The 72,089-nt window shown below is 42.6% G+C and overlaps 1 protein-coding gene across 5 annotated transcripts; it reads left to right on the forward strand.

The window, feature by feature from the left end:
• Window positions 1–14,139: 14,139 nt before the first annotated feature.
• On the forward strand, window positions 14,140–57,623 carry MAK10 (MAK10 homolog). 5 transcript variants are annotated; one of them, XR_015261928.1, is made up of 17 exons: window positions 14,140–14,293; window positions 28,981–29,048; window positions 29,165–29,305; window positions 29,399–29,566; window positions 29,757–29,907; window positions 30,265–30,344; window positions 30,444–30,710; window positions 54,924–55,067; window positions 55,154–55,288; window positions 55,384–55,482; window positions 55,565–55,621; window positions 55,697–55,821; window positions 55,924–56,012; window positions 56,182–56,350; window positions 56,572–56,643; window positions 56,771–56,869; window positions 57,022–57,623. XR_015261928.1 is itself a non-coding variant. In XM_086773638.1 (17 exons), exons 1-17 carry the CDS (start codon window positions 14,197–14,199, stop codon window positions 57,025–57,027), a joined length of 1,923 nt encoding a protein of 640 aa, XP_086629764.1. In that variant the 5' UTR covers window positions 14,140–14,196; the 3' UTR covers window positions 57,028–57,623. The 5 variants fall into 5 exon arrangements, 3 of the variants coding, with proteins under 3 accessions (XP_086629764.1, XP_086629762.1, XP_086629763.1); XR_015261927.1 differs by having other exon boundaries at window positions 57,203–57,623; XM_086773638.1 differs by having other exon boundaries at window positions 56,226–56,350.
• The last annotated feature ends 14,466 nt before the right edge of the window (window positions 57,624–72,089 follow it).

Genomic DNA, 72,089 nt, shown 5'->3' on the forward strand with positions numbered 1-72,089 from the left:
CTTAGCACATGAGAAGGTGCTTAAATCGTGAAGGGCTTAGCACATAAGATGCTTAAGCCATGAGATGCTTAAGCCATGAAGGACTTAGCACATGAGATGCTTAAGCTGTGAGATGCTTAAGACGTGAGATGCTTAAGCCGTGAAGGGCTTAGCATGTGAGATAGAAAATTATTACTTCGTGAGATAGCAGGTTTGGTGGGTCATGATTATCAGTGGGAGAAGAGGGGTTAGTGATGTATGTGTGGTATGAACGACTAATTTCAAGGAGTCAGTGTGCAATGTTATTCCACCCAAGGGGTTGGTGTGAACCTCGTGAAATAGCAAACTACTATTTCATGAGTTTAAAAGCTCATGCCCTTGTGATTCGATTTAGGGAGAGATTAACATTTTTACATGCAATGGATTGTGAAAAATAAAAAAGGGGAAGTAACATATGCAATCAAATAATAAGATATGAATCGATTCAATCTGTATCCACAATGATTTTATTCATAGAATGAAATAAACGAAGGTGGATAACGTGCTCCTACATGGGAGGAAGTGACGCACACCAATGTGGACGTAATTCAACGGCGAGGATGAAGATTAAATGCGGCAAGATCACACGAAGGAGGTCGAAGAAGAATGCACAAAAAAGAGAAGAAGCAGTGTTTATGATTCAGTCGGTCAGTCCCAGTGGCCAGCTTAAATGGGAATGCCATGTGCTTGCGATAAGTGGAGGGCTTGTGCCGTTTCACGACGTGAAGTGCTAGAGTCAGTTCATGACATGAACCATTTGAAGTGTCTCACAGCGTGAAACAATTCTGAGTGTTTCATGGCGTGAAGTAACCCGGACCAATTCAGAGCATGAACTGTCTGATCCCTTATTCATGTAAATTTTGATACCCTATGGCTTCCTATATGCTCAAACACTCAAGGCCACACACTATGCATTCAGAGGAGGAGAATAGTACACATGAAACGAATGAACATGTTTCACGACATGAAAGGCATACTCTTTTACCTTGTACCCACTTGCTTGGGGATGGGTACCTCTTATGATTCTTCTCCATTTATTGCCACGTAAACCAATTGGGTACTTTGGAACCTGTGGGTTTTTGTTGTTGTAACCGCTTTAGTTCAGAGCGAGAGCTTCGGATTTTTCCCGCTATCCAATTGAGGAGTGCATCCACCGAATCCTGGTGAACCTGTTTTATTTCTTGTGCATGTAAGTGCACGTCTTCTTTACCCTAGTCCATAATTTGGTTTAGGTCTTTCTCCTTCGTGGATAACATTGGTGGTGTCACACTCCCCTCTTTACTTGATTGAACATCTTTCTTTCGCCAGACCCTTCTTTGTCACTTGATTTAGCAGTGGATTAGCTTTGTTTGTTCTTGCTCTCTTTTGTTATCCTGAAGGTGCACACAACATAGGGTTTTGGTTGGGTCTTTGGTAACCATACCATTGCACTCCCTTGATAGTAGCCCTGTGCTGCTAGTAAGTCTTTACAAACCCACCGCTTTTGAATGCTAAGTTGAGTGCGGGCTTGCTTGGAATATTGCTTTCTATCCTTGGGGTGCCTTCCTGGTCCCTTACTTGTAGCATGGCTTTTTTGGATGGATTCCCATGTGGTCTTGTGTGTATCACAGTACCCTTGGGCTCAAAGCTGGTTTTTGGGAATCCATTGTTGACATACTAGGTACTTTTGCTGCTTTGCTTGTGGTTTTCTTATATGGAGATGAGGTTGTGACGTGGACGCTTTCTCTGTTATGGCCTCTACTTTCCAGGATTGTCCAAGAATCATCTCTTCCTCCATGGATCCTGTAGGCATGATAAATACCTTTCCAACCAAGGGATTATTTTGGATAAAAATATTAACATTCAAAAATCCCACGGTTTTTGTAGTTAACAAATGCACACTGCGAACTTGTGCATTAGAGGCCTCGAGGTAAGGTTTACCTAGAACTACCCATGTTTCATAGGAGATAAAGTTATGACTTGATCCCGTATCAATTAATGCAATGCTTTTAGTGTGACTCTTTTTCGTAAAACTTTTACATTGAGACGTGCAGGCTCGATGTCCAGGTCTTCTTCGTCAAGCAAGGTGAGTGAAGCCATGTTCACATGTAGCATTTTTCCCTGGAGTTTTTGCTTTGTCTTGGCTTCTTCTAGAGCTTGTCTAATGTTTTCTTTGGCTAGCTCCTTCTTTTGTTTCAGAAGATGCTCTTGTGCAAGCATTTCTTGGGACAGGAGTCCGTACAGGAGTCCGTAATACTTTTTGAGTTTTCTCCCATTGATGTATCCTTCCATTTCTACTCCCTCGATGGTTTCAATTCGGACTGACCCTCAGACACTCTAAAAGGTCCTAACCCTCTGTATTTGAGTTTCTTTTTCTTGGTGCCTCCAATTCCATACATGAGAACGAGGTCTCCCGTTTTCAGTTTCTTGTGTTTCAAGTTATGATCAAACCAACGTTTTCTTCATAATTTCCCGATCATAAGCCTATGTGATGCAATTAGCCTAGTTTCATTAAGTTTTGCCAAATCAACCAATCTCTCGGCTAATGCATTTTCAGTAAGCCTTTCCTGTACTACAATTCGCACGCTTGGAACTAAAAACTCCATTGGCATTATCGTTTCAACACCATAAGCTAGGTAGAAGGGAGTATACCCTGTTGCTACCTTATACAATGTACGATAAGCCCATAGAGCTCTACAGTCAACTTGTGTTTCCAATCCATGCGACTGGCTTCCAAGGTTTTCGTCAAGATAGCACACAAAATCTTGTTGGTGCTCTCTACTTGACCATTTGCTTGTGGGTAATAAGTTGATGATTTGCAATGTACTATAAGGAATCATGTAAGTGTTCAATCACCTCATTAATGAAATGTGAACCCCGGTCACACTGACTAATTCAAGTGGACATCCAAATCTAGAAATAATTTGTTCGTATAAGAACTTGGCTATGGTTTGAGCATCGGCTCATTTAGAGGCCCTCGCCTTTGCCCACTTTGTGAAATAATATGTGGCCATGATCACATGTCGGGCTTGTGATGGATGTGCTACTGGACTAATGGGTCCAACAAAATCAATCCCCCATTTCTCAAAGGGTTGTTTTACAGTTACAGGGTTGTTTTACAGTTACAGGGGTGAGTGGCATCCTATCTTTTTGTTGTGGAATAGCAAATATTTGACATTCCTCGCATCTTTTACAAACTCTATGGCGTCCTCGAATAACGTAGGCCACCATAGTCCCACTTGAAGCACTTTGCGAGTTGTAGCTTCTCCAATGAAATGTCCTCCGGCTATTCCTGAGTGTGCTTCTTCTAATAACATGACAAATTCATCTTCTCGCAAACATCTTTTTAAGATATCATCCTTGCCTAGCTTATACAATTCTCCAACAATCAATTGATAAGGTGCGGCCAACTTAATGAGCCAATGCATTTTATCCTTGTTCAAAGGTCGATCTTGTAGAAAACCATGAGCTAGATAGTCCAAAATTTCCTCGCTCCACTCAGGCACCATGTCAAGTTTGAATAGACAAGCATCATGGAGGTCATTATCAATGCCAGTTTACAGATTCTCCATTTGGAATTCTAGACATATGGTCAGCCAACACATGTTGTGTTCCCTTTCTTTACTGTAACCGTAAAGTTAAACTCCAAGAGTAGAAGTAACTAGCATGTGATTCTTTCTGTGGTGCAAGCTTATTCACCGAATATAATAGGGCCTCATGGTCCACACAAAGAATACAAACTTGTTGGCCCCAGTAAGTAATGTCGATATTTCTTTATAGCATAAACCATGGTTTATTCACCAAATATAATAGGGCCTCATGGTCCACAAAGAATAAAAACTTGTTGGCCAGTAAGTAATGTCAATATTTCTTTACAACATAAACTATGCCCAACCCTTCGTGCTCCATAGGCGGTGTAGTTCATCTCTGCATTATTTAGTTGATGACTTGCAAAGCAAAATGGGCAATCCAATTTGAATTCCCCAAGTTGCACCAATACGTATCCTATCGCAAGATTTGATGCATCGATGTGTACGTTGAATACAAGATCCCAATTGGGTGGCCCTAGAATAGGTGCACTTGCCAGTGCTTTTTTCAACTTATCGTAAAATTCTTTATAGTCCTTAGTCCATTCAAAGTGAATGAGTAGTCTATACAATGGTCTGGCTATTTCAGCATAGAATAAGATGAAACGACAATAATACCCAACGTGGCCCATAAACCTCCGTAAATTCCAAGATCAAATTTATCTTACTCTCACCCATGGAAATACCATTTTTTGACACAATGTGCCCTAAGATTACACCGTGCTTCATGAAATTTTAAAGGGTTTAAGGATATATGATATAATCGACATCACTCAAACACCTTCCTCAAGCAAGCCAAATGTTTAGTCCAACATGAGCGTGTACATAGATCATCAATGAATACCTCCAGCCACTTTTATAAGTAGTTCTTGAAGGCTATGCACATCAATCATTGGAAGGTTGCTCGGGCATTAGTGAGGCCAAAAAGCATAACCTTTATAAGCATATGTTCCCCACATTGTATCAAAGGTTGTTTTGTGCTGGTCTTCTGGTGCTATGGACACACCTGATTATAACCTGAAAACCCATCTAAGAAGCTGTAAGCTTCTTCACCTGCTACCTATTTCAATACATGTTCAGTATGCGGCAGAGTGGGTAGTGGTATTTCCTGGTGGCTGCATTGACCTTTTTGAGATCAACACAGACTCTCAATTTCCCATTCTTTTTTTGCACGATCACAATTGGTGAGAGCCAATTCGTGTGCTCGATTTCATAAATGAAATTTGCATTGATGAGTTTATTAATTTCCTCCTTTACAATCAGTGCATATTTCGAATTCATCTGGTATGGCTTTTGCCTAAATGGTCTTGATCGGTCCATAACCAAAATCATGTGTTGAACCACGTCGAGTGGTACACCCTTCATTTTAGTTTATTTCCAAGAAAAGCAATCTTTGAATTTTGTGAGGAGAGCAATGAGTTCTTGTTCTTCTGCTGTAGTTAAATCCTTAGCAATATAGACAGATTTGGGATCCTCCCCTGGCTCAGCAAGATCAACCTCCTTAACTTTAGCTGGACCGTGTCGTAAGACATGGATAGGTCATCTTCCTTTACCCTTTTAAATGTCAATTGGACCATTTTTGTTCGTCAATGTTGTATGTTTTAAAATGGTTAGACACTAAGAGTAGGTCTAGCCTGTCCTCCTCATCATCTTTTGTCTGAGCCATCGCCTTCTTAGCCTCGCGCTCGGCTTCAGCTAGAGCCTTGTTTCATTTTCTACGTCCTGCCTTCGTGAGTTTAGGAGATTCCGGCTCTTGAGGTATCACCTTATCCTCTCATTTTCCTTCCAGGGTTATCTTACTTAACTCTTCACCCTAGTTCTTAGAAAACTCCTCGTGCACCTTAGTGACCTTGAGATATCTCAGCCACCACTGGGCATCCGTGGGTTTACTTCATAATAGGGCATTTTGTCAAGCGATATACCTCTTTTGTTTACACCATCTCAAGGCATTGGGTGCTGTTGTTGCGGCCTTTTATCCAGAACCGTCCATTCTGGAGGCTTCATCCTCTGTTTCTTCTTCTCTTGGTTGCACATCTACCATGCGTACTAAGGTGGTAGGAATGTTCCCTGATTCAACGTACTGGGTTCCTCTAGAAGGCAACACATCTATAGTAGCAAGCACATGCATCCAGTTTTCACTAAAATCTAGGGGTGGAAGCTCATCAGTTAGCCTCTCCTTTAACTTGCATCTTGAATTCAAGTGCTTGAGTCAAGATACATAATCTCACATGGACTCGTTTTCTTTTTGCTTGATATTGTGAAGCTGAGCCACATGACTCCATCTATCACCACTTCGAGCAAAGCTTGGTATGAACACATTCTTAATCCTAGTGAAGTTGACTTTATCCTTTGTCTTTAAGGTTCGATACCATTGGTGAGCCTTTCCTTCTAGTAGGTTCAATGAAAAAGCATAGATCATGGTTACATCACTTGCTAGCCCACAAGTTGATTCAAAGAACTCTATATGCTGGATGGGGCCCCATCACCTGAGAACTTTTACACAAGCTTGGAAATAATATGTGGCTTTATTTGGGATGGTCTAGATTCCAGGGTGGTGCCTAGTTCCCTAACCATACCTCGGTCCATTTTTGCGGCCATATTTAGCAGATCCACCCTTGTGACTGCATTCAAATCTACGTTTGGATCCACAATTGATCTTCGAGGAGCTACTCCCCCCCTACCTAGACCTCTTCCTCTTCCTGCATTGGTTCTTCTATTTAATTCGGGTCTATGGCTAGGTCCAGCCAACTCCTCGTTGCCTGGCTCATTATTAGCAGCTTCAGCTCACCTTTGTTGGATTAAGAGCTCCATGCCTTGCAAGAATGTAGGATCATTGATCATTTCTTGTATATCTTCTATTGTATAGAGGCAATTGTATAGAGGCAATCCTCACCTTCTACAGATTCCCTAGGTAAATTGTCCTCCTCTTCTCATGTCTCAAGGCCTTCGTCCGCCCTTGATTCCTCATTGATGGGTTATAGAGTTGGTATTGCTCCTTCTGTTATGCCCATCCACTTGTTATCAGTGGCATTTCTAGATGTTTATGGTCCTTTGTCACGTGATTGAAATGGATTTACATTCTCGATTTTCCTCTGTTCCACCCTTGTTCTTTGAGTATCGAGCTCCTGTTTTATAAAGCTCAATAATCACAATTGTCGCTCTGCCTCAACCCTCTTCAAGTCTGTTTCTATTTCCTCCGATGTGGGGAAGAAGACTTGACCGGTCTTGGTTGCACTTTCCTTATCCCTTCTAACCTTGGGGGGTCGTCCCACTGATCCTCACAGTGTTAGTATGCCCAGAGCCAGAAGGTTGGGTTGGTAATTATGGTCTAGTGGTTGACAGGCCCATGCCGCCAAATTGCACTTCATCTTTCGTGTCATGTTGGAGACCAAAAAATCCCCCCATGGCCATATCAAAGATTCCACTAGATCTAGCAGGGGAATATGGTTTTGCTTCCTCTCCAAGGCCAGAGAATCTTAGCCCTTCTTCCATGGACTCTTCGCTACTTGTATCAACAGTGGTCATATTCCTCCAAGCTGAAACACTCAATTGAGTGCTCGCTGAGTGGCCTAAACCAACACTCCTTTGTTGGTAGGAAGAACCTGGGTGGTTTGATGCACTATCGTCAGGAGTAAGGTCGTCTCCAATGAGTTTACCGGACCTCAAGTGCATGAGAGTGTATTTCGACAGGCGAAATCACTACTCCAACTTTTTCAACTGGTTTTCTACCAAATAGTCTTTACCCATGAAACCACAGAGAATGGTTCACATCGTAAAGTAGCAGAGAGCAGTTCACACCATGAAGTAATAGGAAATAGTTCACCTCGTGAACTATTTCTCGCGTTGTGGCAACTGATGTTTCACTTTTTTATTTTTATAGTTCAGAATTACTTCAATTTGAGTCGGATATACCCAAATGGTGCAATTAGAGTATCTCTTTTATAGCTGGTCTGACAACTCTTAATTCGTGAAGTAGCAGTCCGTGAGAGCTTAACTCATGAACTACTAATGCGTGAAGTGTTAGGCCATGAAGGCTTAACTCGTGAAGGCAATGGTTTACGCCATGAAACAAGAAATGGTTCACGTCATGAAACGCTTCACTGTGCTATTTCACATATAAGATTCTTCAGCTTCGTTGTGTCAGGATAAGGCACCCTATTTTTAGCAAGGTAATCCCGAAAATCTTAACGCTGATTGCGAAAGGCGCTTCACACCGTGAAGTAGCAGCAGGGAATGGTTCACGACGTGAACCGTTTTTTGTACTTTCACGTGTTTAACTACCGCGTTGACAAATGATGTTTTGGAATGTCATTTCTCTATCCAATTGATGGTTGTGCTATGGATTGGAAATGCAATGCAAGTTATTAACACAACCAATGGCTCTTTATTTTTGTATTTTTATAATTTTTTAGAAAAAACAGAAAAACAATGTGTCACCCCTACTAGCTCACGATAGCAAGATTGGTGACAAAAGTATCAAAATTGAAAGAAAAAACCAGTGTAGCTTTCTTCTAGGATCTTCCAAGTACTCACCCACACATTTAACACACGATTTTCTGATATTCCTTCTCTACCATTCAAATCGTATCTACACAGTTTCTTCACATTACACCTTCCCAATGCAAAGACAATGATGAATCTTGCATAGTGGGAGCTGAAGCTCTAAGAGAGTGGAAGAAACAAAAGTGTTTCCCCGACAGCGACACCAAAAATGTTACGAGCTACCACACCTCCCAAGATGAAACTCTACACAACTTCAAACAGGAGAAGCAATAGACACAACAATCATTGGGTACTTACCAATGCTTTGAGATCACATCCTTTGAGGCTCCCCAAGCTCACTTGGGAAGCTCCACTCCTCCAAACTCCAACTCCACCTCCACGCTGTCACCGCGCAAAGTCGCTTGCACCATGAATGTAAGGCAACCAACCTCTCACTCTCTCACACACATCCATGCATGAAAGAGGCACATGTACTAGAGCACACTCTCACTCTCTCTCTCTCTCTCTCTCTCTCTCTCTCAAGACAAAGCACAAGAGTTCTCATAGCACAAAGGGGGATTGTGTCATTTCATTATGAGAATTTCCTTTTATACAATTGGCCCTTATTCACACTTGGGCACCCAAAACTTACTAACTAAGGCCTTGGGTGGCCAATATCTCAATACAACTTTTATAGTTCCTTTTCATGACACTTATTAATTTCCTCCAATTGGAGGAGCAACTTTGTTAATGGGATTAATCCAAAATGGGATTAACACTCGAGTGTTAATCCAAAATGGGATTAACACTCGATACGACCCTCTTGTCTCAGATTCATCATGTCGGGAAGTGTAATAGTCAACAAATTCACTGGGGGAGGGTTCCACATATAGCAAATGAAAGTAATGTTAAATAAGGAGATATGCAGGATAGTTAATGGGGATGAGAAAAATGAAGATGCAAAATAGATCGGAAAGCTTTAGCTATCATTGGCTTAAACCTAGGAGATAAACTTATTCATCACATTAGTGAGATAAATGCTTAAGATGCATGGGATGAGTTAGACTGTGTCTTCAGGGCACGAGCTAAGAACTCAGAAATCAACTTCAAAATCCACTTCTATGGGCTGAAGATGGAGTTCAAGGAATCCTTGTGGACTATGTCAACGGAATGAAGAGCATTATGTTTCAATTGGCTAGGATCAAAGCCCCAACGGAGAGAAGGGTGCCATTGCTGTATTATTGAAGAGTATGCCTAACGAGTACTCACCTATTGTAGCCACTTACCATATCTAACACTTCAAAGGATGGAAGCTTCATTATTAGAAGAGGACAAGAGACTCAAGGAGCATGGAGACCCAGGACCAAGAAGTGACCAAGCCTTGTATATCGGCAAAGGAGCACCCTAAAGGAGATGCCATCATTGTGGGAAGGTTGGGCATTTGATAGCCCAATGCACCTAGGTTCAAGGACAAACCCAGAGTCAGAAACCCAGAGTCAGCTGCTAGCAAGGTAGACCATGCTCAAGAGACTTGCTACTCCAAGATCAAACAATCCAATATGGCCATGGAAGCCAAGGAGCAGGCTTTCGATGACACACTTCTCTAGAAGAGAAGGAAGATGTAATCACCATGCACCATAGGCCCATTGTTCCCAGCTAGAAGAGCTGGAAGAACCTTAGTTGCTTTTATAAAATCCTACCATGATTAGTCTACACACGAGAGAGAGAGAGAGAGAGAGAGAGAGAGAGAGAGAGAGAGAGAGAGAGAGAGAGAGAGAGAGCACCTCCATGTATCATGTATGATAGGTAAGAATCAAGGGAGGTAGTGTATCCACATGATTCCCTACTCCTATGAGTTGCCTAGTTAGCACCAAGGGGGGGTGAAAGTTTGTGCACAAGGTGTGTGTGTGTGTGTGTGAACATAGGATATGAATTAGCATGAGAAGTATTGAAAAATATAATAGTAATGGGGGGCACATTAGATGGTTGACATTATGGGAAAGTGTACCTTAGGAATACGAGAATCAAAGGTTGGTGGAAAGCACAATAAATATTAAGGTCCACAAGTCTAGGTAGAGAGAGAATCAAGGAAAATTAGTGAGCTAGAGAGAATCAAGGAAGATGAAGTAAATCAAGCAGGAATTTATGGTGGGCAAATGGATTAAGCTGGGGAGAGATTAGAGGATTTGAGTGCTTACTTTGTGAGCTATTAAAAGATGTATCAAACCTCGATTTGATGAATGAAGAATCGTGAGATTATGATTAGTATCCAATTTTTAATTATGTATAATTAATCTTCATTATCTTGATCATTCTCATGCTTAGTCAATGAATCAACAACATGATGTGGTTATGATCCTCCATAGATTAGCTTTAAATCATCAAATTATCAACACATTTCACATTTCATTTGACTAGTCGTGTCACAGCTCACTCATTGATTTTTATAAAAGGGCTCATGCTAATATGGTGAGCTAGACTCTTGCCTCATGTCTCCTCACACATGGTGTACTCACATCCACATCTCATGCTTTTTTGAGGACTTGTCTCTTGTATCTCATATTTGGTTGGACTCATGGTTTCTTATTTTATGAAATAGATTCACCAAATTTTTGCTTTTATGAAATAAGTATGTTTGGATGTGGATTCCAAGAAGTCCATGGACAATTAGGGTGTTGGGATTAAGGTATTGCTTATGTGTGTGTGTGTGAACCATATCCTATAGTGCGGCAATGAGTGTCTTGTCTGTTTGTGAACCACCTCTTAGAGGGGTATCAAATAATATATAGATATTTGTGTGTGCCTGACATAAGCATTGATGTCATTGTGGCAAACTTGATAACCTATAAATGTGTATGTACTTTCTTGAAGAAACCAAGCAAACTATCACATCATTGAGTTGTGTACTTTACTCTCTCTCTCTCTCTAAGAGCTTCGTTCTCTTTATTCTCTTTCTATCGTGTTGAACACATACTCCTATGTTATGAAGATCTTTCAACCTCCATAGCTTATGACATTCAACAAATGGTATCAAAGCTCCAGGTTGATACTACCTCAAGTGCTAGTGCTATTCGTAACAACCCGAAATTTTTATAATTATACGTATAGTGCACCGCCTTAACATTTGCCAACTAGGTGCCCATTTTATTTAAATGATTATTTGAATGGTAAAGTGCTATGTGCATAAAATCCATGTAATGGTTTTTGATAAGCAAATCAGTTGGCACGGCTAGCGTCCGCATCGGATAACTATCCTAAAATTTTTACGTAATAGTCGTGGGTATGGCCATTACACAAAAATTCAAGGAGAGTCATCCAACACCGATGCTAGCCCTACCATTCAAAAATCATCACAATGATTATATGCACATATCATTTTACCATTCAAATAATCATTGAAATAATATTCTCATGACACTTTTCTACTGTCACCTAGTATGGCCGCTTTTGCCTATTATAAACACTTGCTCATGTTCCTTGACTGTGGCAACTCTAAAGCCACGTAGATGCTGTGTTGACAACCCTTCAGTTGTTTTTCAACACGTGTGAGCCAACAGACCATGCAAGTTAGCTCTATGTGCCAACAACCAGCTCGTAGAAGAGTAGTCGACTTTAAAGAAAGCACTTTCTCCATTGCCTACATCATCGAATCAATAAAAATAACAGCAGTAAGCAAGCACTTGTAGAGATCCAAACAAAGAAGGTTATTCATATGAGAAAATTAACTCTATGTGCCAACAACCAGCTCGTAGAAGAGTAGTCGACTTTAAAGAAAGCACTTTCTCCATTGCCTACATCATCGAATCAATAAAAATAACAGCAGTAAGCAAGCACTTGTAGAGATCCAAACAAAGAAGGTTATTCATATGAGAAAATTAGTTTCTATATATCTTATTCAATTAAAGCATTAATCTTAAATCCCCCATCATTTCTCAAAATTGAGGGCATATATCAAGCATTAAAGGGTTGCTATAACTTGCTAGATCGTCATTTTTGAAAACCCCCATGCCTAGAAACTGTAATTTCAGAAAACCTCTTTTATCTTCCCTATAGCTGTGAGCTCTCACGTATTTATAAATAAGTTTAATGGCTAAGGTTTCTGCACTTGTGAAATGAAGATAAAGTTTCATTTGATTAAAGAAAACCTGTGGGGTTTAGTGAAGAGCACTATGAGTGCAACCTCTTTCTCCAATGCTGATGCAACCAATGAAGAAGATCCCAGAACACAACAAATTTAGAGTAGAGAGTGCATATGCCATCATTGCTTTTGGCTTGGGTGACTATTATTTGGATCACATTTTTGATCTAGAATCACCAGGAGTTGAAGCTAGGGCAAAACTTTATTTTTGCTTTTTAGTGCCAGTGCTAAAAACTCAAAGCGATCTTTGAAAATCACTTTCTTTGAGTTGCAACAATTGAAGATAGGAGAATCTCTTGCTACACATGTCAACAAAATTAGGAGTCTCATGACCCAACTAGCTGCAGTTTAAACTCTAGTAATTGAGGATGTCAGTGCTTCTCAAAAGCTTGCCTGAGGAGTATGACAACCTAGTGACCACCTTAAAGAACATTCGTAATCCTACCGTGGAGGGAATCATTCGTTCTTTACAAGAAGAAGAAAGAAAGAAGAAACAAAGGTCAACATAAGTTATCACAGAACAAGGTTTTGCTGTAAAGACCAAAGGCTCATACAGAGGACAAGCCAAAGGTAAAGCTTGTAGATTATGTGGAAAAATCAATCACTTGGAAAAGGATTGTTTTAGCCTAAATCTTTGTTGTATATATGGGAAAAGCAATCATCTTGAAAAAGATTGCTATTCAAAGAAAACACTACTAATATTGTTGAAGAGCCTTCACTATTGTACTAATGATTGGGCCTTTTAAGTTCATTGTTTGTGTTGTTTTCTTTTGTGTGACATGATCTCTTGTAAATGCTTACCCTTGGGACCCCATAACTGGCATGTGAAACTAGAGCCATGTGATTTATCCTTAATCAAGAAAATTGGCATGAGAAATCATGAGCCTAGATTTATCCTTGACGTAATATGAGGTAATCCCTTTGGGATCAAGATATTGCTTGTGTGCGTGTGTGTGTGTGTGTGTGTGCGTGCGTGCACCACCTCCTAGAGAATGGCAATGTGTAAATGTCTTGTCTATGTGTGAACCACCTCTTAGAGGGGTATCAATAGATATTTGTGTGTGCCTGACATAAGCAGTGATATCATTGGGGCAACATTTGTAGCCTCATTGAAGAAATCAAGCAAACTATCACATCATTGAGTTGTGTACTCCACTCTCTCTCTAAGAGCCTTGTTCTCTTTATTCCATCTCTATCTTTTTGAACACACACTCCTATGTTCATGAAGATCTCTCAACCTCCATAGCTTAGGACATTTAACAAAGGTCGATGAGCACGTATTGAGCGCTTTTAATACTACAATAATTGGGCAAGAAATTTTATTGGAAATTGATGCTAGTACACACTCAACAAAGATTGGTGAGCAAGTATTGAGCACATGTTTGATGCCTGATAAAAAATTCTTTACACATTAACTTAGCTCATTCGTGGAGAAAGCATTTGAATGATTGAAAAGTGCCCGCTTAGCTCATTTTCGAGGAAACTTCCTCATCCTTAGAACTTTGGGCAAGGAGAAGAGTGTAAACAATTGAATATTGGGTGGTTCAATGCAAGGGCTCCCCTTCTTTCTACCAATGTGTAAACCCCCTTGGCAATCAATTGCAATAAATGTTGTGGGAGCTCGGCTCAGCAACTTTCCACATGGGCAGTCAAAGAGTGTTTACACACTAGATGGATGCGAGGAGACGACCCACAAAAAGTTGATGTCCAAGCTCTCAAGTGTGTAAAGGCCCAGCCAACTTGCTGTGCATTCCACGTAATTGATAAGAAAGGGTGCATTCCCACTTGCACAGTAGAAGTGACTAGGTAGTGCCCATTCCAACATTACATGAGACATAACGCCCGCCCAGTGTGTAAGGTCCTTAGAGTCTTTCGGGCACACAGAATATATGTCTCACTGCAAGCTCTTTTGTCCGCTAGGTGTGTAATCGTCCTTACGCTACTTAATTGATCTAGGGCTCAAAGCAAGCGACACAGAGACTTGTCAAAGGGATGGCGCAAGCTCCAACTCCTGAAGCAGGCGACTTGGGTGCCGGCGATCAGACGGTCTGGATCGATGCGTTGAATTTCATCACTGATGTCTGCAATGGTATGTGCATGCTTTTCTGCTTTTTGATTAAACCTACACAATGGTCCACAGCACTCACGCATTCACAACCCCCCTCAACATCTGCCAATTTTTCATTTATCAAGATGCAGTTAACAATGTTGGAACTAAGATGTCAAGTAAGCGTAGTACCCTTCAAAATCACAGGCACAGGCATGTAGTTTCCTGTGATCATATGCATAGGCGTGTAGTTTTCTGTGGTTAATCATAGGAATAGAGTTTTTGATGGTTAGTGGCCTTGTCGGTCATTTTAGAGAGAGGCAAAGTTCTTTACCACCCCTGGAGCGAGCATCAACACAAGCAACAATTTGCACTTTGGATGTATCACACTTCCACAGTCACAGGTTGAATTTTACACAGAAAATAGCACATCTTACATAGCAATTGTTGAAACATGGACTACAAAGGTGGTTGCTATCTCGTGCTGCGTTTAGCTGATTTGTTGGAGGCAGGGAAATAAAGGAATATTGGGTTGCATGAGGAACATGGGGGACGAGCCAATTTCACCGGTGGCTGGGCATGTGAAAGGCAGCTGTTTGGGTTCCCCTGTTTCAGTAGTCAGTCTAGCTTGTCCGGCCCTGGCCCCTTAGCTCCCTTTTGGAGCGGCAGAAATCTGTTGAGAACCTGCAGCAAAGTGGAGAGGATCTTAAGTACCTACAATTCAATGAACTTATTGTGAGATTGGGTAGAGAAGACCAGGCTTACTGCTCCGCTCTCTGTGTGGGACTGCATAGAGCGCACAAGGAGGGGTTTGTTTCCAAGCTTTTGCACAAGGTACTAGATGCCATGAGAATTGCATGGAAGGCTCCCTATATTGTCTTATCAACACGAGTACCTGCAATCGTATCTTCTCTTGACAAAGCCCCTGATCAAGCACCTCATGATGAAGTATGAGGCATTGATGAGAATCCTTGTTACAAGCAACGTTTGAGAAACCTCTTACCAAAAACTACTATGAAAAAAGCCTCCTTTTCGAAAGTCACTAAAGCATACCCATCCCCTAGTGCACGTGCTTAGATGGATTTGCAAAAGTCTTCGTGCGAAATCCAAAACAATTTTTTGAACATTGATGTTTCCTAAACTAGTGTACCCCAAACATCCAACGTAACCATTATAAACCCACATGAAAAGGTACCAACACATTTAAATACTTCATAACAAATATGCATTATATTACGAAGTCCAGCTGGGTTACAAAAAATAGAGAGTGGGACTGCAAAATTTCCCTCCAAAATACTGGAGCATCTTCCATTACAAAGGACAAACATGACCCTATCAATCTACATGGATGCATAACTTTGAATATATATTCATAACGGAGGCATGAGCCTGTCCCACATAAGCCCAAGTCTCGCCAGTAGGTTCACACGATATACGTGATCACTCGGTTGCATCTTCACTCCCAGATTTTGCACAAGTGTGGCTTTAACGAAGTTGTGAGTGCAACTAGGGTCAAAAAAGATGTGTACAGTCTTCCCTAACACTGGCCTATACATGCATATCAAGTCGTTAGGACTGAAGATTGCCATGTTGAAAACACATTCCATGCAAGTACTTTGACATAACTAATAATATCTACGGAAGAGCTCGAGGGTTATTTCGACTTCAGTCAAATGAGTTGCCTTGGTCTTCGCCTTCAGACAACTCGCCTTCTGACCGCAAGAGAAACACCTGCCCTCCCAAGTATTCTGTGTATTCTTGAGTTCTCTCCACCATGTTAGGGCTTTCCCTGTCAGGAGTCCCCTAACCATTTGCAACTTCTGAGCTTCTGGGAACGGGTGAAACTCAAAGTGTATGTTTCAGCAGTTGAGCCAAGAGTCAACCACCTCCTGGGTCCTCTCCTTTTTCTCACCTGCAAAAACCTCGGGCGCGAACGAAGGAGCTAGTGCTGCCGGTCCTGTAGGAACCGTTCCACCAATCACCGCTCGTTGAAGTATAAACCATTTGATCCCACAAAAGCTGGATCTCTTCTCAGAACTTTGCTTGGAGTTGAGCCATTTGCTCCTTGAAATATGTTGTCAACCCCCTCGACCACCTCCTATTGCACCTCCAGGTGTTCCGATGACCCTTGAGGACTATCTTCCTTATGGTCGGGAACATCAACAACAAAGTGGGCGAGATATCAATGTGACCAATTCTGAATTTTTTTTCAATAAAAAACATCCCCATGCTTGTTTATAATAAAAAATAGCATAGCTTTGTGATGTAATAAACACAATAACCCTATAAGTGGCAAAACGAAGTTTTTCTTGCTCCCAAAAAAAAAACTGGTCACCACCCTTTGTTTTCTATCTCTTTCTATATGCGCTGACCAACTGCCGTTTGCCTGCTCAGCCCATATGCGCTCGGCTGGCTGGCCTCTGTACGGCCTATCTGTAACATGTATGGCCTGTTCTCCAGTCAGTGGATGGCCTGAGGCTGCTGTACAGCCTGGTCCAGGCCTGCTGTGCTGTGCACAGAAGCCCTGCTGGCCTGACCAGGCTGCTGTCCTGCGCAGCCCCTGTGTTGGCTGCTGGCGCACAGCCATCTGTGTGACTGCAGTCTTGCTGTGTGCTGTAGGTGCCCTAATCCAGAGCTGATCCTACGTTGAAACAGCCGCCCGCTGGCCACAGAATTTGCACGTGGTGCCCACTTTTGTCCTACATGACCGGCTGGTCGCTGACAGCCCATGCAACACCATGACAACAGTACAAAACTGCAGCGCTTCTAAGAGAGGAACAACTAGGGTTAACCAGGGCTTTCCGGGGACAATCTTGCCCGCCGGCATGCATACAAATCTCCCCTTTCTCCTCCCTTCTCTCAGAATCCACATGCACCTTACCTTGCCAGCAAAACCTGAAAAAGCACCTACTTCTTGCAGATTCAAAATGAGATATGGTGACCGAGAGATACCTGGCTTAGGCAACCTTGATAAAACACGACGACACGCAAAGGCTTGCTCTGATACGGACTGTGAGATCCCTCCCAGATTCAACCAAATGACCGATTCAGCCGTCTGGCTCTTGGAGATCAGCGTTTCATTGCCCACTTGGAGATTGGACTGCAGGCGGCCTGTTTTCTACAGGACAGCACTTGTTCATTGCTGCGTTTTCCTCTCCAGTGGTTCTTTCCCTTTGCAGAGGGGGCTTGTGGTGTTGCAGGCTTTGGTGGCACTCTTGGTACCTGTGGAGGACACCTTTTTTTTTTCTTCAGAGTTTGTGCATTTCTTGAGATTGAGCCCAAGCTCTTGTGATGGCTGCTCCCACTTCTCTTCATATGTTTGCTGAGTCTGCCAAGTTGGATGGTTCCAACTACACCCTATGGAAGGTGAAGGTGAAATCGGCCTTGCGTGGCGTGGATCTCTGGGATTGGCTTGTTACACCAGCCAATGCCACCCCTCCCACCCTTGCTTCCGGTGGTGTGACTCAGGCACAGATTGATATTTGGCAGTCGAATGATCGACGTGTTTTCTCCTTCCTGATGTTGAACTGTCAGGATGCTGTTCTCTCTCATGTGCGTACAGCAGATGCTGCACATGAAGTTTGGAAGGCTTTTGCATATCTCTATGAGATTAAGTCTTCGGGTCAGATTTTGGCATTGGAAAAGCAACTTATGAACTTATCAGTCTCTGCGTTTCCATCGTTATCTGCTTTCATCTCAAAGATGAAAGATCTCCGGGACGAGCTTGCTGTTTGTGGCAAGGACATCTCCACAGAGGATATGGCTATTCGGCTGCTCTCCAAACTTCCAGAGAGGTTTGATGCATACTTTCAGTCTCTGGTTTCTTCTCCTCGTCCTGTTCCAGTTACTTGGGAAGAAGTTCTCCCCTCCATTATGCAGATTGAGTCTCGCTTTGAGGAGCGGACTGGCACCTCCGGTGGCCCTGATGGAGCTTTGGCAGCACGAGATAAAGGGAAGTCTCAACAAAAGAAAGGTAAAGGGGGTTCTGATAAGAACTCCAAGGATTCCGATAAGGATAAAGACAACAAATCTTCAAAGAATAAGGACATTGAATGTCATTATTGTGGCAAGAAGGGTCACAAGTCACCCCAATGTCACAAGAAGAAGCGTGATGAAGCAGCAAAGAACTCTTCCTCAACGGCGGTGTCTCAACCCAAGAAGGATGATGGAATTCTTCTCTTAGCAGGTACTCGGCGTATACTTGCTCTTGTGACTTCTCAGTCACGGTCTTGGATTGTTGATAGCGGTGCTACTGCTCATATGACACCCCATCGAGATTGGTTCGAGGACTTCACAGATCAGGCGAGATCACTCTGGGTGATTCTTCTTCTGTGCCAGTGCATGGTCATGGCACTATCCCCATCTTCCGTTCTGACGAGGACAAGAGGTACTTCTCTGACGTTCTGTATATTCCAGATTTGGCTTTTAACCTTTTGTCAGTGAGTGCTCTTACAGCTCAGGGTGCGGAGGTGATCTTTTCTCGTTATGAGATTACCATTCGTGATAAAGCGACTGGTAGCAGGGAGTCCAAGATAGTGGCCTCTACAAACTGACCGCTCTGCTTTCTTCTGGTGCTTCTTCTGCTCTTTGGCATGCTCGGTTTGGCCATTTGAGCTATCAGCTTCTGAAGCGAGCTTCGAAGGATGGGTTGGTTGATGGATTACCAACCATCAAGGCTCTGTCTTCTGCTTGTTCCTCTTGTTTACAGGGGAAGCAGCACCGAGCCGCCTTTCCGAAGGAGGCGACACACAGATCTTCGACATCACTTGCTCTCATTCATGCAGACTTATGTGGTCCTATGAGTACCGCGTCTTTGAGTAAGGCGTTGTACATGCTCGTGATGGTGGATGATTTTACCGGATATACTTGGGTTTTCTTTCTGAAGACCAAGGATGAGACTTTTCATCACTTCTGTGATTGGAAAGCTGAGGTGGAAAAAGAGACCGGTCACTTGGTCAAGGCTCTCAGGACCGATGGAGGGGGTGAGTTTACATCCCAGGAGTTTCAGCAATATTGCAAGACACATGGCGTTCGGAGACAGCTTACTACAGCATATACTCCATCTCAGAATGGAGTTGCCGAGAGGAAGAATAGGACCATTATGGAGATGGCCCGTGCTATGCTTGAGCATTCTTCATTATCTCGACGTTTCTGGGCTGAGGCGGCTTCCACTGCTGTCTACATTCAGAATAGGTCTCCTACTGCTGCTCTTCCCGACAAAACTCCATATGAGGCTTTTCATGGTGAGAAGCCCTCCGTTGTTCATTTCCGGATATTTGGATGTACCGCGTATGTTCATGTGCCTAAGGAGCACCGCTCCAAGTTGGACTCGAAGTCTCAGCGCATGACTTTTCTCGGATACAGCACTGTGTCCAAGGCATATCGTCTTTATGATCCTCAAGCCGGTAAAGTTGTTGTGAGCCGTGATGTGGTGTTCGACGAGACTCCTACATCTTCAGAGGGGGGTGGTGAGCTTCTTCTTCCTGCACCTCCTCCTCCTACTCCTCCTCCTGCTCCCGCTGTTACTGTTACACCTCCAGCTGAGGATTCTCAGTCAGATGATGATGACCCTGCTCCTCCTCCGGCGAGTTCGAGCAGATCTGTACCTGGTTGGTATTATCAGACAGTTCGTGACTCTGGGTTACGTGAGCTTCCTTCTGCTCCTCCACCTGGTTCTCTTCGACGTTCTTCCAGAGTTACAGGGAAACAAATTCATGAGGGCAACATGTTTGTTAATTATGCTCTTATGTCTACAATCATTAATGGTCCTTCTGATCCCACTTCTGTAGACGAGGCTCTTTCACATGAGTCTTGGCGTCATGCTATGCAGATAGAGCTGGATGCTATCGAACGGAATGGCACTTGGATTTTGGTGCCTAGGCCTCTGCAGCGTAAGGTGATTGGTGTGCGTTGGATTTTCAAATCAAAGTTCTGAGCTGATGGCAGCTTGGACAAGCACAAGGCGAGGTTGGTTGCCAAGGGTTATGCTCAGCGCCTTGGTGTCGACTTCGATGAGACCTTCGCTCCAACGGCCCGGATGACTACCATTCGCACCGTTCTTGCACTTGCAGGACATCATAGATGGCCCGTTTTCCAGATGGACGTCAAGTCGGCTTTCTTGAATGGAGAGCTTACACAGGAGGTTTATGTTGATCAGCCGCCAGGATTTGTTGTTCCGGGCAAACAGGATCATGTGTACCGGCTGAAGAAGGCTTTATATGGTCTAAAGCAGGCTCCGCGGGCTTGGTACCAGCAGATTGATGAGTTCTTTCAGAAGCTCGGCCTGTGCCGTTCTCATGTAAATTCGAACCTTTATATCCTCCTTGAGAGGGGGTTGATTGTTATCATTGTGGTCTATGTTGATGACCTCATCTTTACAGGTTCTTATTCTGTGCGGATCCGTTCTGTTATGGATGCTTTGGAGACAGAGTTTGAGATGACGGATCTGGGCCTCTTGCACTATTTTCTTGGCTTTGAGATTTGGCAGACCTCGAAGGGCATTTTCTTCTCTCAGCAGAAGTACACTCGGGAGATTCTCGACAGATTTCAGATGACTGGGTGCAAACCAGTATCTTCTCCTTTGGATATTGGTGAGAAGCTTTCTTCACTTGATGCTTCTCCAGGGACTGATCAGGGACAGTATCGGGTTCTCGTCGGTTGTTTGGTATGGTTGACCTACTCCCGATTGGACATATGCTTTGCAGTCAGTTTATTGAGTTCCTTCTCATCCAAACCCCGTCAGCAGCATTGGCGGTGTGCTCTCAGAGTTCTTCGGTACTTATGTGGCACTCTGGATTTTGGCATCTTTTATGGCCAAGGACGCACTCTTGTTGGATGGTCTGACTCAGACTGGGCTGGAGATCCAGATACACGGCGTTTGACCACTGGTTGTGTTTTTTCACTTGGGTCTGGAGCCATTTCTTGGAGCAGTAAAAAGCAACCTACTGTGGCGCTTTCCTCTACCGAGGCGGAGTACCGTGCAGTTTGTTATGCTGCATGTGAGGCGATATGGTTGCGGAGATTATTGGAGGAGCTTGGCTGTCCTCCTACCGGATCTACTCTTCTTTGGTGTGACAATCAGAGTTGCATCGCCATCGCCAAGAATCCTGTGTTTCATGCTCGTATGAAACACATTGAGATTCAGTATCACTATGTTCGTGAACGGGTTCTTGCTGGAGATTTGCGTTTGGAGTATTGTCCTTCCACGGAGAATGCTGCAGATTTGTTCACCAAGCCGGTTTCTCGGGCTTCCTTGGCTCCTCATCTTCGGATTCTCGGAGTTTGTTCAGCATCTGGTGCTGAGAGGGGGTGTTAGCACTTTCATCCCCAGTTTTTGCTCTTTATGGTGTCCATTTGGTCCCCTTTTGTATGGCCCTTGCTTGTGGGCTGGCCACCCCTTTTTTACTATTTTTCTGGGATTTTTCCCAGCCATTCTGGCATTTTTCCAGTGAGCCATGTCCAACAGCTCCAGTCGGCCTGTTTATGAGCTCCAGTCGGCCAGCTCTTCCCCACTATAAATAGTGGGTGCTAGCCTCTCATTTTTCATAGAGTCTTGTACTTATTTGCTCCCTCACTTATGAGACTATCACTGTCTCTTGCTTGGGACTGTTTTGGTTCAGTATATTCAGCATAGTTTGCTCCATATCTCTCTCTCTCTTGCACTCTCTGTTCAGCACATTCTAGTGCCACTCTGCTTCCGCTCTGTGCACTCTTTCAAGATCAAGAGCCAACTCCATGACGGAAGGAATCACAATAACCCATATGTCACTTATATAGTGACTACTGCCGTTATAAATAATAATCCAATTATAAATAGCCAGTAGTAACCATGGATTATCACTAATAATGAACCCTAGCCACCCGTAACTTGCTTATGGCCCTTCCCTAATAGGGTTCCCCAATCCCGACCAGACGAGGCCCTAATCCTGAGGGTTAGTACTAGGTTCATAACCTTGCCTATCTTGGCTTAGCCTTATTTACATGCAAAATGAAATCTACCTGCATAGTTGTATGTGTTGAGATTCAGGGTCTCATGTGTATGTCCCCTCCTATGTGTGAACCCCTGTTTGTGTGTGTATATCATGGTCACCATGAAACGTGTTTCAAGTCTGTTGAAACCTTGAAACACTGAAACGCGTTTTGCGTTTCGTGAAACCTTGAAATGCCATTTCTAAAACACCGTTTCGTGTTCTTAGTTTGAAGTCTCTCTCTCTCTCTCTCTCTCTCTCTCTCTCTCGTGACCACAGAGACTTACATATGTACATATGCACGTACGTATATACAAAAATACATACATACGTATATACATATATTTACATTTATATGTATATGTTTGTATGTATGTATATGTGTGTGTATCTATGCATTTGTAATTATATGTGTATGTATGTATGTTGGGTGTGTGTGTGTGTATAGCCATTTCGATAAAGCGTTTCAATAAGCACTTGTCGAGGGGTGAAACGTTTCAGTGTTTCTTGCCCCGTTTCAAGGTGAAACATTTTGGGGTTGAAACGTTGGTGGTGACGTTGGACTTTGTATTTGTGTGAACAACCCCTAATTATTGTTCTTCTAGTGTGTGAACACATTCTTATAAGTGGATAAGATAAGTGTGCCATGTGGCATACACTTATCAGCGTGCGACATTTGTATGGGTCAAAAGATAAGGCTGCAAGTCTCTCTTGAGCTTTGTTCAGGATTGCAGTGGGCTTCTCAAGACCTTGGAGCTATCACTAGATATGGGAAGCACCTCTTGGAGTTGGGTTCTTGGCATGGTCTCGTTATTTATATCGAGATGGCACTGCTTGGTGAGTTTCTTTCATCGAAAGGTATTCAACGACAGACAACAATTTTTTATACTTCTCACTAGAATGGAGTTGAGAGGAAAAATCAGACCATGAAGGAGATGGTGAGATCTTTGTTGCATCATTTTGGTCTTCTTGCCGCGTTTTGGGGAGAAGCTGTGGCTACTTCTCTTTATCTCATAACCTGCTCACTCATGAAGGTGGTTGACATGCTGACACCGAAGGAGGCATTTTCTGGATATAAGCCATTTGTATCACATTTTGGTGTCTTTGGTTGTATTGCTTTTGTTCATGTCCTAGACAACAAGCGGACTACACTTGCTCGTAAGTCCAAGAGAATGATTTTCACAGGCTATAGCTCGAGATCCAAAGGATACCGGTTTTGGGATCTGGATGCGGAGGATATTATCATATCTCGACGAGACATTATTTGGACTTGATTCTTCTTCCATGTCTTCTTCGGAGCAAATTTTGGACCCATTTCCAGCCGATATTGGAGAGTTTTCTCATCTACCATAGAGAGCTTCTTCTCCTGCAGCGATTCCGGTGTCTTTAGCACCAATTCAGCTCATTGTACCCTCTGTTTCAGCCCCGGTATGTTGTGTCCAGCCCCTTACATAGAGCTGGATTGCCTCCTGCATCTTCTCCATTAGTATTTGCAGCCCCTCCATTATCTTCTCCACGTTTGGCTGTTGCTTCTTCATCCACTGTTGTCTTGGATGTGTCCATTTGTGCAGCAGTACCTTCTTCTTCTTTTAGGTACCTTCTTCTTCTTTTAGATTTGAGAGGAGGTTTGGTCCACCCCCATGGGTCCAGAAGTTATCACAGGACCGTGGCCTTTCTGATAGCTAGTTGCATTCTCAGGCATTTGCACTGTCTTCTGAACCTCGGAAATCGTCTTGGCTTGCTTCTTTTGGTCATACCAAAAATTATGAGTATCTTACAGGATATTAATGAGCCCGAGACTCCCAAGGAGACCCTTGCTTTGCCGCAGTGGCGATAGGCTATGGAAGCAGATATGGCTTGCTTCTTTTGGTCATACCGAAAATTATGCTCTTATGAGTATCTTACAGGATATTAATGAGCCCGAGACTCCCAAGGAGACCCTTGCTTTGCCGCAGTGGCGATAGGCTATGGAAGCAAATATGTCTTCTATCGAGCGGAACAAAACTTGGGAGTTAGTTCCATGCCCATTACATCGGAAGGTCATCGGTGTCAAATAAAATTTCAAAGTCAAGTTTCATTTTGATGGTACTTTGGATAAGTACAAAGCTCGCCTAGTTTCTCGTGGTTATGCTTAGAAAGCTGGCGAGGACTTTGATGAGATGTTTGCACCTACAACTAGGTATACTACCATTCGGATTGTTTTAGCCTTGGCTGCTTATTTTGGAGCCTGTCTTTCAGATGGATGTTAAAGTTGCCTTTCTGGAACGGAGTTTTAGAGGAGGAGGTATATGTTGAGCAATCTCCAGGATTTCAGATTTAGGGACACACAGATCATGTTTATTTATTGCGGAAGGCTTTGTATATGGTCTTAAACAGGCACCCCATGCTTGGTATCAGAACATTGATGTCTTCTTGATTTCAGCTTATCCATATTCAAACCTTTATGTCTTTCTCTCTGATGGTGATATTTGTATCATTGTGCTATATGTGGATGATCTCATCCTTATAGGATCTACTTTGCAGTTGGTCACTCATGTTCAGTCTCAGCTTTCATAGCAGTTTGAGATGATTGATCTTGGATTACTTCATTACTCTCTTGGTCTTCAAGTATGGCAGCGTGATGATTGCATTTTCGTTTCTCAGGAGAAGTATGTGTGCAAATTGCTTTCTCTTAATGGTTTGATAGATTGTACTTTGCTCTCTTGTCCCATGGATCCTAGTTCCAAGCTTTCAAAGGAAGATGATTCTCCTTTGGTTGATTGTACCTAGTACCGGCAGTTGGTTGGTTCATTGTCCTACCTTAACAACACTCGTCCGGATATCTCTTATGCCTTGAGTATTCTTAGTCAGTTCTCCTCTGTGGCTCGACGGTCTCACTGGCAAGCTGCTTTGCGGGTTCTTCGGTATCTTCGTGGCACATCAAGTTATGGTATCACTTATTCCAGTGGTTTTGATTCGGTGGGATTCACGGATGCTGATTGGGCTGGTTATGTTGATTCTTGGTGATCTACTTCTGGATATTGTTTCCTGCTTGGATCTGGAATGGTATCTTGGACGTCCCTAAAACAGAGGACTATTGCTACATCATCTACTGAGGCTGAGTAGAAGTCCTACCTTCTCTCCATGACTGAAGCTCTGTGGATTACTTTGGTACGAAACCCAGTGATTCGTGGTCGATCCAAACATATCGAAGTGCATTATCATTTTGTTTGAGCCTGGATTGAACTTGGTCTTCTTCGCTTGGTGTATTGTTCTACCAAGGACAACCTTGTAGACCTCTTCACCAAACCGCTCCCTCCTGCTTCTTTGGAGGTCTTACTTTAGCGTGCAGGCGTTGGTCAGCTCATCTGGTGCTGAAGAGAAGGTGTTGGAAATATTGTTCATCCCCAAATGGACTCCCTGCATGCTTGTATCTAGCCCATTTAAGCCCATTTATAAGGCACTGCATTGCATATGTTTTTGCTATTTTTTGCACCATTTTTGGGAGCCTTTTTTAAAGCATTTTATGGACTTTTGTCTTGGTTGGCTTGTAGGACCTGGCCAACCAGCTCTAGAGGACCTATATAATAGGTGCCTCAGTCCTCTTCATTATTATCTCCCTTTTCAGCTTTGATTTGTATGTACCAGCACTCACGGGCCTCCCTCGTGCTTTACGTTCAATCGTATTTAGGCTCTTGATCATCTGCAATCTACTGACTACACATATATGCTGTTTTATTCTCTGTTTTCAGATTTACAGCAGTAGCACATAAATTTCACAGGGCATCCCTAGCAGGCATACTTGTGTCTATTCTCTTATATGCTGATGATATAGGGCTTATTGCAGACTCACAAGAGGGACTACAAAAGCACATGGATGCCCTACAGGACTTATATTTGTCAGTTAACCTTGGGAAGACTAGGGTCCTGGTCTTCTATGCTTTCCCTAGTGTGAGGAAACATAGAGAGATCATCTACATGGGCAGTCGGGTGGAGGTAGCAAACCCATGTCTACTTGGGGTCACTTTCACGAGCTCCGGCAGATGCTTCTCCATGAGATAGGCATCACAAGACAGACTAACTAGGGGATGCGCTGCACTTGCCCTCTTAGAGAGAGAGAGTGCTACTAGACACACTTCCAGGAGCCTAGGATGAAGGGCTGGCTTTTTGACACACTAGAAACTCTGACGATGATGTATGCATCCCCATTCCGGGCACACTTCCTATGAGAGGTGGAGGCAACCCTATCTCTTTTGAAGAGCTGGTTGGGTTACTCCTTCAGAAAGAGGAGAGAAGGAAGAATAGAGTGTGAGGAGATGCTAGTAGAGAAGACCAAGCCTACTTGTCACCACTACTCTCAATTCCTTGCCTCCTTGCTATCAAAGCCTTCACACTTCCTATGAGAGGTGGAGGCAACCCTATCTCTTTTGAAGAGCTGGTTGGGTTACTCCTTTAGAAAGAGCAGAGAAGGAAGAACAGAGCACGAGGAGATGCTAGTAGAGAGACCAAGCCTACTTGTCCAAGGGCAGAGACAAAGTGGACTCGTCAGGGTGACACCAAGAAGAAAGGAAAATGTCATTACTGCCACAAGCCTAGGCACTACATCAATGAGTGCTATAAACGACTTGCCAAGCTGAAGCGTGAAGATGAATTGGCAAACTCTGCCACCCTTTCCTCCGACGAAGCAGCAAGAAGATAGTCGAGGACGACTGGGCTTTGTAGCCACATTATCACTATGGGGGGGGAATGCTGAATATTAATAGTGATGAATGTGGGAATATACAGGTGCTAGGTGGTTGTATAAACTAGCACCTAATAACTTAGTATTCTAGGTTTAAAATAAATTGGTTCTTGTGTGTGTGAACAACCGCTTGTGTGGGTTCTTTTGTGTGGGAACAAGTTCTTAAGAGGATCTTATGTAAGCAATGATGTATCTAGGTGACACCTCTTTGGCATTAGGGTTTGACATGTGGCATATGTGGTGGCAATATATGTATACACCTTGTAAAGGGGTCTTCCTGGAAAAGGACCATTATTATAATGTTATGAGTATGCTAGTCTCTCAAATTAATCTCATGCTATCTTGCTCAATCACTTGTTAAACCCTTGTGATTAACTCCTAATCCCAACAATCAGCCACCCTTGCCGACGCTGCCGCATCTACATCAACTCATACCAGCCGTACACATGGGCCATATTCGTGTCTCAGAGTAGTCCTAAGTGGGTAGGCCTACTCCATCCTAAGTGCCAAGCACCCCTCGACCCAGAGCACCGAGGATCTCCTTCACATAGAGACATCCATGAGATTCTCGAACGACATGACACGTTCTCACCAATCAAGAGGCTTATAGAGTCATGTTTCAGTTTTCAGTTTTCAGTTTTCAGTTTTCATGTTCTTCCTTAGTTTTTTCATGGCCCTGTATACCCATGGTATCATTTTACTATTCATGGTCTTATAGGCCCTTGGGGTCTTTTGTTGATGTTAACAGATCTTTCTTTCTCTCTCTCAACTGCCCTCAGCAAGATCTACTAACAGAAAAAAAAAGTGAGATTGAATGGTCTTCGGCTTTCTGTTAGTGCCCTTCAACTCCATAATTTTGGTTAACTAGAATCTTGGAAACTTCCAGGATGGAAGCACTTGATGTCCCACTGAATGGTGAGGGTCTAATTAAAAAAGGAAAGCATTGCGCTTCTCAATGTTCAATTTTTGTAATTGGAAGGCCATTGCATGCAATGCGACTTGTTGGCGAATTGTGATGCAAATCCTGAGACTTGATCCTTGGGGTGCTCAAGATATTGCCGGCAGAGGAATTGCTTTTTGAGATCTCCAACGAATGTCCTAGTGGTAAGTGGCTACATTGTATCCATTTGGCCATAGACTAGTTGCACCGGTGAGGTGACAATGTGGTAAACCGTAACAGAAACTTCTCCATATCCAGACTTAGACATGTGGTAAACCGTAACAGAAACTTCTCCATATCCAGACTTAGACATGACTGTAAAATAAGCTTCAAACAGATGTAATCATGAATGCAAAGCAATAGGGTTGAGCTTGCCATCATACTCACCGAAGGTCATCTTCTTAGGAAAGGGATTGATTGGTACAAAGGTGGTGGTAGCATACATAGTGCGGTCAAGGGCACAGAGAAAGTTGGTCTGTGTCTCTTGTCGGCATGCCTCTTCCGTTTTATGCATCTCTTTCAAGCTCGCAATCATGCCTCTTTTGCAAGATGGCCTTCTTGGCCTCCATGGCCCTCTGCTAGTGGTTCTCCTTGTCCTCTTGTTGTTGTTGGTGCTCCTCCACCTTTTTTTTGTCACAAATCTTGAAGGGACAGATTATGAGCCAGCTGCTTCTCTTCGTGATCACTCTCGTATACTTGGTGGGAGTGCTGTATGGGAGAATAGGATCAATGCCTGAAGATTGCGTCAAGGCAGCCTGCCTGCCATAGGTTAAACAACAATTGCCAGTATCTCCTCTTGGCTACGTGTACTTAACAGCAGGTTTTGATCAAGAGCAAAAGGTCACATTTGCTACTAACTCTCTAGTATTTGGTATAGCTTATGTGTGTTTTGGTGTCTTTGACACAATGTCTTGAGTCAGATGAAGAGCCTTGCCTGGTTCTCACAAAGCATTGTGAAGAGGCTTGTTGCATCACAAGTTACCTGAATGGGGGTGTCTTTTTTTTTTTTTGGGGGGGGGGGGAGGGGGTGGAGGGAGATTCTCTGAGCCTTTTGTGGTCCAACCATGCTTACATACTTCTCCTTTTTTAAATTTTTTTGCAGACTTGGAAGTTGGTCAGTTAGTTCATGGGGAGAACTTCAGTCTCTTCGAGGCCATGTCTGCTTTGGAGGTAATGGCATTCCATTGCGATTGACAGTGGCATATCAACTCAGGGCTCCGCCATGGTGGAGTACCATCAGCTATGGTGTTTACTGGCTTATTTCATTTTCAAACTCTGGTGGACAGATCATGGACCCCAAGATGGATGCTGGAATGACAGGGTCTGGTGCAAATACGCTTGAAGATGCGATTGAAAGCGGGGCAGCCCCTATTAGCTTGAGCACTCTCGAGTTGATAGATGTTATGGATCATCTTTTAGCATGTGAGGTATGAACTACTCTTGTGCATTGGGTTTGTAGTCGAGTTTGGTTGATACTGACCCCAATGCATTGAACCTGTTTGTGTGTGGTGGAGAGACAGGCAACATGGCACAGGGGTCATTCATTGGCTCAGACAGTTTTTTCTTGTCTTTATTTGCTAAAGCTGGATAGAACTTCCCCCAATGCCCCGTTACATGCATACTGTAAAACCACGAGAGCAACGTGCAGCCTAATTCGAACTGCAGTGTCTTCTGTTCATTCCAATGAGGTAGCCTTTTTTTCTTTATGTAAAGGACTCAGTTTTCTAAAGACACCTACATCTAGAGAAAGCATCCATCTGGTTGATTTGTTAAACAATTTAATCTCTCAAGTTTTTTAGGGGTTCACCTCATTCACCTTAAAGCTGGAATTTATCTCAAAAGCAAAATCAGGAAATCTTAATAGTTTCACTCATGCAGGAGGAAGAACTTTTCACAGTGGCTTTTGGACTTCCTTTAGAAGGAGAGGGTGATGGAAAGTGCTTGTCTGGGCTGCATTTGGTAGAGGAGGTGGTCACACGACAATTGAAGGGTACCAAGGGTATTCCATTAAAAAAAAAGATTGCAGAGGGTTAGTCTGTTGGTCTCTTTTCATTGTGATATAATTGACAAATAATTAGAAGCAAGGCTCTTCAAACATGCGTATGTGCATGCCCGTCCCATCCCTCCACCTTCCCTCCACTCTTTGTCTGCTCTTCTCTACCCCTCTCTCCCCATCCGTTCATTGTTCCTGTCCTTCATCCATCCGTATCTTTCGGGTATCAAATTTTCTTTAGTCTAATGTGCAATACCCTGGAATGTTGTTTTGTTTATCAAATTCATACTGATACACTTGATCAATAATCATAGAGATGATATAGATGATGATTGAAACTCGTAGTTATTGAAGAAAATGGTCTGAAATAGTATGCATGGTGCATGCTGATAGAAATTGAGCCATTGCAAGAGGATTCAACTTTGGAAGAAGGATATTGCAAGGCAATGTTATGTCGGTTAAGATTCCGAAAGGTTGTAATTCCTGACTTCCCTTTTGAGAGATGTCCTTACATTGATCACTTCAAAAATGTGATCCAATAGATTCTCAACTCTCTGTTTTGGTCTACCCAGGCGTTTTATCATATAATAGTTAACATGAATAAGCCTCAAGGGCGAGGATTCGAGATGGCACACAAGCATATCATGGTAGCACTCTCAGAGATGAAGGGCATTCAACAGTCCTCTGAATTTCTATCGCATTGTGGTGGTAATGGACCTTCAAAAAGTGAGAAAACCACAGCATCTGGTCGGCAAGCTATCGGTTTTGACTCCAGGGTGAATAGACGAGTATCTGCCCCCACCCCTCCACGGTCAATCAGTATCGTCAGCTGGGAGGAGGTAATATCTTGAAGCTTTTTTGACACAAGGCCATTTAGAGGTAGGCATTGTGGGGTATCTTCTTTCTGATGCTAAAAGTATAAATCTACAGTCATCTGTGAGGCGTGGGGATTTAAGGTCCCATGAAAACATTATAATCTCTCTCTCTCTCTCTCTCTCTCTCTCTCTCTCACCCCATTGTTTCAGTGCATCATTGACAGTTACACGGATGTCTTTCCTTCAGTTCTAGTTGGTTTTCTTCTTTACGTCTTTCTCATAATCCAGACACTTCATGGATACATCATAACACTTTGGTCTCATAGACCCGTGGGTCTTTCGTAGACATTAATAGAACTTTTTTTTCTCCAGTATAGCCTTGATGCCCCAACTGCCATGTCAGCAAACAAGAGCTGAACCGGATCATCGCCTGGGGCTTTGTAGCTTTTGCATGTTGACTGAGTCATCTCATTTTTCAACAAAGATGTAATTTTACAAGAATCGTTTCCTGCTCATTACCAGGGATGGTTTAATTTAGAGACCGATGTATTTATAGAGGCACATGCCACATGCTATGAGCATTGCCATTGGCTAGATTAGGGTCTGGTCACACAGTTTGAGATGTGAGACAAGGGGATCCACTCTGACAAAGCCCTCACAGCATTTGCAAACTATTTGAGATGGGGGAAATTGAGATGGAGGAGTGCTACCTTTTCATAAGCTGTTTCTTCTGTGAGTTCTGAGGTAGATATCATTGCTTATTCTGGGAAGGCTTTGGGCCTCTGTCATAATTTATTCATCACCCTGGCATAATTTATTCATCACCCTGGTCAGCGATGCATGGGCCGGTTCCTTCTCCAGGTGAAGGTGATTTGACACAATCTGATAACTTCTAGAGAGACCAGTCATTAGTCACAGACACTCATTACATTTGTCTTTCAAAATGGAGAGGGTGACAGACAGGAAGGTCGGAAGGACATCAGCTTAGGGAAATACCTTTCATGTATGCAGAGACTTAATTCATAGCAGCTTTAGAGCCACCTGCAGGAGTAAGGATTGAGGATGCCGTATGAGTGAGTCACTTGTTAACATGCACTGAGGAAGCTTTTAGTGGTAAGGCGTATGATGTCTTTCAATGTGCTATTTCTAGTTCATTTGAGAGAGAGAGAGAGAGAGAGAGAGAGAGAGAGAGAGAGAGATGAAATGATATATTAACGTCTCTAAGAGGCCATAGTGGCCTATGAGACCAAAATTGAGAGTACATCTGAAGTTGGTGTCTCATCAAAGAGAACAACTAAATGAGACTAAAAAGTACAATAAATTGATTGTCCTGCAGTTATAAGAACAGAATTGTAGGACTCCGAGATGATACTGAGTTGAAAATACTGAAAAATGTATATCAGGTAGATCCATGTATGCTGATCAGTTGAAGTGTTGCCCTCTCCTTAGATCAAGTATCTCCGCCATGGGGTTGTCTAGAATGGAGAGGTCGTAGAAGCAAGGTAGGCGCCTCTGATGCCGAGCAATAATGGCTCTGATCTGGCGATGGTGAGGATGCCGTGGTCGGGATCCTGGTGGGCGTGGCCGACGAGCACGGCATAAGATAACTGCTCTATCGGTGGTGACTCCCTGGGAGCGTGGTCGGTGCCCTGATGGCCCAATGGAGGAGGTATCTGGAGGTGTGTGGGCTGGGTTGTTGGCGCTGGTGCTGAAGAAATCTGTCAGGGTCCTCTGTCTAGGATACATCATGGCTCGGCCTCCTGTCTGCCAAGAGGGTCTCTCTGTGTCTCCTGAGCTCAAGTAGAAACAACCCCAGGCATCTCTGATCCTTAAACTCCATGACCCTGCGTAACGGCCCAAAACCCTCTCGGAAGAGGCAGTGATATCTCCCTCGGATCTCATAATAGACTGTACATTGGCAAATGTAGTGTTCCTCTGTCTCTACCTCCTAGTAGCATTGCTAACAAATGCGGTCATCCAAGATCTGATGCACATATCGCCCTGTCTCAATCCGCAGTTGGTGTGATGAGGTCCGGATCTGTCCAATGGCACAACGTATCCCATGTGATAGGTGTACATCCATGTACGCCGGGCGGGTGATAAAATCATCCGGTGAGAGGTGTAGAAAATGGCTCGTGTGTAATGAGCCATTTTCGTGCCCAAGGGTTCAAGGGGGCTAGTCCATGTCCTCTCTGTGTCCACTCTAATGATATCCATCCTGATCACGCGGTTTTGCTCTGAGCGGGTGAGATCCAAAAATGGACAATCCAGACTGTATTGAAAGGGTGGTAGTGCCTCTATCCGCAAACCATGATCTCATCTGAGCGTACCAACAATGAGTATCTCCATCCTCTGCCAACTGTATGGATGAGGTCAATGCCAATCGGGAGTACCTCTACGGAGGGAGCTCCCATAGCCGCTGTAAAAAGGTAACTGCCTTGAATAGGGCCTCGGTTACTACTGGTGGGGCACCCAGCTTAGCCCGAACAATCTCATGTGGTACTGATGATTTGCTCCGAATCATGCGGGCAATCATTGTCAAATCCCCAACGGATCTCCTCGTAGAACACTCCTGGTTCGAGACTCGAAACCTACAAACAAACCAACAAACAAGAAGGGGGTGCAAGCCTGACTCACCTCCCAACCATGACAACCGTGGGCAAGCCCACAGTTTTGGCTGTCCCCACCGAGCCACAAGTTGAGCTAACTAGGTTGACGTACCGACCAGCCTCTTACCTCATGACGTCCCATACCGCCACGAAGCTACCCTCGTGGGCCTCGAGACTGTTGCCAGCCTCTGCTGCATACAGCAGGTGCACGTCTGCACTAGATCCAGGCTCCAGACCATAGAGCTCTCACAAACTCGCGAGACTCTCTATATGACTAATGACTAACCTTGGCCACCCTTTTATAGGCACTTGGCCGGTCATCGGGTGTCCACACTTGTGTGCGTGTAGCACTCGGTAGATACACACTGTGCACATGACAATCATCATAATCAGTGGTCTCGCCATTTGCCTTCATCCCTCATCTGTCCCTCTATGAGATCTGTGATGTATACTGGGTCCCCAAATTGGAGCTCCGTACAGGAGGGTCGGTGTGACAAGCGTATCAAATAGCCACAATTTGGTGCGTGGCTCCTGAAACTGTATGTGTGCCAAAGTCACACGGGGGACGCGGGGACGGCCCTTAGGGACGCGGGACGCGGAGACGGGGACGGCCGGGGACGGCCGGGGACGCGCAGGGGACGCCGTGCAGCCCGGGGACGCATGAGGTCGTCCCGGGGACGCGTTCCCGGAACGCGGGACGGGCAGGGGACGCGGTGAGGGGACGCCTCCAACGGCCAGAAACGGGCAGAAACCGGGTAGAAACGGGCAGATTTCCAGCTATAAAAAAAGCCACACTTTGGGACTTTTCTCCACACTCATTTCTCAAGCCTCAAGCTTCCAAAGTTCCAAGTTCCATTGTCTGAGCCTCAAGGCCCAAGTGGCAAGTTAGCCCTCTCTCTCTCTCTATACTATCTACATTGTGCCAACTTCCAAGCCATCTCTCTCTCTCTCTCTCTCTCTCTCTCTCTCTCCAAGTTCCATGATCCATCCCTCTTGAGACTTGCAAGCCTCAAGAGTCAAGCGGCAACTTGCAACTCTCTATTGCACCCTTCTTCCCTCTCTCTCACACTATCATCATTCATGGCATCTCAAGGTGAAGGAGCCACCGCCACATCTTCCGTTGCGGGCTCTTCACGAAGGAGGCCGGCGGTGCACACATGGTCATGGTGGGATGAGGTCCACTACACTAGTCGTGGAGTGGGCGGTGGTTCAAGGGCATGGAATTGCAAGCTTTGTTCCTACAAGAGAAGTGGCGGCGCCAACAAAGTGCGAGCTCACTTTTTGCACGAGGCCGGTCATCAAGTGCAATTTTGCGCACGCGTTACTCCTGAGAAGCGAGCGGAGCTTCTTGAGAAGCTCAAGGTTTATGAGGCGGCCGAGGTGGCAAAGAGAGGGCGACATGTTGCCGTTGATCCTCATGATGTGGTGAGAGCACGAGAGCAACCGACGCGAATGGAGGTGGAGAGGAACCCAAATCTTGCTTCAAGCTCTCAACCATTCAAGTCCACTCCATCCACATCGGGTGCCTCCATTCCCATCCGCCGTCAATCCACTCTTAACGAGAATTGGAACCCAAAATTGAAGGATGAGGTGGATAGGTCGGTGGCTAGGTTCTTCTACCACGACCACATTGCGTTTCAAGCGGCACGGTGAGAGTCGAGACTCAATTCTCTTCACTCTTTTTTTTTTAATGTCTCATGCTTCAAAGCATTTGTCATATTGCCAAAAAAAGCTAACATGCTACATGGTTTTCCTTACTTGAAATAGGTCTCCTTACTTCCGTGAGATGGCCACAAAGATCGGGGAATATGGCCCCTCTTATGTGCCACCTTCATCGGAAAAGATTCGCACCACTTTGCTTGATAGGGAGAAGTTGGCCATTGAGCACGCGGCGGCGGATACAAAGGCAACGTGGGAGACTAACGGAGTCTCTCTCATTGTAGACGGATGGAGTGACGCGCAAGCGCTCCATCCATGGAGTGGTGGCCTACTCAAGGGGCAAAGTGTACTTCATCGAGTCACATGATGCGAGTGGCACTGGGAAGGCCGTGGATGTGCTTGCCGCGGAATGGGCGTCCACGATCGAGGTCATTGGGCCGGAGCTTGTGGTCGGCATGGTGGCGGATGGAGAGGCGTCAAATAGGGCAGCCGGGACCATTATTGAGTCAATGTATCCATCCATCACAGTTTCTTTTTGCATGGCCCATTGTCTCAACAACCTCCTCAAAGACATAGGTGCCTTGCCATGGATTGCACCCACCATTGAGGAGGCTAACCAGCTTGTATCCTTTGTCCTCAACCACCAAAGGCTGCGACATGAGTTCTCTAAAAGGAGCACTCTTTCCCTCCTCAAGTATTCTGAGACAAGGTTTGCATACAACTTCCTCATGCTAGGCCGCTTGTCTACATGTGGCGGAGCCCTAAGAGGGCTTTTCCTTAGTGATGAATTTTCTGCCATGCCGCAGTCAAAATCGGCACAACAGGGAGAACGTGCCGAGATCGCGCCGACGATGCCGCTTGGTGGGAGAAGGTGAAGACACTCGACGCCTTGGTCAAGCCTATTGTTCACCTTCTACGAGTCATTGACGGCCGTGAACCATGTATCGGCAAGGTCTATGAGGCCATGGATCGCATGATCGAGTCACTCCAGCAGCTTGTGCCAGACAGGCATTGAATATGCATCATGGGGAGTCTGCATTAGCCATGGGTGGTCTCTTTGATTCAGAAGAGCCTTCTTCTTATGAAGAAACACAGCCATAGCAAGTTAGTCAGTCAGTCTAAGTCCCTTAACCCACTTGAAGAGACGCATTCATGCATGTACAGTCAGTAGAAACCTTAGGGTTTGCATTAGAAAGCATTCTGCATATTGCAAATCATTCATTCATGGCATTTAGACCATTGCAGAACCCTCAGATATCATCTAGTATTTATCAGGATATTTACTAGGAATTTTATGGTATTTTTCCCTTCATTTTCAGCATTTTATACATCATTTATGCATTTATTGTGGACATGAGCAGTCGGTCAGCTCTGTAGCCAGCCGACTGGTTCATTGGGTCCATATAAATAGATCAGCATCATATTCAGCCATTCATTCATCATATTCAGCATAGAGCATTCAAGTGCTTGGAGCCTTGCAGCACAAGGAGCATAAAGCGATTGCAGTTTCCAGCCCTCATACCTCAGCGTTTTCCTCCTACAGCCCTAGGCGCCTCAACGCATGAGCATTCAGCCCATACATCAGCAAAACGCAGTAGTTTCAGCATTCAGCCAGCATTCCACCTTGCGTTTTCTGCATCCATACAGTTTTCAGCATTCATCTACTCATCGTTTTGCTCCAGCCACTTGGTGAAGGTAAAACGCAGCATTCATAATCATTTATAGCGTTCATACTCAGTCTAGAACAGTCCCAAACAGCCCCTCTCTCAGCCTCATCTTTGCATCCCTCCCTCATTCCATTGGGAAGAGTGCATAGGCTCGAGATTGGACATCTTTGGTGCTTCTACAACAGTGTACAGTTCAGCCCAACTCTTGGTCTTCAGAGGTCTTGCGTTTGGCTTATCGTCAGTCAGACCGTCAGTCTCTTCAAAGATAATAAAGCAAATACTATCTCGGTAACGGGATAGGGGGCCCTTCAGTGGGTAATTCTCATCTCTCTCTCTCATATCTCTTAAAAGTTTGAAGTCTTAAAGTGGATTGCTAAACTCGCGAAACTCAGGATACAGAAGAGTGTGTGAGCATTTGTGTGACAGGATCCTCCAATACGAATACTTCCGCTGCATGTTACATTGGTATCAGATTCAACTTGTCCACACATAGCGTATCCTAGCGTGAGTTCATCCTTCGATGGTCAGATTACGTTCCGGCACGACCACCGACTTCAGCATCATGTCTACAGAGAGGAGAGTACCCATCAGCCGGAAGAAGTCTCTCCCAAAGGCGGCCTTGCTCTTCTGACTACAGTAGACACCATAGCTCTTCTTAGAGCTCACAACCAGTTGCTTATGGAGCGTCTCCAACTCTTGGAGGCAACCGCATCACGTCCTCCTCCGCCTCCATCCCGATTGCATCTCCCTCTTCTTTCATATGGAACAACAAAGAAGAGAAGACGAGGCCAGACAGAGAGAAGAAAAAGCAGAAGCAGAAGCAAGACAACAACAAGAAAAAGCAGAAAGACGGGAGTATGAGGAAGCCCAACGCAGGATCGACGAAGACGGGCATCAGGCTGAACTCTCCGCTCGGGAGCACCAACAAGAGCTCGATCGAGAACGTATGTTACTTGAGCACCAAAGAGAAAAGGAGGCCATTCATCTTAGATTCCAGCACCTCTCTTCAGCTTCCCCTACCTCAGGTGCCACCAGCCAGCAGTCCGCAGCATCAACTACCGTCATTCGCAGTCAACCAAATTTTAGCAAGTATGATGGTAAGTGTGATCATTCAGCAGTTAATCAATTTATTCATCATTTTACTGCTCATTTTCCATTCGTTAGGATCACCGATCCTCAGGATAGAGTCCACGTAGCGGTTGCCCATCTAACTGGTGAGGCAGTCACTTGGTGGCAGCATTGGTCTAATCTTTATATAGACCAGACCATAGGTGTCACAGCTTTTAGCTGGGATACATTTGTCCATGACCTGAAGACGAGATTCCTCCCGCCTCAGTACATGACCGGTCTGGCAGATGAATTCTATGGACTCAGACAGAACGGATCCCTAGTGCTTCAGTTTTTCGGCAAGGTTATTACTTTAGCATAGCAGTTAGGATTATCTGAGCAGGCCAAGATGGATCAATTCATTCGTAGATTAGATCCTAACATCCGGTTCACAGTTCGTAACTTTGAACCTAGCACATATGACCGGGCTTTGACTCTCGCTCAGAATGAAGAAATGAAGATGAACGGGGGCAAGCCCAAGCCCAAACAGTACCAAACCCCAACCGGGGAAGGGTACGTCATCTTCTAAAGACACTAAGACAGACAATAGTCCTAGCTCTAGTTTAGGGGGTAAGGAATCCAAGCCTAAGGAAACCCCTAAGGAAAAGGCTCAAGCAGGCATCACTGGAGGCTATCTTCCTCGAGAAAAGCAAAGACAGTATCAGTCAGAAAATCGATGTTTTTTCTATCATACCATTGGGCATGGTAAGAAGGATTGTCCAAAAAGACAAGCGAAGCAAGCCTCCAAAGAGCCTTCTGCCACAGTTGCCGCAGAATCCCCACTCCTCCGAACCCGCCTGCTACCACCAATGTGGTTAAGATCTTACCTTCTATGCATCCCATGCCATCCGTGGTACTTGATGCTAAGCAAGAGGGTGAGGTGACCACCACACAGAATAGCCTGATCCGAGCTTATGGCTCTGCCAAAGGCCACCAATTCATAATCCTTTTTGACTTGGGCAGTTTTCAGGACGCCATCTCTCCCGAGTTGTACCTTAGTGCCCTATCATTCGGAGGTAGACAGGTTTACACCTGGTCTTCGCACCCACATATCTCAACGGGCACAACAGTTTTCTTTTCAAGTTCAAAAGGCCTCATTCCAGCGAGATTTCATTGTCTCTACTCTTTTGGGGTGTGACATGATCTTAGGAATCCAGTGGTTTCGTCAGTATGAACCTATTCCCAATTGGGAGAAGGACACCTTTATTATCTCTAACGGTTTGCCTGAGCTTGTCATGATTTGGGGAGATAGGAGCATTCTTGGCATTCCTATGATTTCTCATCTCCAGGCTAAACGAGCTATCCGCAAGGGAGCGGAAGGAGCATTGGTTTATGCTCAGACAGCTTCTATCTCATCGATAACCGCTGTCTCATCTTCTTCAGTCCCTCAGTTGGCAGATCTCCTTTCTCATTCAGACATTTTTAAGGATGATCTTCCACCCAGTAATCCACCCTCTTATCTTGTGGATCATCATATCGATTTGGTCCCTAGTGCAGAACCTCCTAGCAAGTTTCCCTCGTCTTTCCAAGACTTTCAAGGGCAAGCTAGAACAGCAGTCAGTTCTCAAACATTTGAAACCTGTTCCTTATGGACGCATTTTCACTGTCACCACTGACCACCAAGCACTTAAGTGGCTCTCGACGATGCCAAGTGCCTAGTGGAGTGATCGGCACACTAGACAGGGTCAGCTCTTCCACCAGGTTGGAGGAATGATCAAGTACATCCCTGGTCAGCATAACCCAGTAGCAGATGTTCTTAGTAGAAAGACCAGCATCCAGACCAGTCAGGAGTCTACCATTCTCAACATCTCTGGAAAAGACTTAAATAACATAGAAGATCAGTATGTCAATTTTGCAAAGTTTGGTAGTCAACCCAGTTTGGCCCTCAATTTTGAGTCTGGCCATTATTCAGTTCATAGATAGGCAAGTTTGTTTAGACGAGATATCCACCTCAAAGGAAGGGGATTGGTTCTATGTGCACACCATGAAACAAAGATTGAAACAAGTGGGCAAACGTTGTCCCAAGCTTTCATTCCATAGTTTTGGATCTTTCCCAATAGTTAAAAAGTTAAGTGATGTCTCCATGAAGTTAAAATTGCCTAACAGTTGGACGATGCATGATGTTTTCCATGTTTCTTGGCTAAAACCATATGTTGGACTAGAAGTGTTTGATGTTTCAGATCAACAGCAGCCGTACGTGGTAGACGAAGCCGAAGTCATTGAGCTCGAGGAGATCCTTCTTCATCGTTGGAAGCATGGTTCCGGTCGACGGATACGTTAGTTCTATACGAAATTCCGAGATCGAGGCACCCATGAAGCCGTATGGCTAGACGAGGAGTTCTTTCAAGAGTACCCCCAGTTGTTGGCGGACTACTTGGAAGCCATGAACCTGCCGCCAAGCTAAGCAGGAGGGAATGTCACATGCACTCTGCATTGTAGTGCATGGTGACAAGCTGGCTCATCATCATCAGTGCAACATTGTATCAGTATTAGTACCTTTCAGGATGATATTTGTCGTACACCGTGACCCCATTGTAATCCTCAGTCCAGGATAAGTCAGGCACTAGCTACGTAGGCCATTCTCAGCCATAGCAAGTCAGTCAGTCAGTCTAAGTCCCTTAACCCACTTGCATCTACAGTCAGTAGAAACCTTAGGGTTTGCATTAGAAAGCATTTTGCATATTGCACATCATTCATTCATGGCATCTAGACCATTGCAGAACCCTCAGATATCATCGAGTATTTATCAGGAATTTTATGGTATTTTTTCCATCATTTTCAGCATTTTATACATCATTTGTGCATTTATTGTGGACATGAGCAGTCGGCCAGCTTTGTAGCCAGCCAACTGGCTCATTGGGTCCATATAAATTGATCAGCATCATATTCAGCCATTCATTCATCATATTCAGCATAGAGCATTCAGCACAAGGAGCATAAAGCAATTGCAGTTTCCAGCCCTCATGCCTCAGCGTTTTCCTCCCACAGTCCTAGGCGCCTCAACGCATGAGCATTCAGCCCATACATCAGCAAAATGCAGTAGTTTCAGCATTCAGCCAGCATTCCACCTTGCGTTTTCTGCATCCATTCAGTTTTCAGCATTCATCTACTCATCGTTTTGCTCCAGCCACTTGGTGAAGGTAAAACGCAGCATTCATAATCATTTACAGCATTCATACTCAGTCTAGAACAGTCCCAAACAGCCCCTCTCTCAGTCTCAGCTTTGCATCCCTCCCTCATTCCTTTGGGAAGAGTGCATAGGCTCGAGATTGGACATTCTATAGCAGTGTACAGTTCAGCCCAACTCTTGGTCTTCAGAGGTCTTGCATTTGGCTTATCGTCAGTCACACCGTCAGTCTCTTCAAAGATAATAAAGCAAATACTATCTCAGTAATGGGATAGGGGGCTCTTCAGTGTGTAATTCGGGACCCCATACGGTGTACAGTTCTCATCTCTCTCTCTCTCTCTCTCTCTCTCTCTCTCTCATATCTCTTAAAAGTTTGAAGTCTTAAAGTGAATTGCTAAACTCGCGAAACTCAGGATACAGAAGACGGTGTGAGCATTTGTGTGACAGGATCTCCAATACGAATACTTCCGCTGCATGTTACATGCTAATCTAACGAGCCAAGGTTATGTGAATAGTCCAGCTGAAAGCACATTGTATGTGAAGAAAACTGGTGCCGATACTGAATTTGATATGTCAGATTCGGGGCCTTTACACTACTATCTCGGCATACAGTTTATGCATAGAGATGATGGCATTGTTATGCCGCAAACTAAGTACATAAAAGGTTTGGTAAAAAGGTTTCACATGGAAGAATGTAAGGCCATTTCTACTCCAGTAGAACCAAGTGTACGGCTTACTATGCATGATATTGGTGAGCCTTTTGAGGCCGGCATTTACAGCCAGGCAGTGGGATGCCTCATTTACTTGTAAGACGAGGCATGACATATCTTTTGGGGTGTCTTTGTTGAGAAAATTCATGCACAGTCCAGGCACAAAGCATTGGTAAGCAATCAAACGCATTTTCCGTATCTTCAGGGTACCCTGGATCTTTGTTTGTTCTATCCCAAGGGGTAGCTTGAAGCTTTATGCATACAGTGATTTAGATTGGGTTGGTGATTATGATACCAGGTAATCGACTAGTGGGAATTGTTTTTTTTCTTGGGAGTTCATGCAGATCTTGATTGAGCAAAAAGCAACCCACTGTTGCCACATCTACTTGCGAGGTTAGTACAGGGTAGTCTTCACAGCTACAATAGATTGTGTATGGTTGAGGAGATTATTGGCTGATGTTCGTGAGTGTCAGTAGACACCTACCACCATTTCTCACTGATAGCCAGAGTGCTATGGCCGTGGCACGAAATCCCGTATTTCATGCATGTATCAGGCACATTGAGATTCATTATCATTATGTCAGAGAGAGGCTACATGCAGGGGAGATCAATTTATCTTATTGCCCTACATAGGATAATGTTGCAGAAGGCTTTACCTCGAGAGAAGCTTGGAGCTTTCCGCAAAGCTTTGGGCTTACTCTCATACAGTGAGTGATCTGCTATCTTGTACAGGTTCACACTTTCACTACAGGGAGGATTTGTAGGCATATGCTCACTTATTCTAGTGCTACGTGTAAATAGGGCTTAACCAAGGGTGCTTTTTTCCATGTGGTTTTTTCCCTTGGATATCAAGTGTGAAATGACACTCTATTCTTATAACTTTGTACTTCTATATTATATGGATGTGACTCACATGCAAGGGCTGACTTGAGTTTGACACTCAAGTTGCAGAGGCAAGCTATTGATGGAAGACCGTGTGGCAGCATCCTGTGCTGCCACACAAGAAGACGCCAAGTGACACGTGCCACACAAGAAGACGCCAAGTGACACGTGGAGCGTAAAAGATTGCTTGCGGCTTTAGACACAAGAGCGACACCAACTTCTTCCACCAATCATCCTCTTGAGAGGATGAACTTCAGCAAGAATAATGGTAAAATTGACCTCACTACTCTTTATTCTCGGCTGCATCAATTTGAAGCTTATTTTGCTGCTGATAGAAAAAATCATACTAACAGATTTATCTTGGCTAGTTGGTATTTAGAGGGCAAGGCCATCTCATGGTGGACTCACTGGGCTCATGGCCACACGAGATTAGATATGGCAGCTTATGTCTGGGATGAATTTGTCTTAGAGCTTAAGTTGCGGTTTCTACTGCCCCACTACCTTGAGTGACTTGAAGACGAGTTTAGGGAGACGTGTCAAAACGCACGCGGCGCAACTAGTTTTGCAGTTTGCTAACAAAATTTCGAACTTATGTTTACAATTGGGCATTTTTGATAAGGACAAGAAAGAGCAGTTTTCTATGGCTTTGACACGCGAATCCGGTGGGAAGCGTGTGTTTCGGCCATTCACCTTCAAAGGTGCACTCTTGCTTGCATAAAGTGCCGAGATGAAGTACAATGGAGGAAAGACCAAGACTTCCTAGCCTTCCACTCCCAAGGCACTCGTCTCGGGAGAAAAGACAAGAGTTAGATGGGGTCTTCCCCAGGGGCCAAGATAGAGTACGGGAGCCTTTGGATCCAAGAACTCGACTAATGTGTCCAAGCTTACTCCAGACTAGAAAGCTCAGGTAGGCAAGATCGATGGGAAACTGAGTCTAGAAGAGACAATGTAGTACAAGGAGGAGGGTCATGCAAAAGGACACACTTCTAAGCATTGATCAAAGAAGACTACTCCGTAGACTACCATCCTAGCCTCCACGGCTTCCGTGGTGAGCCTCGCTCCCACGCACACAGACCTTGGCGGTCGTCCCTAGTTCTTTGGACCTTGGGTCTTCGGTTGGTGCAATTGTTTGTCGGGAGCTCAAAGATAAGTAGGAGGACGCCCAAGACCAGGAGTTGAGGACAATGAACTGCTCAAGATGTTGGCTACATAGGTGGCCAAAGATTCGTCGTCTTGTTTGACAGCGGCAGTACGGAGGATGTGTTCACGGAATAGGCCATTCGGCAAGCCCGGTTTCTGCTAACTTTGGTAGACAAGAAGGTTGAGGGATTTTGCAGAGGCATGACGACGAGCATCAAGTTTGAAGCTCAAGGCGCTAAACTAGTGATTCAAGGCATCGAGTTTGTGTGAGATTTTATGGTTGCCCCTCTTGTAGGAGCAAACATAATTTTGGGAATTCAATGGTTTCACGAGTTCCAGCCATACATTAATTGGGACAGGCACACATTTCGGATTACCTGAAATGTGTCCAAAGCCCCAGTTATCATTAAGTGTCAGCCAGGAAACCCGAACTTTCCTCTCATAAGCCACATGCAAGCTAAACGAGAAATACGAAAAGGCGCACAATGTGCAATGATTTATATCCAGACTGCCTAGATGGCGGCCAATGTTTTCGAGAAGTACCAGGCTCTTCATGACAAGTTCCAAAGATTTTTCTTCGGGACAATCTCCCTCTCCAGCTTAGACCAGAGGACCACGAGATAGACCTCCTCCCAGGCTCGGATCCCCTGAGCAAGTTTCCATACTGCCTATCCAAGGCAATGGAATTGGAGTTGGACCGCCAACTCCAAAAGCTGTTTTGTAGGTTGGCTTCATATGTGCTACTGTGTCGTAGTCTCACTTGCTTCCCACATGGTGGAGGCTCTAGCGCGATAGACTACTTGAAGGGATCCCCGACCTTAGCCCTACACATCCATGATTTCATTATCCCGCCATCTCACTTGGGGCCAAGTACACTTGTCCTTGTCCATTTCATGCATAGACCTTTTGGGTCTGTTGTACTGTTTTTTTTTTTGTTCTTGCTGTAACGGGAGGCGGACGAGTGTATTGGAATCGTATAAATGTGAACAAGATTCTGAGCACTTAACACTTGAGCATTACAACCACAAAGCTGAAAATGACAGTACACCACATAAAGGGGCCGATGATAGGCTGACCCCCCCCCCCCTTTAGGTTATATTACCAAAAGAGTCTGCAAAGTACAAGATTACGGGTGCGTGGGGATTCACCACCAGCCTGCACCTGATTCTTCCAAATACATCATGAATAAATACATTTCAAACAAGAGAATCTGTAGGTACATCCGCCCTACACACAGGTACATCCGCCCTGCACAAGCCTCTTCACAGGTACATCCGCCCAAAAGAGTCTGCAAAGTACAAGATTACGGGTGCCTGGGGATTCACCACCAGCCTGCACCTGATTCTTCCAAATACATCATGAATGAATACATTTCAAACAAGAGAATCTGTAGGTACATCCGCCCTACACACAGGTACATCCGCCCTGCACAAGCCTCTTCACAGGTACATCCGCCCTGCACAAGAGTATCACAATCCTCACAGGTACTCCGCCCTGCACAAGATGTAAATGGATCTTTAGGCCCTGTTTCCACGCGAGAAACTGATCCAGAAACCTGTATTCTCCGCGAGCAAGTGTCCCCAATGCTTTCCCTAAGCACCTGTTATACCAGGAATCCTTGAGACACATCCATGCTCACATATTCCATTGCTGTCCGGCTTGTTTTGGGCAATAACCAGTCCAAAACAGCAACTTTCTATCGTGAGAATTCCACCTGTAAAGGGTCCTACAGCCCTGTGGAGGTCCCTAGAGCTGTCCTGTACTGTCCAAGTTGACTTTGGACACCTGTAACCAGCCCAAAACTCGCAATAACCAGAAATTGCAGGTTTGAAATTTACCAACCAGCCCTTTAGATGAGTGTGGGGATCGTTGTCCAAGCTTGTGTGAGTCCGGGAAGCAAGCAACCAGCCCTGTAGCAACTCCCAAAGCTCCAACCAGCTCTCGAATGTGTTGAATAATGAATAAAACAGCCCAAAAGGCCTCTTGAGGGAGGTGCCTTTTTCCAGTGCCACCTAAGGGGCTTGGTGGGTACACATACTGGCTGACATGTGTCCCCATAAGGTGTCCAGGTAGGTGTCCAGCCCATAGTGCTCCATTTGTCCTGTTTGTATAAGTTTAGGTCCAACCAAATGGGAAATGGCCATAAGCTGTCCGGACTTCATTAATTTTGGTCCAACCAAATGCGAACGCATTATAAGTTGTCCGGCCACTTATTAATGAGTGTGGACCTGCAAACCAATAAACCTTAGTAGTAAATGAAGTAAGCTGTAAATTGAGTGTGGACGCACTTACCACATGCAAAAACCCATAAGCCCACAGTTTTAGGCCCAAACAGGAGTGCACACACGTGTCCACAAGGTGCCCGGGCGTCCCCGGTCCCTCGGACTTCACAAGCCAAAATAACAAGCATTGTCCAGGCAGCAAGACAATGTCACACAAAGTAAAATAAAGTTATGGCATGCATCATTTATGCATTGTGCACATGTAAACTTGGAGAACCACCTATCATCATTCTTGTACTTGAAAATATTCCGCCTGCCATCATAACACACCATGTGTGCATGGCCGGAATCCACACGGGCACCGCCCGAAAGTCCACAAATGTCCTGCCATGTCCTTGGATTCATATGCATCCACTCATATGATCCATACACATGCTCAGGTATAATACATACATGCATCTGCTTGTTTCTAGGCCTGACACGCATCCGCATGTCCCTAGAATATTGGGGTTTGTGACATCCCCTCGGCTTTTCAGTTGACCGCAACTGAAAAGCCTCCAAATAGGCCTTCAAAAGATCTGGGTAATCCTCGAAGTAGGCCTCATCCATCCATTTCGCATCCAAAGCTGAATAATTCTTGAACTTCACAAGGTACCTACAAACAAGTTTGCCTCCCGCAAGCTTTCGTTCCTTGTGAAAAACAATCTGTTCAGGTTGACGAATCTCTTCTAGCTCATCCATCTCGGGTGGGTCTTCCAAAACCGGCTCAAACGGTGTCGGTTCCACATAAGGCCTCAATAGGCTGACATGAAAAGCATTATGCATGTTCCAATGATCTCGGAGTACAACCCGAAATGCAACATCATTGATCTTCTCCAAGATCTGAAAAGGTCCATAGTACCTGTTGGAAAGCTTAGGGTACTTTCCCTCTTTCCCTGGCCTCTTCCGAAGGCGTGCCTTTTCAAATTTCAGCAAGACCCAATCACCTTGTTTGAATTGTACATCCCTTCTATGCTTATCAGCTGCCTTTTTAATCTTGGTTTGAGACCTCTCTATGGCTGTCCGTACCTGTGCAAATGCAGTATACAAGTCTCTGACATACTCATCTGCTGCAAAAATCTCATCCGTTGTACGAAGGATGGGTGGTAGTACCACCTTGCTATAGATAATCTCAAAGGGCGCCTTGCCCGTAGAAGTATGTACCGTATTGTTGTAGGCAAACTCCACAAGTGGTAAATACTTCTCCCAATCCGATTTGCGGTCGGATACATAAGATTTCAGCAAGTCGAGGACGGCTGAATTTGCTATTTCACTTTGCCCATCTGTCTGTGGATGGTAAGCTGATGAGAAGTTCAGCTTTGTATCCATATTGTCAAACAATGCGCGCCAAAATAAGCTTGTGGTTCTAGGATCTCTATCCCCCACAATAGATTTAGGCATGCCATGGTGTTTGAATATCTGTGCCAAAAACATCCTAGCCATATGTTCTGGCTTTATTGTCTTGTGCACGGGAATGAAATGTGCCTGCTTGCTAAACCTGTCAATGATGGTCCAAATAGCATCATTTCCCTGTGGCGTCCTTGGCAAATCCATAATGAAATCCATAGCAATGCTTTCCCATGGTTCATTTGGTATAGGCAAAGGTTGAAGCAATCCAGGTGTTTTATGTCGATCAAACTTGACCTTTTGACATACCATACATTCACGTACATATGCTTCAATATCCTTGCGAATATCTGGCCAAAAGAAATACCTCTCCAAAGCTTGTGCTGTGGCCAAAATGCCTCTATGACCTGCATATGGAGGAGCATGGCACTCATCCATAACCTTATGGCGAAGGTTCTTTACCACACACATACGATTTTGCATCATGAGATATCCATCTCTTATGACATAAGATGGGACAGCAATACCCTCTTGCAAATCAGCCCATACATGTGCAAAATCCTCATCCAGACGATAAGTATTACGCATATCCGATAAGTCCTCATGGTATGCAACTGTAATAGCATGAACCTGTGGTCGTCTAGATAAGGCATCTGCCACCACATTCTTTTTCCCTGGAGTATGTAAAATCTGAAAATGAAACATTGAGAGGAAATTTGCCCATCTCATATGCTTCTCTGAGAGCTTACTTTGAGTCAAAAAGTATCTCAAACTTTGATGATCAGTTTTGACCATAAAATCAGCCCCTAAAAGATGGTGTTTCCAAATAGTAAGGGCATGAATTACAGCCAACAACTCCTTCTCATAAACCTGTAAGTGAAGCTCTGCATGTTGCAAGCGTCTGCTCTCATAGGCAATGGCATGTCCTTCTTGGTTCAAAACAGCCCCTATGCAGTCCCCACATGCATCACATTCCACCACAAAAGGTTTGTGCAAATCCGGAATAATGAGTACGGGTCCCGAGATGATTGCACTCTTCAACTTTTGAAAGGCATCTCTCTCTTCTTGTGTCCATTTAAAGATTGCTTTCTTCTTCGTTAACTCATGTAACGGAGTGGCAATGAAAGCAAAATGCTTGACGAACCTCCTGTAGTAAGCACATAAACCAAGGAAGCTCCTTACTTCATGGACTGATTTCAGCTCTGGCCATTCTTGCATGGTTTGTATCTTTGCGGGATCCATGCGCACGCCATCCTTTGATACAATGTGACCAAGACAGTGAATCTCTGGGAGGAAGAATTCACTCTTTTTTTCATTTATGTAGAGCTGATTTTCCTTAAGCTCTTTAAACACAATAGCCAGGTGCTCACGATGTTGGGCTTCATTCTTTGAGAATACAATAATGTCATCAAAGAATATACCCGTGAACTTTCTATGCTTTCTGAACACCCTGTCCATCATCCTGTTGAAGGTAGCGGGTGCATTTGTAAGGCCAAAAGGCACCACCAAAAACTCATAAAGACCAAAGGTTGTCCTAAATGTAGTCTTGTGTACATCTTGAGGTGCCACTCTCACTTGATGATACCCACTCTTGAGGTCTATTCGGCTGAAACATGCCGAACGTTCAAGCTTGTCCAAGATGTCATCAATGCGCGGAATCGGAAACCGATTCTTGATGGTTATCTTATTGAGGGCACGGTAATCAACACACATCCTGTAAGTACCATCCTTCTTTTGAACAAGAAGTACCGGCGAGCAATATGGCGAGGAACTAGGCCGAATCAAACCCTTTTCCAAAAGTTCATTCACCTGTGCCATAATCTCTTCTTGTTGACTAGCACTCACCCTGTATGGTGGCCTATTAGGTGGAGAGCTACCGGGAATTAGATCTATGCAATGATCTTCCGGCCTCTCGGGTGGCAACCTTGCTGGCAAAGCATTCGCAAAACAATCTTTGAACTCATTCAAAAGGTTAAGCTTGTCTTGATCTAATGTACTAACATCAACACTAGAATGTTCAATGGTATCACGTACAAAGACCAAGTAAGAACAAGCTGATTTCTTTATTGCCTTATTAATTTGTACATGGCTTACAAGAGGTATGGTACTTCCAGTAGTACCAGCATCTATAGAGTGCTCACGGCCTCTATGTACAAAGCTGATTTTCTTCTCTTTGTAAGCCTTAATAGGCTCTAAATGGTGATGCCAGGGCATCCCCAACAAAACATCACAACCTGTAAGAGGAGCCACTAAAAAGCTCGCATGGTCGAGGTAGTCCTGTATATGTACACGGAGCTTACCAATGACCGGAGTTACATCAACCTGTTTGCCCTCAAAGGCGGTATCTGCATTCATTTGCATTCCCATGTCTTCCACATTGAGACCTATGGCGGCAGCCATCTGTACGGATATAAAGTTATCTGTGGAAGCATCATCAAAAAGAAACAAAGCGGGCTGATCCTTCAATTTGCCCCAAGCCTTGCATATGACTCCACTCTTGGGCTCATGCCCTGTATTACCCTGCACATCGGGTACAACATTCACAAGAGGCTTTTCCACATTAGGCTCAGCATTCTTAGGATTCTGTGGGCATTTAGGATATATATGATCTTTACTGCCACACTTAAAGCATTTTCTAGCCTTCCTGTACTCTTCCAATTGCTGTTTTGAGAGCCCAAAATTGTGGCGTTTACCCCCCGGCTTCTTTTCGGAGTCATCCTTTGCATCTCGGCCATCTTTGGGAGCATTCTTAGGTGGCTGTCCACCCTTTTTCTGGTCATAACCAGCCCTTAATTTGCTCTTATTTTGACCTGCAAATGGCTTATTTGTGGGTGCTTTTATGTGCAAGTTCTCCGCAATCATGGCTGAGTGTATAAGCTCTTGTATGGTCTTATTTGAGTACACTCCCAAGCTTTGTTGAATGATGTGATGGAGCCCCGATTCAAACTTTCTCTTCTTCTCGTCCTCTCCAATATTCATGAAGGGAGTAACCTTGAGAAGGACTTTCCAAAACTTTGCTATGTATGAAGCAACGGACTCTCCCTCATCTTGGGACAGCCAATCCCACTCCTTGCGTACATCCTTTGCAAAGTTTGGTGGTAAGAATTGATCATAAAATTGAATTTTGAAAGAAGACCAAGTTGGGGCAGCACTTCCATCAAGTATTTTTGCAAGCCACCAATCACTTGCCGTATCCTTGAGATGCATTCCCACATGCCTGAGCAATAGACTTTTCCGAAAAGTCTTCATTGCAAAAAGCTATCTCAAACTGTCTAATGAAAGCAAGTGCTTTGGTAGAGTCCATCCGTCCCTGAAAGTTTTCAAATTTTACATCCTTGTCACCGGACTTGAACTCTCAAGGCTTCTTCCTTCTATATGCATCCCTATGTACATCCTGTTCATCTGCATGATGATGATGCCGCGATGAAGATTCACGATCCCTCTTCGTTCTCTCTTGAGCCACACTCTCCAAATGAGTGGAAAGCTCAACACGAGAACGGATATGTCTTCTTGGAGCAAAGCGGGAATGAGTGGAGGATCCCTCATCCTTACTCTTCTCTTGACCTGCATCAAGCCTAGCACCAGGGACTCTTGTCCTTTCAGCATTTGGCACTTGCTGTGCTCTTCTTGCTTGTTGTGCATCATGTGTACTATCACGGGCAGCCATGAGGGGTGGCTTCTTGAAAGCCAAACTACCATCTGCTTCGGTGTATACATCACCCTTAACCATTAGGTATGCAAGTGCAAGCTCTCGGGGTTTCTCAACATCCATTTCCTTTGCAATTGCTTCAAAAGTGACTTCATGGACCGAAGCCTTTGCCTTCGCAGCCAACACCCTTTGTACATCCGGGTCATTTTTCAATGACCTAAGCTCTTCGGTTTCAGCCCTATAGCGTCGCACTTGACGCCTCAAAGATTCCAAATCAGAATGCATAGTGTCATGAGTACCTGCATCTCCATAGACATCATTGCCTGCAGCATCTCTTGCATCCCTTGTACCATGAAATTCACGGTCCTGTGTGTTCTCCACACTGTCAGAAATGTGGCTGTCCATGACACTCAAATCAGGTCACCAGTTATGATTCCAAGCCTCAGACCGTTTTCCAATGAGAGGAAAAACTGAGCTCTGATACCAAAGTAACGGGAGGCGGACGCGTGTATTGGAATCGTATAAATGTGAACAAGATTCTGAGCACTTAACACTTGAGCATTACAACCACAAAGTTGAAAATGACAGTACACCACAACTTTCTATCGCGAGAATTCCACCTGTAAAGGGTCCTACAGCCCTGTGGAGGTCCCTAGAGCTGTCCTGTACTGTCCAAGTTGACTTTGGACACCTGTAACCAGCCCAAAACTCGCAATAACCAGAAATTGCAGGTCTGAAATTTACCAACCAGCCCTTTAGAAGAGTGTGGGGATCGTTGTCCAAGCTTGTGTGAGTCCGGGAAGCAAGCAACCAGCCCTGTAGCAACTCCCAAAGCTCCAACCAGCTCTCCAATGTGTTGAATAATGAATAAAACAGCCCAAAAGGCCTCTTGAGGGAGGCGCCTTTTTCCAGTGCCACCTAAGGGGCTTGGTGGGTACACATACTGGCTGACATGTGTCCCCATAAGGTGTCCAGGTAGGTGTCCAGCCCATAGTGCTCCATTTGTCCTGTTTGTATAAGTTTAGGTCCAACCAAATGGGAAATGGCCATAAGCTGTCCGGACTTCATTAATTTTGGTCCAACCAAATGCGAACACATTATAAGTTGTCCGGTCACTTATTAATGAGTGTGGACCTGCAAACCAATAAACCTTAGTAGTAAATGAAGTAAGCTGTAAATTGAGTGTGGACGCACTTACCACCTGCAAAACCCATAAGCCCACAGTTTTAGGCCCAAACAGGAGTGCACACACGTGTCCACAAGGTGCCCGGGCGTCCCCGGTCCCTCGGACTTCACAAGCCAAAATAACAAGCATTGTCCAGGCAGCAAGACAATGTCACACAAAGTAAAATAAAGTTATGGCATGCATCATTTATGCATTGTGCACGTGTAAACTTGGAGAACCACCTATCATCAGTACTTGAAAATATTCCGCCTGCCATCATAACACACCATGTGTGCATGGCCGGAATCCACACGGGCACCGCCCGAAAGTCCACAAATGTCCTGCCATGTCCTTGGACTCATATGCATCCACTCATATGATCCATACACATGCCCAGGTATAATACATACATGCATCCGCATGTTTCTAGGCCTGACACGCATCCGCATGTCCCTAGAATATAGGGGTTTGTGACACTTGCTTGATTCATGAATCTTCTCATGCTATAGATTGAATAATTTAATATATTTGGTCTATAGCATACATATATAAATATGCCGGCATCTATCATTTAAAAGCCAGCAATATGTTTAACTCACAGAACCTACTTTTTGCACTATTTTCATACATGTACAATGCGTTGTTGCATGATCATGATGATTGATCCAAAGGACATGGTGGTAGATCTCTTCTAGATCTTGGAGCACTCATTATATATAATGGCATGGCTAGATGGCTTTCTTCAGGAAGTCTCACCTGTTTCCCACATGGTGGAGGCTCCAGCACAGGAGACTACTTGACGGGATCCTTGGCCTTAGCCTGACACATCCATGATTTCATTATCTCGCACCATCTCCTCTTGGAGCCAATTACACTTACTTGGCCTTCTCCATTTCGTGCATAGACCCTTTGGGTCTGTTCTACTGCTTTTCTTTTTGGTTCTTGCTTGATTCATGAATCTTCTCATGCTATAGATTGAATGGTTAAATATATTTCCTCTATAGCATACATATATAAATATGCTGGCATCCATCATTTAAAAACCAGCAGCATGCTTAACGGACTTATCCTAATCAGAAATTCTTGCACTTTTTCATACATGTACAATACGTTGTTGCATGAGCTTGATGATTGATCCAAAGGACATGGGGATACAGAGACTATCACAAGATATGGGCCATGTCACTTCAAATGGCAGATCTCTCCTAGATCTTGGAGCACTGGTTATATATAATGGTGTGGCTAGATGGCTCTCTTTAGGCAGTCTCACCTACTTCCCACATGGTGGAGGCTCCAGCGCAGTAGACTACTTGAAATGGCAGATCTCTCCTAGATCTTGGAGCACTGGTTATATATAATGGTGTGGCTAGATGGCTCTCTTTAGGCAGTCTCACCTACTTCCCACATGGTGGAGGCTCCAGCGCAGTAGACTACTTGATGGGATTCCTGGTCTTAGCCCGACACATCCATGATTTCATTATCCCAATCTCCTCTTGGGGCCAATTACACTTAGTTGGCCTTCTCCATTTCGTGCATAGACCCTTTTGGGTCTGTTGTACTGCTTTTTTATTTTTTTGGTTCTTGCTTGATTCATGCATCTTCTCATGCTATAGATTGAATGGTTTAATATATTTCCTCTATAGCATACATATATTAATATGCTAGCATCTGTCGTTAAAAAAACAGCAGCATGTTTAACTTACGTATCTTAATCATATTTTTTTGCACTGTTTTCATACACAACACTCTGTACCATATGAAACATTTCTAACTACCTTGAGAAGCCTTGAATTTCTAACATTAAGCATGCAAGAAAGCACAGTAGGAGCACAAAAGCGTTATTTTGAATAGCTTCTAAACTAGTCACAAAAAAAACGCGTTTCAGGCTTGAAATATGTGAAACGTTTCTACAAAACGTGTGAAACCCTTGCTCAGAGGCGGTTCGCCCAAATTGAAGGTTGCATGTTTTTCCTTTTTTTTTTCAGCTTTGGTCGCAATTTTTGCCCCACCTATTTGGCTTGCATTTTGCTCACGTGTCGCGCCTCTTCTATAGGCTGCAGCCGACCGGCTGCCTTGCGCCTTTCCTATAGCCCCATTCGCCTTACCCATCACCCCCTCCCATGGTCACCACGAAACACGTTTCAGCAGCCCTGAAACGTGAAACATCTGAAACGCATGAAACGAAATGCTTGCCTAAAACGTGTATTTTTTGGGGGGTTTTACTTTCCTAGTACTTATATCACTTGATTATATATATATATATATATATATATATATATATATATATATATATATATATATATATATATATATATATATATTAGGTGTTTCAGTCCGGCGTTTCGGTCCATACTTGTCTCGGGGTGAAACATTTCGGGTTGAAACTCCGTGTTTTGAGATGAAACATTTCGGGGCTGAAACGTTTTGTGATGACGCTGCCCCCTCCTACAGTTGAAGGGCGGCACCTTCTTCTTCCATCTCCTCCTCTTCCTCTTCTTCTCCTTTATCTCTTCTTCTTGTTCCTTAACCTACTTCTTCTCCTTTCTCCTTCTTCCACTTCTCCTTCCTCCCTCCTTTCTTTTCCTCCCCATTTCTGAATATATATATATGTATTTTGAAACCTACGGTTTTTTTAGTGAGGGATGAAACCTTCTTCGATAAAAAAAAACAAACCTCGAAATGTTTCTTGTGACTATGTTCAAAACCATAATCATCCATGTGATTACCACACTATATAATCTTCTTGGATTGCTTCTGCAATACTAGTTAATGATTGATATCTTTTTCTTAAGAGACCATCAATAAATTCAATTCAGCCATACCCCATAACCTTCTGGGATCAGCACAAGATTTTGAAGTTTAAGGTACTTTAATCTTTTGAGGTTTATGTGCTTTGATTCTTCTTTTCTAACAGGCCACGAAGTATTTTATGAAATTGCTCGAAGACCTGGACATTTTATGCTCTTTGTCCACCAATCTCAGCTTGGAAGAGCTTCTACAAGTTTTAGTGGACTTCCAGAAGCGAGAGCCCGATTTAGTAGCCAGAGCATTCCTTCAGGTAGGTTCCCCCTTTGCGCTGTATAAAAGCTAACACTAGCTTCATTTTCTGGTTCTTTCTGTCAATAAAGTTTTCTTTTTATACAGATTCTACTTGTGCAAGAGGGAAAGCTGTTTGGGCGGGATGGTATCGCCGACGTCTTGCACGGAACCTTTAACCTGCCCGAAAGTGTGAAGAACAAAGCATTTGAATCAGACAGTTTCATTATAAAGTCTGGACAGGTAAGAGTCTAAATGTCGATGAGCTCCGTGTTTCAGGTCTTTCCAAGCAAAAATTCCCTTAAAGGTGCAACTTGCACATGGGTTTTGGAAAACAGCTGACCCTATATCTAGTGAGAGTACTCTGCACCAACATGGCATGGCAGCATCGAAAGCTTGGCAAGATTCTGGCGGAATGGGGTGCCCTATTGCAACAGGTACAGGGAATATACATATATATAATGCCAAAATTGCCAAAATCTCAATTAGTGTGTTCTGATATGGATCACCTTTCTGCAGGCCGACAGTATATTTGATAGCTTAATGCAGAGGACTCTTGCTCCATTGGAGGATAAGGTCCATTTTTCATCGGTTCTGTGATTCATGTTAAACTGCTTTCATGAGGTTGGCCTAATGAGGGAGCTTGTTCAGGAGTGGTGGGAGAATGTTATCATGGGATGGACTGCTGAGCAAACTTGTTGGATTTCTATGCATCTTTTGATGCTGGGTTTCCAGCTTCAACTCTATGCACCTGCAGAGTATTGCATGGTTTACTGGTATGATCTCCGGTAGCCTTTGAAGGCCCAATCTTGAGCTTTGTATGCAAGGGTTCAATGATCGATCTGCATACATGGTCTGTTGTATTTGATTCTTTCCAGGTATCTGGACCATGTCCTACTCACGGAACTACATTACAAGCAAGTGAAGGAGAGGAAGCAGCCTGCAAGCTCAGAAACCCTAGATTCATGTAAGTTGGTCTTGTGTATGTCTCCTCTGTAGACCCTTAGAAAAAAACAGACAACCATAATCCATGTTCTTGAACCATGGGCTTGGAAGCATCTCATGCTGCTACAACTGAATGAATCTTAGGCTGCATTAGGATCAAAATATATGACTTTTTGCGTTGCTTTCAATAGGCTCACACGGAAGGCATCACTTTCTCTGTTGTTATCATCATCAGCCAAAAAGAAGAAGAAGAACAAGAAGAAGGGGTCTCTAAAGGGCACGGAGGAGGAGCTTCTTCATCTCACCCCCCGCGTGCTTCTGCTGCAGTGCTATGTTGACTCATGCAAGGCTCTTTCATGGGTATGAGTTCTCCTTGAAATGCTGTCCCCTTGTATGTTGCATACTCACGTGCGCACACACATACGTGGTGCGCACATGCACACACACATGCACTTCTGTGCGCTCACGCACAAGCGCACATGTGCATTCACGTCGTTCACAATATGCTTGTTTTAGGTGCTGTACAAGGGCTGGCTTTCCTAACAAGAGATCTTATACAAATCTTGGGAAAATGTTTGCAGATGATGGCAGCCTTGACAGCTGATCGAAAAGTCATCAAGATTCGACAAACTATATTCAACACAGAGCAAGAGGTGGTGAATAGTTAAACTCTTCATAGACTCTTCGACGTACTTCCTGCTTTTGTTATCTATCTCAAGAAATTTGGCAATTATTTCTAAACCTGATGTTCATTGAGCAGTTTTGAAATGCCTGTTGCAGAGGTTCATGCAAAGGTTTGACTTGTTCCAGAAGGTCCCAATCCCACAGCCACTATCATATTTTCATTACAAGGAGTTCACTCGACAGAAGAATCTTTCGGTACAATTAACACCATTTCCTACGCATTTCTCAATTTCAATGAAAATGATGCTTTTTGTTTTAGCAGAGAATGACTTCAATTTAATAGAACATATGTGCAGTATTTTGTTGATTCATGGGCCGTTGGTCATGTATCGTGGTTGTGGTTGCAGTCTTAGGGTCTGGGCTGTGTTTGGGTCAGGGTCTGGTCGCATGTTTGCATTCGTGGTTGGGCCTTGTCATGAGTGGACTTGTGGTGGTGATGGTGGTGGGGTCACAACAGTAATGGTGGGGTTGCAGTCGAGGTCATGTGGTGGTGGATGTGGATGTATAATGCTAGTGCTTTGGTTTCAGATCAAAGAGCAGTACGATTGGTCGAATCATTACTTTATGGCTCTCCAGCAACATTTGCAAGATCTTGGGCATTGTCTTGCTAAGTCCACTAATCTTTCTTCGATCAGCCGGTCACAGCGAACCACAGAAATCAATCAACTTAAACAGGTAGCATCAAGGAACCTAATCGTTTTGAAAATTGTTGATAAAGCAGGACCAGGTGATAATCTCAAGGTTTCTTTTGATTTCTCCCAACACCCATGCTTTGCTGTAGCTTCAGTTAAAAAGATATGACAAAAAAGCCTTCCTAAAGCTGTCATCAAGCAGCTAAATTTTGTTCTTTGTATAAGGTTCGGTGGTAAAGATGATTGGAGAAAAGGTTTCACATGTATTTATGTCCATTCTTTTTTATATTGTATGCATTGAAAATTGAGATGGGTCATTCATGTGTTCCAGTTATTTTAAAGCAGACATAACTCTCTCTCTCTCTCTCTCTCTCTCTCTCTCTTCCAACAAAACACTGAAGTTTCGCATAAAACAAGTCTCCTATCTTCCAACAAAACACTGAAGTTAATATATTTCTTATCATTGAAGAAGAAAATATTCTCAATTTAAGATAATTAAAAATAATTCTAGCTAATTTTATGGGAGTTTCTCTTGTAAGGGGTTGCTTCTCTAGATTATTTAAAGTAATGCACCCGAACTAGTACATTCTAAGTTGGAAATTCAGTATTTTAAAAAAAAATTGTTTGGTCTCTTTATTAGTGATTCTCTAGAAGTTTCTAAGATCAATTGGCAGTCGAGCTTTATTTAATAAAATTACAAACCACATCTCTTGATCTTCTATCTTTTTAACTTGCATCTGATGTCAACAACTTACCTTGAAAATGTGTTGCTTAAGTATTTCCATAGGATGAAAGGTAGGTATTTTCTTCTTTTTCCTACTTGAACACTTGTGAGCGAGTTAGTAAACCCACATGCACAGGTGTTGGTCAACAACCTCTTGTTCAGGTCCTACCTATTCATGGACAGTGAAATGAGTTCAACTCAATCTTGAACATCTTTGCATCATTCGTGCAACCTCTAAGGAAAACTATTTTCAATAGAATACACAAGTTTGCAAGAATATTGGCAGCAAAATTGATTTACCTCTGCACATATGACCTCCCACAAAGAGTGATTTGAGTAAGTCTAATGTTTTCTACATCAGTCAAAATCTTAAGTTGGTTGGGAAGATAATATGAAGGTGAACAAATTAAAGGGTTCTCGGTTTGTTGAATAAGGTATTAAGGATGAAAGGCTTTACAAGTGAGTTGCTTCCATTTCAAAAAGCATGTTTGTTTGTGGAAGATTTGTGGCATAAGACATTCGGGCACTTTTGATACTTAGAAACAAGCATACGGCACAAGTTACACCTCAATATATTCTTTGTAGTAAGTTTTATGAAGTGTGTTGTTTGGTAAAGCAACACAAAAGGCTCCTTTTCTTGAAGGGCAACTTGAGCTTCTCATGTATTGATCCTTGTGCATAGTGATGTTTGGAAAACTAAAATAAAAAATGTTTGGTGGGTATACTTATTTCATCGTTTGATAATTTCTCAAGATATATTGGAGTTTACTTAGTCATTTCAAGGAACTTTAGAGTGACATACATATTTTGGGTTGACTACTCTCGTGTAGCTTGTCATCATATGACTTGGAAGCCCCGTTAATGTTTCAAAGTTATTTTAAAAAAGAAGCCATTGATACACTATTTCACAAAATTCGATTGTATTTGTTATGCATATGTTCTTGAGGAAGATAGGTCAAAAGCTACTTTCAAAAGTAAGAAATGTATCTTTCTATGGAGGTAAAACCAAAGAAGGTTGATATATATGCAGAATTGAAACAATTGAAAACCTAGCTTGAAGATAGACCAAGACAATTGCCATAAATAGTCCACAAGGAGCTTATTAGCATGTGGTAAGCACTGCAAAAAAGAGAATTTGAAGTAGAAGCCGCCAGCAAAGTACTAATTATACAAAAGCAACAAATAGCACAGGCCACTGTTGAATCACAAAGGCTCGAAACAAGAGCAATGTAGTTGGACAAAATCCATGTAGATCTACTAGAGGACAATGAAAAAATTAAAAAGCTCACACTTGTAATAGAAAAAAACAAACTTTATTTGCACAATCTTTGTGAGTGGACACACAAGTGAAGGACCTACAATACAAATTTTTACAAATGCAAGTCAAACAACAGAATGAAAAAGCAAGCACTAATTCAAGGCTGATGTTACATAGGAACCATTTAGAATATGTAACGCAATGTCTAACTAGGCTTGTAAAAGATTATGTTAAAGATGATTTGCCAATGTCAATCAACCAAAGAAGCTACAAAAATTTATTCAAATGTACAGACCCACTAACCCAGCACACCAAAATGCAGCATCATCACAAACTCATCCAAGCCGCTCTATACAAACAGATAGTCATGTGCAAGAGCAAGATTCACAAAGAAACACGAAGCATATATTATCACAAAGTCGTTCCACACATATGAAGCTCTCACACACAAAGCGGTTACACACATAAGAAGCTCTCACAAACCAAGTATGTCTGCATAGGATGCATATATAGCCCTCACTAAGGGAGGCACCTAGATCTTACATTATCTCCACCTCCCTTGCATCAATTAGAGATGCCTTGGATCAATGGGGAGATTCCACCTAGAGATTCATTGATCTCACTTTAGTAGTAAACCTAGGCTCTAATCACTTGACATATGCAACCTTCACTAAGACTCACATTAAGGATATATGGATGCTAGATCACCCATACTTGTCAATCAACTAATACCCTTAGACATATGAAGCTTTCACTAAGACTCGCAGTAAGGATATATGGATGCTACATCACCTATATTTGTCAATAAACCAAAGGCTAGAGTAGTGGTGATATTCTTAAGACTCATCAATGGAAGGTAGGACAACACGGTCCTTCCTTTTCTTGTAGGTCCTAGGTTACAAGTGATAGAAAAAGTGCACATATCCTATTAAGGTTCATGTAACCCCACTTGGTATTGAGGGCGTGTTTTAAAAGCTAGTCCATTTGGGAATGCCAAGTTGTAATAGTTAAATAACCTTAAAGTTACTATTCTTAGGTGACATTACTATTCTTGGTTGTAATAGCTAAATAACCTTCAATTTACTATGCTTAAAATTACTGTTCTTAGGTAACATAGAAATTTATGTTATTGCCAGCTCCTTCCAACGGTGAAATACATTTCATCTTTTTAATTCAAGTCAATTCAATGATGAAATCTTGAGATTTCATCTTTGCAATATTTGTCCTAGCATGAGTTTTCATATCGTGGGAGTAAATTAGCCCTTGATTCTAGGGGCCTTTACACAATGGAATACACTCAAGATAATATCCATCAAATGAGATTATCATCAACAAGCCAATAGATTGTACCTAATATGTATATGATTACTCTATGGATCACCACATCAATGTATGGTGCATGCATTGGATTACTCTATGGATCACCACATCAATGTATGGTGCATGCATTGTAATTCTGAATGCATAATGATGTTTAACTTGCTTCTTCAAGATCAACATCAACATGAATCTAATGATAGTATACCATGCCTCTACAATACAGATTGACTATGTGCATAATGCATAAGACATAATAAGGTGAGAAGAAACATTTACTCATGCTTGTTCCTGTTTTAAATCAATCCATCTCATCTTGACTCTGAGAGAAGACCTATGTTTTTCAAAAAGTTCTCTTCCAAGAGATAGTGTGAAGATATCTGCCATATAATACTAGGAATTAACATGAGTTAATGCAAATTTTTTTGGTTTTAACTTTCTCCTCCCAAGACAAAATAATCTCAATGTGCTTTGACTTCTCACATGATAAACTGGATTATGTGCAAGATGATCTGAAACTTTTATTGTCACAAAAAATGATCGGTAGTTGTTGGGCATATTTAGGTAAATGCCCCACTGTCATTAGTTTTAGCCATAAATTCTCTTTAAAGCTTTCACACATAAGACTTGATACTCTGCCTCACAAGAGCTAAGCCGAGCTAAGTGATACAATTATTTGTTTTTGACTCAACCAAGAAACATCTCCATAACAGACACTAAGAATATAAAACTTCTTGTCCTTAACATCGAAGCTATAAGTTAATAGCACAGAATAAGCATGACACTAAGACTCACACTAAGGATATATGGATGTGGATCACCCATATTTCTCAATGAACTAATAACCTTAGACAAATGAAGCTTTCATTAAGATTCACACTAAGGATATATGGATGCTACATTGCCTATATTTCTCAACAAACCAAAGGCTAGGGTAGTGGTGATATTGTTATGACTCATCAGTGGAATGTAGGCCAACATGGTCCCTCCTTTTCTTGCAGGTCCTAGGTTACAAGTGATAGCAGACGAAGTGCACATAACCTATCAAGGTTCATGTAACCCAACTTGGCATTGAGGGTGTGTGTTAAAATCTAGTCCATTTGGGAATGCCAAGTTGAAATAGTTAAATAACCTTAAAGTTACTGCTCTTAGGTGACATTACTGTTCTTGGTTGTAATAGTTAAATAACCTCAAAGTTACTATGCTTAAAATTGCTATTCTTAGGTGACATTAGAAATTTATGTTATTGCTAGCTCCGAATGGTGAAATACATTTCATCTTTTTAATTTAAGTCAATTCAATGATGAAATCTTGAGATTTTAGCTCTACAATATTTGTCCTAGCATGATTTTCATCTAGTGGGAGTAAATTAGGCCTTGATTCTAGGGGCCTTTACTCAAGGAGCACACTCAAGATAACCTCCATCCAATGAGATTATCATCAAGCCAATAGATTGTACTTGATATGTATATGATTATTCTTAAAATTGCTATTCTTAGGTGACATTAGAAATTTATGTTATTGCTAGCTCCGAATGGTGAAATACGTGGTATTAATGGAATATATTTTAAAGAATTTGCCCAGGAGGAAGACACGGCCGTGGCTATGATAAGGGTACGACTATGTGCATGATGCATAACACATAATAAGGTGAGAAGAAACATTTACTCATGCTTACTCCCGTTTAAATCAATTCATCTCATCTTGACTCTGAGAGAAGACCTATGTTTTTCAAAAAGTTCTCTTCCAAGAGATTGTGTGAAGATATATGCCATATAATGCTAGGAATTAGCATGAGTTAATGCAATATTTTTGGTTTTGACTTTCTCAGACAAAATAACTTCAATGTGCTATAACTTCTCTCATAATAAACAAGATGATGTGCAAGATGTTTTGAAACTTTTATTGTCACAAAAAATGATTGGTAGTTGTTGGGCATTTTTAGGTCACCCTCCACTATCATCAGTTTAGCCAAAATTCCCTTTAAAGCTTTCACATAAGGCCTTATACTTAGCCTCATAAGAGCTAAGATGAGCTAAGTGATATAGTTATTTGTTTTTTACTCAACCACGAAACAACTCCATTAAAGCCACTAAGAATGTAAAACTTTGTCCATGGCATCGACACTATAACTTAATATCACTAAGATAACATATATTCAACTTATAACCTATAAATGCAAGACCATAGAGTAATGAATCATTCAATTACTTCAGTATTGTCTTTACAAGTATCAAGTGAGTTGCCTTTGGATCATGCATATACTAGGATAGTTTGCCAACAACTAACTGAATAGTAAATGTGAGACTCCAATGGTGCAACAATTTCTTATCTTTATTAATATCCAAATTGAGATTGGTTCCATGGGGGTTTCCAAGCCCTTTGGCTTGCTTCAAAATATATAAGCTCTACTTGAGCTTACAAACTCTTTATCTTTCACTTGGTATCGAAATGGTTGTTGCATAAACATTTCATCATCCTTGTGATAAATCTAATTATGCATTTTCTTATGTAGCTCCTGATTGGTTTTCTTGACTCTTCATAGATCCTCTAGTTTTTGGGCTATAATTATCTCTAATTTTGTGTTCATCTAATGCCTTATTACCTTTTCTTCCCTTTGCTTTTGGACGAGTGGCTAGTGACTTTGTTCCTTGTAGCTCCTCCACCTTAACAGATAGTTGGATATTCTAAGGACTTAGTTTATCCACTTTTTTGAATACTTTTTAATGTTAAGCTTCAAGGCAATCATATTTTTGCTTCATATCCTCATGTTCCTTTTATCGTGTAGCATTCTTGTTTCTTTTGATTTCTATCTATAGCTCTATGGACTGTGATGATCTAATGGAGTCATACTATTAAATGTTGTTTCGGATTTGAGTAATAGTTCTTTACATTGCGGTTCTATTTTGGTTGCATTACAATTCACTTATTTTTTTTTCTACATCAAGGCTTTTATTTAGGGTCTGTATTTGTGATTGCAATTAGTCCAAGAGGTTCCCTTTCAATTGTGTTATAGTTGCATTTTGCTTGAATAATAAATTGGCTATTAGTACCAGGTAATTTATTCATCTTACATAATAAACTAGGCTTCCTTTGACTTTTGCATTATGACACTACCTATTGCCACATCCGATGCATCAATGAATACATGAAATGGTTCATTCCAATCCGAGGCAATTAGTACAGGTGGTGCAATTAGCATTTCCTTTATTCATCTTACATAATAAACTAGGCTTCCTTTGACTTTTGCATTACGATACTACCTATTGCCACATCCGATGCATCGATGAAATGGTTCATTCCAATCCAAGGAGGTGATTAGTACAAGTGGTGCAATTAGCATTTCCTTTAGCCAACTAAATGTTCCATCACATTCCTTTGACCATTCATAAACTGCATTCTTCTATGTTAGTCGATACATCTGATATGCCACATGAGCCATCTATCTTAGATATCTTGTGTGGCATATATCTTAGGTATCTTAGGATATTTCAAAGGTGCACTTTGTTCAATTTATATTAGGTATTAATAAAAGATTTCTTAGACCATTGTTTGAAATGTTGCAAGTGAGTTCTTTAGACCAAATGTCATTATGTTAGAAGCAAATACCCCCCATTCTATGATGAATGCAGTCTTCTCCTCCTTGGCTTTTGATGCCATACAGACTTGATTATTATCGCTAAAACCATCCAAGAATGAATACATTTATAACCTACAACTTCATTCTAAGAAGGCCAAAGGAAACGGATCCAATATTGTTGCAACATTGGTTGTCTAAATTGGATAAATGAATCCAATCTTGAGAAATTTATCAATTTTCTCCTTTACTTACATGGCATCATACTTGGGGTTCATTATGTACCTCTGCTATCGGATTAGCATTGTATCTTCCTTGACATTGATCTGGTGTTGGTAAAAATCAAGATCGATGCCTTCCATGTTAGTATAATGCGATGCAAAGACATCCTTGTACTCATTTAAGTAGTGAGATAAATTGTACTGTAAATTTTTCTCTATTTATGATTCTGGTATTCCATAGATCATCTTGCACGCCCAAGTTTACCTCTATTGTAAGACCCCCGCCCCCCTCCGCGATGCCCCCTCCTCGGGCGTTGGCGTGAAAGTAGCGTCAGCTTCTCGCACGGGGCCGAGATCCACACTCGGGGCCTCACCCAATGGATGTCCGGACAAGAGACTAGCCCGACGGTTCCTCTGAAACCGACGAACCTGGAAAAACTTACCTCGCCTGAAAGGCACAGGCGATTCCACTAGGAAAATCATCTAACGAGAGAATTAATCTATCGTCAAAGTCTTAACTAGCCAAACTGACCGAACCCGAAAGTCACATGACCAGATCAAGGAAGAGACTTGCACTTGCTCCATAGAATCACCACTTTTTTTCCCCCTTTAGCGAGGCACAACTGCTGATTCCCTCCCACAAAACAAGGGTCTTCCTAGGACTTAATCTAACTAATGTAACTTAATCATAACTATTTGTATCGCAGGAATCCCTCGATCCAGCCTAACGACCCATGGGTTAGCCAACTGCCCAACCACTGTATTGGTGGGATTTCTTTATAAAAATTTGGTTATGTTTTGCTCGGGTAACGAGGAAAAGAGTTCCCAGTCCCCCTAGTCGGCACTTCAAGCAAAATTCAAGGTAGTCATACCACTTACACACCCAATATGAAATTGCCATTTTAACATATTCGACTGTCTTTTAAAACAATCTTTCAATAAAACCATAGTATTACTGATCTAATCCTCCAAAATATTGAGTCCATTGTTTTACAAAAATATATCATTCGGACTCTCCATTGAAGATCAGTTGGTCAACCAATGATATCCAATATCAAAATTCAGTTCACAAAAGTAATTCCTTCCAGTTCATCCATATCTTCCCTCGACGTACGCATGGGTGTCCTAGCAACCGCGAGTCCGTGAATTACCTGGTCAGAACCCTCTAGGATCCTACTTAGATGTCCTAGCACTTCACCACTCAGGGACCACTTCGTCGATCCTCGCCCATCGTACCAGAAGCGCACCATTTTAACCATACCGAGGTTGGTCAAGACCTCGATAGGCTTTGCCGCGAACGACGTACCTCGACGAGTCTCTCCTTAGTTAAATCAAAAACCAAATGCTTCCTCCAGCATTCTGGCGTAAAATAGTCCAACTTGATTCTTGGTGATTTTGGTTAAAGGAAAACTACTCTAATTCAACGGTAGTCTATTCTTTGTGTCAAGATTTGGAATTGGTCACGAGGTTTTTGCTTGATTCAGATTCGAGAGATGGCCAAGTAATTTACTGGCTGCCATTCTCACGGTCGTGGTCTAACCAAAAATTATTCGGTTTACTTCTAACTTTGATTCCTTTTCTTCATATGAATTAACGGAACTTCTAATCATAAAAAAAATTCTAACTTTATGAGTTTCTTTCCATCCTAACCACAATAGAATTGAAAAAATATAGTTCTATACAAGAGTATCGAGATTTTATAAAAATACTCTTCTTCCACTAATCCAATTTTGGGTATATATCAATTTGTTGATTTATCCACATATAAATATCTTAAAATATTCTTTCCACCAATTTAATCATCGACATTAGTATACCCTCATTTTCTATGTGAAATTATGGTGAAAATTTTTTTTTATCATCAAAATTAATTTAGACCTTTTTCTACTTAAATACCATAAAAATTCATCTTTTTTAAATTAAATAAAAATATCCATTATTTTGGAATATGCCAAAAATTCCTCTTTTAGCATTTAAATGATTGAGTACCGAATCTCATGGGAATTCCTCTTTTAACATTTAAATTCTTATGCATAAAAAATAAATTTATCAAAAATTTATCTTTTATCTTAATTAAATAATTATGCATAAATACAAAAAAGTATTCTTTCATAAATATGATAAAAAATTGCTTAAAATTTCTAGACCTATAATATGGTAGGAATTCCTCTTTTAGTATTATGCATAAAAATAAGATATGTATTTTTTTCCTGAAAAATTTTGCCATAGCTTCAGTGCTATTATTGATAAATTCTTAATTTTTTTTAAAAGAATAAAAACTTGTAAGGAAAATATGATAGAAGTTCTTCTTTTAAGCTTAAATTTAAACTATGTATTCATATCATAATTTTAACCATAATTATAAGCATAATTATGATTATTTTTCTTTGATTAAGCTAATTTAAACATTTCTCTTTTCCCAATTTGTTAGGATAATCCTTTTCTCATTTAGAGTGAGTTAAAGTAATTTTTATCTACTCATAAACAATCTAAAAAAGAAATAATCATTATTTTTACTAATACAAAATCATGAAAATATCAATTCTTGATCTCTAGCTCATTAAGCCTAGAGTTTAGTTTTGAAATAAGAGATTATTCTTTAAAAACATTCTTTTGCTAAATATTTAGCCATAAAGATGACTACTCTTTTTAAGAGAGAGAGATTTACTTAAGAAAAGCATTACAAATAAAGATTAACTTAATTCCAATTAGACATTAAGAATCTTAGGGAAAGCTTGATTTAAATAAAAACAATCATTTTGAAAGCTTCTCAAGCTTGAGAGGGATTGAGAAGAAGAAAATCATTGAGATACTTGAAAAAAAACTATAAAAATTAATCTTACCTCTAAGTTTGGCTTGATTCTTGATTAGCAGTGAAGCCCCCAACCAATCAATTGGTGACCAAGAGGAGAAGAGCAAACTTCAAGAGTTGTTGGAGAGAGAGAGAAGCTCCAAGCTCCCCAAAAGAAGAGAAAAATTAAGGGATAATAGAAATATGATTATTTTAAGATAATATTGGCATGGTATAACTCAAGGATGAGAATACAAAGGAATGAGGGTCTATTTATAGGTGAGGGAGGCCACTAACCAAGTCCAACTGGGTTCTAGAGCTTTCTAGCTTTAGTTTGACTCAATTTGGATAAGATTTGGATCAGTTTGGCTCCCTTTTTGATCCATTTTGATCTAGGAGAGAGGAGAGAGAAAAATATCACATTTTTTGAATTAAAAAACCCAAGAAATGATGAAGAAAAAGGCACCTACTTGATGTGGCTTTCCCTCCTTACTGAGGTGTCAAAATGCCTCATTTCTTCTAAATATCTCATTTTTTTTAACTAATATCTCTTAATTTTTAACTAATAAATCTTGTACTCAACCAACTCTTCATCTTATGTGAGCATTTACTCATTTTTGGGTATTTTCTTTTATTCTTTAGATTTATCTCATCCCAACACTTGGATTAAGCCTATTGGCTCATAGGAACCTTAATTGGACCATAATCCAAATTTTTTTGAAATGTAAACCCTTATAGGCTAAGGCCTTTAATACACATATTTAATTAATTCATAATGCACATTGGAGAATTTATTTTGAACTTTTGTTTCAGGTAAATATATCTTAGATATTAGGAGAATTTTTATATCAAAAAATATCTCAATTCTGAATTACCTCTCTCTAGGCCAAAACAAGGGAAAATAATATTTTCTTGCATTCTGAAATAGGGGATGATTACAGGGGATTGAGGTAAAAGCTTATTCATTATTCAGGCTAAGGAGGAATCTTACATCCTCTCCCACTTGAAAAATGCGAGATGTCCTCATCTCGCAAAGTGGGGGTAATCTTTTATACCAACTCTTCTTCTTTCTCCCAAGTGGTGTCTTCTAGAGGGAAGAACTTCCACTTGACTAAAAACTCTCTGAGGACTCTGCTCCTGAGAACCTTCTCCCAAACGTCAAGGATTTCTTTAGGTTGGAGTACCATCTGGCCTTGAGTCGGAGAATCAATTGTTCATCAAGCATATGACTTGGGCTGGGTACATACTTCTTAAGCAAACTGACATGGAATACATTATGTACCTTGAGATGGGGAGGTGGAAGAAGTTTATAAGCTAAATCTCCTACTTTCTTTATAAGCATACGGTCCACAGTATCTAGGAGAGAGTTTCTTGTACTTCCCTAAAGATAAGGAACTTCTTTTGGGTCGTACTTGAATGAAGACCATATTTGATTCTTCAAATACTCTCTCTGATCTCTTTTTATCAGCATACTGCTTTTCCCTATCTTGGGTAGCCTTAATATCTTTACGGATTGATTGCATTTGCTGGTCCATGTCATCAAGCATCTGTTTGGACATCTCAAGCCTGATTAATGGGTCGGACCAAGTTAATGGCGTAAGGCAATCTTGTCCATACAGAGCTTTGAAAGGGCTCATCCCGATGCTTCGATGATAGGAAGCATTGTAAGCAAACTCAACCAGGTGCAAATGGCTTAACCACTTCTTGGGTTCCCTACCACAGCATGACCAAAGGATATCTTTTATTACCTGATTCACTCTTTCAGTCTGGCCATCTGTCTCGGGGTGATAGGCTGTACTGAGATGCAAGAAAGTTCCTACTGCTTCGAAGAATGCAGTCCAGAATTTCGATGTGAACTTAGGATCTCTATCACTTACTATCCTCCTGGTGGGTAAGCCATGCAATCTGAAGATCTCCTTGAGGAAAACTCTGGCAACATCCACTGTAGTGTAGGTTTCTTTCACTGGAATCAGATGGGCAACTTTGGTTAGTCTATCAACTACCACAAAAATGGAGTTGTAACTTGATTGCACTGAAGGTAGTCTAGTGATAAAATCCATATTAATACATTCCCACTTCATCTGTGGAATGTCTCGGGGCTGCAGCTTTCCTAGCATCTTAACTCTCTAACACAATAAGCATTGCCGCACACATGATCAAGTACATCCTTTTTGAGTCCTGGCCACCAAAAGAAGCTTTTCTTCATAGAAATGTAGGTTTTTATAAACCCTGGATGTCCAGCTATCAGGCTATCATGGGCTTCTCTCAGAATATTACCCTTTATTCCCACATCATTGGGAATACATAACTGATGATTATAATACATGCATCCTTCATCCAATTTGTACCCAAGAACTCAACTCATTTCTTTAGGAGTCTTGCTTTCTTGCATCAAAAGGGTAGCAATAGGGGCAAAGAATTTGTCCTGCATTATTCTCTCCCTTGCTTCACTGATCAATGGATTTGACACCAAAGTAACTACAACAAGGAGGCTTTTCTATTGAACGCATTTGCTACCACATTTTCTTTCCCTGGCCGATACTTAATTTCAAAATCGAATTCCTGCAGGGTCTGCATCCATCTCCTTTGATGCAAAATCGAATTCCTGCAAGGTCTGCATCCATCTCCTTTGACGCATGTTGAGATCCCTTTGGGTGAAGATCCACTTCAGATTTTGATGATCTGACATCAAGGTGAACCTCTGTCCCAAAAGATAATGTCTCCACAACTTCAGAGCATAAACTACTGAGAGTAACTCCAAGTCATGGACATCATAATTTCTCTTGTGTTCTGAGCTTTTTGGATTCATAGGTCACTGCATGACCTTCTTGCATAAGAGCACCACCTAAGGCGAAACCATTGGCATCAGTAACTACTTCAAAAGGTTTGGTAAAATCTGACAATTTAAGGAAAGGGTTGGTTACTAGAAGGTTCAGGCCACCTTAGAGTAAGTACAAACCAAAGTACAAACAAGGCAAGTGCAAATATGGCATGTGGGACATTGTAGACCTCACATCTTCATATCCAAACCAAGCAAGTGCAAATATGGCATGTGGGACATAGTAGACCTCACAACTTCATATCCAAACCAAGCAAGTGCAAATATGGCCCGTGTGGGACATAGCATGGCTCATAGCCTTTGGCCATTCTCACCAATGAGTCTGACATAACTGTCTGAACTGCTTCGATCTCATTAACATGTGCAAATATTACAACAAGATGTTGGATAGTGAAGATGAGAACCATGATTATGAGCCTTTTTAGATCTTGATAACTATGCAGATTGGATTCATATCTTAGTAACCATGGACACTCTTTCATAGAAGCTTAGAATAAAGTTTGCCAGAACTAGATAGGATGGAAATTACCTCCTTTTTCATGCTTAGTGTAGCATCCCTTTTGAGAGAAACCAATGATTTTTAATGAGGGGTAGCCAATGATTCATCTAGCAAGGACACCTCCATGGAAAGGTTTAACTTCTGTATTTCCCCCCACAGTCACTGGCCAAGAAGGACAAAATCATATAGAAAGCCTAAGAAGTATCTTTTCCCTATAGAAATGGATCTTCATTGGCTTTGCTATTTTGAGGCCAGGGGTTCATATAAGACCTACACAAGATAGTGGGAAGCTCACCTAAACAAGATTGTCCTTTGGGCCAAGATAGTGGCTCCACCAATAAAGGTGACGAGCCCATAAAGTCAAGGTTAAGGTAGAGAAGGAAGCCAAAAGCAAAGAGCTCATCGAAGTGGCTCAAGAAGAAGATTTAAGGCAAGTACCTATGTACTTTTAGTACTGCAATATTAGGGATAAAGTGGTACTACATGGTGAGAAGGCTCAAAGAAGCCTAGGTAGAGAGTCTCATGCTTTAAAGAAGTAAACCTCAAAGAAGCCTTGGTAGAGAGTCTCATGCTTTATTGATAGCCCCATCAAGGTTAAAGAAGTAAACCTCACTAACCCTAGTAAAGAACCTAAGCCAATCTTATTGCCAAAGACCTCACCCAACCTCACTGGTCATGGGTGAAGAAATTAAGTTGGTCTTTATTACCAAAGACCTCGCCCTTGAGCAAGAAGGAGAATTGATATCCTTGCTCAATGAATTTTAGGATGTTTTCTCCAAGAAATACATCGACATGAAAGGAATTCCAATAGAAGTGGTGAAATACACATCTCTCTCTATGAAGGCACGAAAACCATCCAAACAAAGAGCCTCTCAGATGAATCTCAACTACATATAAATGGTCAAAGAAGAGCTAGACAAGCTTATTAATGCAAGATTTATGTACAAAATTAAGCACACCATGAGTGGTTTCATTGATAGTGATTGTTCTAAAAAAGAATGGAAACCTTAGAGTGTGTATTAACATTGAAAAGTTCATACTGCCATAGTTTGTCATCAGTATCCCTTGCCTTACACTAACCACATATTGGAAAGCTTCACTGGAGAGTAGAAGCTTACATCATCTTGGATGGCTTCTTAAGCTACAACTAGGTGTGATCAATATAAGGCATTATTTGCTATGGAGTGAGGAACCTATGCTTATCGCATATGCCATTTGACTTGACCAATGCCCCCCACCACCTTCCCAATGCTCAATGTGTATAGCCTTCAAGGATTTCCTTTGAAAGGTCTTGGGAATATCCATTGATGAGCTATGCATGCACTCAAAGTTGAAGGAGGAGTGGGAGCATCTTAGTCATCTCATGCTAGTTTTTAAGAGATGTCGACTCTATCGCATCTGACTGAACCCACTCAAATGCCAATTATGGGTCGAACCCAATGTCATCCTTGTCTCCAAGAGCAACATCTCCACAAATGATAATAAGATCCATGTGATCTTGGAATCATCCCCTCCCATCAACTACAAGGGGGTGTAGAGATTCATGGGGCATGTAAG

The sequence above is a fragment of the Cibotium barometz genome, chromosome 34 (assembly GCF_041138505.1).
Source record: "Cibotium barometz isolate CiBa-2024 chromosome 34, ASM4113850v1, whole genome shotgun sequence".
NCBI lineage: Eukaryota > Viridiplantae > Streptophyta > Polypodiopsida > Cyatheales > Cibotiaceae > Cibotium > Cibotium barometz.

Excerpts from the sequence above, each read along its gene's own strand:
- MAK10 (XM_086773636.1), top strand. The coding sequence starts at position 14,197 with ATGGCGCAAGCTCCAACTCCTGAAGCAGGCGACTTGGGTGCCGGCGAT. Across the intron at positions 30,711-54,923 it reads GTATCGTCAGCTGGGAGGAG|GCCACGAAGTATTTTATGAA; the intron begins GTAATATCTTGA and ends CTTTTCTAACAG. Across the intron at positions 56,013-56,225 it reads CTCAGAAACCCTAGATTCAT|CCAAAAAGAAGAAGAAGAAC; the intron begins GTAAGTTGGTCT and ends TATCATCATCAG.